At 43.7% G+C, this 72089-nt stretch overlaps 5 protein-coding genes and 1 long non-coding RNA gene across 8 annotated transcripts; 4 read left to right on the top strand and 2 right to left on the bottom strand.

Moving 5' to 3' along the window:
• Positions 1–825: 825 nt before the first annotated feature.
• On the top strand, positions 826–15687 carry fyb1b (FYN binding protein 1 b). Of its 3 annotated transcripts, none has more exons than XM_084486798.1 (19): positions 826–1041; positions 3236–4382; positions 7671–7800; positions 8018–8091; positions 8296–8318; positions 8690–8739; positions 10252–10378; positions 10965–11124; positions 11517–11652; positions 12213–12232; positions 12378–12450; positions 12939–13034; positions 13422–13462; positions 13800–13872; positions 14226–14319; positions 14596–14758; positions 14941–14974; positions 15084–15115; positions 15274–15687. In XM_084486798.1, the coding sequence occupies exons 1-19, from the start codon at positions 1039–1041 to the stop codon at positions 15294–15296; spliced, it is 2499 nt and encodes an 832-aa protein (XP_084342924.1). In that variant the 5' UTR covers positions 826–1038; the 3' UTR covers positions 15297–15687. The 3 variants fall into 3 exon arrangements, with proteins under 3 accessions (XP_084342924.1, XP_084342923.1, XP_084342925.1); XM_084486797.1 differs by having other exon boundaries at positions 8687–8739; XM_084486799.1 differs by lacking the exon at positions 12939–13034 and having other exon boundaries at positions 8687–8739.
• Positions 15688–18073: 2386 nt separating this feature from the next.
• LOC311367325 (tubulin alpha-1A chain-like) lies at positions 18074–20873 on the bottom strand (the record flags this gene model as incomplete). Its single annotated transcript, XM_084486149.1, has 3 exons — positions 20658–20873; positions 19139–19287; positions 18074–19054 (listed from the first exon to the last, which is right to left on the bottom strand). The coding sequence occupies exons 1-3, from the start codon at positions 20776–20778 to the stop codon at positions 18074–18076; spliced, it is 1251 nt and encodes a 416-aa protein (XP_084342275.1). The 5' UTR covers positions 20779–20873.
• Positions 20874–27228: 6355 nt separating this feature from the next.
• On the top strand, positions 27229–39730 carry LOC311367611 (uncharacterized protein; the record flags this gene model as incomplete). Its single annotated transcript, XM_084486429.1, is given in 14 exon segments — positions 27229–27316; positions 32022–32173; positions 32420–32566; positions 32901–33074; positions 33359–33523; positions 34020–34178; positions 34327–34363; positions 34366–34479; positions 34733–35106; positions 35267–35488; positions 35819–36058; positions 36706–36825; positions 37208–37257; positions 39547–39730. Coding segments are annotated over 14 exon segments (2226 nt in total).
• A 1069-nt stretch (positions 39731–40799) lies between these two features.
• On the top strand, positions 40800–47263 carry LOC311367610 (early activation antigen CD69-like; the record flags this gene model as incomplete). The annotated part of the gene is made up of 6 exons (XM_084486428.1): positions 40800–40950; positions 42257–42364; positions 43138–43206; positions 43774–43928; positions 44035–44137; positions 47148–47263. The coding sequence occupies 6 exons, from the start codon at positions 40800–40802 to the stop codon at positions 47261–47263; spliced, it is 702 nt and encodes a 233-aa protein (XP_084342554.1).
• A 10833-nt stretch (positions 47264–58096) lies between these two features.
• LOC311367735 lies at positions 58097–59501 on the top strand. Its single transcript, XR_014639793.1, has 4 exons — positions 58097–58179; positions 58857–58911; positions 59204–59302; positions 59417–59501. It is a non-coding gene; the product is annotated as an uncharacterized lncRNA (long non-coding RNA).
• A 2664-nt stretch (positions 59502–62165) lies between these two features.
• Positions 62166–69882, bottom strand: LOC311367713 (rod cGMP-specific 3',5'-cyclic phosphodiesterase subunit beta-like; the record flags this gene model as incomplete). Its single annotated transcript, XM_084486527.1, has 20 exons — positions 62166–62351; positions 62531–62614; positions 63281–63355; positions 63601–63664; positions 63763–63870; positions 64030–64130; positions 64313–64400; positions 64863–64972; positions 65472–65579; positions 65735–65884; positions 66077–66142; positions 66380–66523; positions 67143–67292; positions 67392–67439; positions 67538–67604; positions 67765–67829; positions 68218–68292; positions 68503–68643; positions 68767–68856; positions 69832–69882. The coding sequence occupies 20 exons, from the start codon at positions 69880–69882 to the stop codon at positions 62166–62168; spliced, it is 1971 nt and encodes a 656-aa protein (XP_084342653.1).
• Positions 69883–72089: the final 2207 nt, after the last annotated feature.

Below are 72089 nucleotides of genomic sequence, written 5' to 3'. Positions count from 1 at the left end.
TTTAGCAAACACATGTCTCATCCAGAAAGAGCTTTACTTATTCCTCTGAGCATAATGATGTTAGATGATGGTTACCAATACCTTGTGCACTTCATTTATAAAGAGCCTAAAGTTAGATGACAGAGCGACCATGAAAGAGGAAGGGGAATCTTCGGTTATAGTGCAAGGCAAACAGACACAAACATTGCCTCACAGTCGTCTCAATGCTATCACTGATCGCACCCATGTTTAACTGGGGGTTAGCTCATCGGCCCAGGTCACTTCAGATGTTCACTTAGGATCGCTCCAGGAAGTAATGCATCATTACTTCGGTCTATCATTCACTTCAGATAATACTTTAAAAATCTTTTAGACTAAATGTATTTTCATACTTGTTTTGAGTCATTACTTTTTTATTTGGACTCAATGCTTCCATTTTATATATATATATATTCATATTTGTGAGGGGGGTTTCCAACATTATCTGAGGGTGAGAATATTTCTGGACGGTGACGGCGATAAGAGTACTATAAAGGTTATAAATATTATTGATAATGAAAAATGGTGCATGACTTGTCTGTGCATGACATTCAGTGACGATGTAAATGATTAGGGACATCTCTGGTACACAGTCAAATACTTCTGATGACCATGGAGAGATAAGAGGTTGTGAGACCTGCACACTCACACACGCACACACACACGCACACACACATACACACACACACACACACACACACACACACAATGCATTCACACATACAAACTGTGGAGAGAGGAAGTAGATAGTAATTACCATTGCCCCCTGTTGCACACATAGACACACAGATACAAACAGAGACTCAGACATCCAGGCTCAGAGGTAGACCTCAGTTGTTGCTCTTGTATTTCTTCTCCTTTATCTGAGTGTGTATGGGCGTGTGTGTGTGTGTGTGAGTGTGTGTGTGTGTGTGTTTGTGTCTGTGTGTGGGTCTTTATGACAGCCCGGTGTAACTCATTCACACTCACACACTCATCAGCATTCTCTCACAGAACTCTGGGATTATTCCCGTCCTGAAAATGGTGAGTACCAACATGGCTTATTATGGTCGGTCTCCGTAGCTTCCCAGCGTTAAGGAACGGCACCCCATCGGTTTGATGGAACATTAGGAGGTTTTCATGGACATGTGAACATGCGTGAGGTTTCTTCAAAACTTGCCTGGGTTTCAGCTGATGTGAAAGTTGCTATCTGAAGCACTTCAATAAAGAGTAACCATTAACCTTATGTTTACTGAGTCGATCAGGCAATTAATTGTGTTTGTATTCCACCTGTAGTCAGCTATTTTATTTCCGTATAACATTTTTGTATGTATTTTAAACACAGATATCTATATTCATTAATTTTTCTGAATACGTTTCTTATCCGCTAGTAGATTGGGGTATTGTCAGCTGAACACTATCTCAGTTTCGTGTACTTCATATAAGAAATGTGTGTGACATTTACATGCTTATAGAATTAAATACTAAACTTCATTTGGCGTTGCTTTTGCATCTGAAAGCCTGAGAGTTAGTTCCTTACTCAACCGAGTTGCCAGCCAGTAATGGAGAAGCAGCAGTGGAAGCTATTGTGTCAGCTGGATTGTGAAAGATGGTGAAAGCACCTCTTTTCACCACATTGGAAACACATCTAATGCTTCCTCTTTGTTGTAATGGTAAGCAGTCCATCAGTCCATCAGTAGCTGAGTTTTACTGACACTAAGATCAGACAGATTAATGTTTTATTTTGTGGTTGTTAGTTAATGAAGTGATGATGATTTTTGATAGTCTAACCTATACATTACATGTTCTAATGTTCTGTCGATTTTTTTTTTTTACTGGATTAAACATTTCTATTCTGTATGAAGTAAGAATGCAACATGTTGAATCACGCTGTCCTAGAAATGTGAGAAGCAAATGCACCGGAGTCCCTAGTGTATTGAATATTCATTTCTATGCATTTTACATTGAAGTGGTGGCAAATAGAAGATACAATTGAAAGTGAAAGTATAAAAAATAGAGCAGACATACGTTAGCCAGGAACGATGATGGCCTGACCATAAGGTTGCAGAAGCTCTCTTATGTTTTCTTACAGAGAATGAATGGACAAACATTTGTGCACAGCGTTATGCATGTCTCTGACAACAATAACACCGTCCTGGTAACTTGGCACACAGGTTTGTCGATAATCTGGTGTTTTTGTATTCAATTCTATTCAATGTTATTTGTATAGCTCTTAATCACAGATACAGCCTCAAAGGGCTTAACAGGCCATATATCTATGACACCCCCCTGACCACAGCCCCCCAGAGGGCAAGAAAAAACTCCCTTACTCATTTTGTAGGATACTACTACTACTACTACCACAACCACTACTACTACTACTACTACTACTACAATAACTACTATTACTACTACTACTACTACTATTACTTCTATGACTTTGTACTGCATACATTTACAAATTACAGTTGTACAAGTAGTAGTCGTAGAATTTGACAGTACTGTAAAGTAGACTATCGTGGCACAGTCTGTCAATGTTCCTAGAAACATTGCGTTGGGTCATTGTGCGTTAACCACCGTTGAGAAACAGCAGCACAGCGAAACAAGTCTTTTCTGTCACTCACTACACGGCCTGCTGTTATTAAACTGTCAGAAACGTAGGCCTACGTGAGAATTTATGCTGATGACTTTAAATACAATACTTCATTCAATGGACTCCTTTCGGTCCAGTGTGCCGCACTGGTGCAGTTTTCAATTCTATGGTGTGAATAAGGCAAGTCACTGTAGTCGTTCCCCCTTTATCTTTACTTCCTTCTCTTCTGTAGCCTCATTCAAACTAGCCTTGATAAAGTAAATAAAGCCTGAATTCGTCTTCTGTGCTGATTCAACTAGCTTCTAACTAACTAGCTTCTTTGTACTCTTTTTGAGTACAACGTGAACACAGGTGTACACAGGTGTCTAGTGCAGTGACTACTACCGCAAACCAAAGTAGGTCATTCAATGTAAAAAAAAAAAAAACATGGCTGTCCATGAATTTGATTCTTCTTGTTTCAGTATTATTTTGCATTTTTTAGGTGAATCATGAAAAAAACACCACATCCTGTCTTTTTAGGATGCTGATGGTGGCGGTATGACCACTCGACAAACGGCATGACTGTAGTCCTCCATGTGAATGACCCGGTGACCTGGGAAATGAACTCAGGCGGGCACACTAACTGAAACAACTCTCCATCTCCAGGAATCAGACGTGAAAGCCATCAGGGCTCGCTTCCAGGCCGCTCAGACCGCCGGCCCCCAGACAGACAGCATGGGCCCTCCCTCCCAGCCCGGACGTCTCAGGATGCCCTTACACCCCACCCTGTCCTCCAGCTCCTCCTCCTCCTCCGCCTCCTCCTCCTCCACCTCCTCCTCCTCCTCCTCCTCCTCCTCCTCCCCCGCCCCCTTCTTGCTGCCCAAGAAGCCTGCGTTAGAGGGCCCCTCCAGCGGACCCTATCCTCCAAAACCTGCTTTCCCTAAACCCTCGTCCTCCTCCTGCAAAGGTGCTCCACGCGCCGGCCAGGAGACGGCCAAGGCTCTGGCCAGCCGCTTCTCCATGCCCCAGGAGGAACACAGCGGCGGCGGCGGCGGCGGCGGCAGTAAGCCCTTCCCTCGCGGCATTCCCGAGCCCACGCCCCCTAAACCCAAACTCCCCGTCCAGAAGCCCCCCGTCAGCGCCCCCCCGCCCGACTCAAGAGCCGCCTTCCACAAGCTGCCCCCTGCGATGCCCAAGGCCAAGCCCTCCTGGGTGAGAGAGAGCGACGGCGGCGGCGGCGGCGGCGGCGGCGGCGGCGGCGGCGGCGGCGGCGGCGGCGGCGGCGGCGGCGGCGGCGGCGGCGGCGGCGGCGGCGGAGGCGGTGGCGGCGGCGGCGGCGGCGGCGGCATGTCGCCCAATCACGGCAGCCCCCCGTCCAAGGCGCTCCCCACGCAGCAGAAACCGAGCAGCGCCGTCGCGAAGAAGTGGCTGCACGCCGAGGACGCCAAGGAGGAGTCCGAGAGCAAACACGGCAACTCCCCGGCCTCGCGGCTCCCCTCGGGCTTCACCATCGGCCCCAACGTGGTTTCCACGGCGACGGAGAAGACGAAGCCGAAGCCGAAGCCGCCGACGCCGACGGACGCTGGGAACTCCACCCCTCCCCCGATGCCTCTGGCCAATAAGAAGCCTAGTAGTTTCATCAGGAGGAACTTGGACTCCCGTCTGGCTCCTCAGGACAACGGGGGGGGTCCGGAGGGGGCGCCCAGGAGGAACCCCCTGCCCAACCCCCTGCTGCTCGGCCCGGCGCCCGCCAAGCCCAGCCGCCCGCCCGTGGTCAACCTGGAGCGCTTCAGGACACGCGCTGACGCCCCTGGTCAGTGGATTATACAGTATACTGTATACAGTACATATTGTACATTACACCTTATACATTATGCATAGTACTTTATACATTACACGTTATACATTATACATAATACTTTATACATTACATATTATACATTACACGTTATACATTATACATAGTACTTTATACATTACACATTACACATTATACATTATACATAATACTTTATACATTACATATTATACATTACACGTTATACATTATACATAGTACTTTATACATTACATATTATACATTACACGTTATACATTATACATAATACTTTATACATTACACATTACACATTACACGTTATACATTATACATAGTACTTTATACATTATACATAATACTTTATACATTACACATTACACATTACACATTACACATTATACATAATACTTTATACATTACACATTATACATTATACATAATACTTTATACATTATACATTACACATAATACTTTATACATTACACATTACACATTATACATTATACATAATACTTTATACATTACACATTACACATTACACATTATACATAATACTTTATACATTACACATTACACATTACACATTACACATTACACATTATACATAATACTTTATACATTACACATTACACATTATACATTATACATAATACTTTATACATTACACATTACACATTACACATTATACATAATACTTTATACATTACACATTACACATTATACATTATACATAATACTTTATACATTACACATTACACATTACACATTATACATAATACTTTATACATTATACATTACACATTACACATTACACATTATACATTACACGTTATACATTATACATAATACTTTATACATTACACATTACACATTATACATTACACGTTATACATTATACATAATACTTTATACATTACACATTACACATTACACATTACACGTTATACATAATACCCTAAAGTCTAGATCGTTTGGCTAGTGTGAGCATGCCATCCGTACTAAAGTACAGTTCAATCCCGTGGCCTCGGTACACTTCAGAGAGGTGTGCTCAGGCCACGGTACAGATGCTAATCAGCCGACACACGCACACGCACGGATACGCAACCTGAGCTGACCTGAGGCAACCGTACTCAGGCCCAGTTGAGATGGCCTAGTGTGAGCACAGGCCAGCAGCACAGTGGGGGGGGGGGGGGGGGGGGGCAAATCGTACTTGAGTACGGTACAGGGCAACTTTGCCTAGTGTGAGTGCGCCCTTAAAGCTACAGTGAATACATTAAAGAACAGGTAGGGGACAGCGGGCAGGTGACCGGTCCAGACCAGTGGGGTCCCAGTGGAGACGGTATATTAGAATGGTCGAAATGAACCAAAATAGATTTTGGTCTGCAACTTACATAATATTTGACATGCAAAAAAGTGCAGAAACAGAAGTGAAATATGCATTCAGTTGCGTCCACAATCGTGATGTTTTGTTCTTGTAACTTTGCTGAACTTCCTTATGAAAGAAGTGCCCTGCCGGCTTGAGCTGCTTGCTCGAAGGCCTGCAGGCTCACTGCTGGCATTGGGGTTTTAATGGTGTTGGTGTTGTTTGGTGTTGTTTAATGGTGTTTTAATGAGTGTTTCATCACCTTCTAGCTCATGCATTCTTTAAATACAATCAAATACAAATGTGGAATAATACATTTAATTAATAATACAAGGAATAAGTGATGAAAAAAAGAGCCACTCTTAAACTGATAAATCCGGTGGTGTTTGCATATTCCACCTCCCCATTTTGAATGACAGGCATCACTTATTATTTATAGTTGTATAGCTTAGCTCAGCAAAGCCAAGACAACAGGAAGCAGAACTAACACACAGTTTGCTTTTACTTATGCAGTGTAAGCACGGGTAAGGTTGTCATTGGTATAGCAGTGTCTCTCGCCGCAGGCGAGAGAGACACGTGAGCGTAACGTAGGCGTATCAATTCACACCGCCGCCGTTTATCTCGCTATATCTTCAGGATTCATCAGATAACATCATAACCGAGACGCTTCAGAAACGCTTGGAAATAGAAGTGAAGCGTAAAGTTAAGCTTTGGTCGGCTGTGAGACGGGCGTAGAACGCTGCCGGTGTGAATCGGTGCACTAGTTTGAATGGATTCTATCTCTAGCTGAAGTCGGACGTCTGACGGCCGACTAAAAAATGCATCTAAAACGGCTCTGGTGTAAATTGGCCTTTAGGGTAGTGTCACAAATCACACTTTAAATAAACATCTGACAGCAGGCCAGATCAAATTTGGCTATGGTAATGAGACAAATCATACTGCTTTGGGTGTGGATCTATAGACCCGCAGCAGTACATGGATGGGTCTCTACAGGAAACAACTTGACCGGTGGATCCACAACCAGCGTCGTATTGCTGACAATTAATCTCAGATCCTGATCACTAACATCACTAACGTCCTCAGACAAAGTTTAGGTTAGGTTTAAAATAAAACCTGTGTAGACTGGCAGCTCTAGAATACATTTGTTGGAGTCGTCTTAAGACACCTCCATCCTTCCACTAGTGTTCTTCTTCTCCCAGAAGGGTGTAGCATTAGTGTTAGGGTGGAAAGATTTGAACGGATTAAAATAGATTTCAGTGAAATATAATGAAGACAGGGTTGTGGTTTCTGCTAACGCAGATCAAATACATCCACATGTGTGATGGAATGAATGCTATTGGCACTAGACCAAGTTTATCTCTTTTCAGTTCACTCTTCAGATAATAATCAAGGAACTTGTATTTACAAATGCCCCATTTAGTTTTGAACAAGTAAGAGTGGTTTGATAAAGGTGTTTGATGATAAAAACCAGCCAAAACCTATTTTAAGAGGAAACTATTTTAGTTCCTCAATTGCCGCCAACTTATTTGCCGGCAACCTTATTTTAACACATTCCTAAGTTCCACATTTTACTTAAAGTCAGTTTATAGATGTTCTAATGCGAGGAGGGGAAGGAGAAGCACTTATGAAAACGTCGCATTTATTCAGAACTTCATTTGACTCATCGAAAGTCAAACCCGCTGAAGGGCCTGAGTGACGCACAGCATTATCGCCTGTCCTCGGACCTGTCCGATGTTTCCTGAACCTTAACCAAGGTTAAAGGTAGACGTGTGGACGGATGGATGAGCGACGTTTGCTACAGTCCACCGGGTCGGCCGGTAGACTAACCCTCCCACAGCGGGGTGTTTCCGAAGTGGCCCGCTCCCGCTCTGCCATGTCACTGTCTGGGATGACGAGGTTTTTGTTTTGTGACGTCACAGATCAGGGACAGGCCGTCGTCCCGCCTCCACCGGCCTCTCACCCCAGTAGCCAAAGCAACGGTGGTGTGACTTCGCCGTCGTCAGCTCAGCCCATGGCGCCGAGTCTGCCCCCCCGGCACCCCGGGATTACGTGAGCAAGACACACACACACACACACACAGACACACACAAATGTATATACGCACGCATGCTTGTACACACTAACACACACACACACACACACACACGCACGCGTGCACACACACACACACCAATGTACATACGTATGCACGCTCGTACACACTAACACACACACACACACACTAAAAGCATGACACGCATAACCATATATTTTCTTATTTTCAAAGTGAACCGGATCCAGATAACTACGATGATGTGGGCGTGTTGAAAAATGCTCCACCCCCACCACCCTCCACCGCAGGTACACACACACACACACACACACGCACACACCTCCAACGTCTCCCACAACAGGTCCACACAACAAAACACACACACACACACAAGCTCAGATGTGAACAAAACATAGTGAAAGAGAGAGAGAAAGAGAGAGAGAGAGAGATGGCTGGTGTTTTAGGCTGATAATATTGTGTTAATGTGATGCTTTAATGTTCTTTCCCTTTAGGTCGACCACGGCTCATGTCCAAGGTAAGATTCAAAACACACCTTAAACACATTTATACGCACATTGAAATGCATGTTTACACACACTGACACACATTCCAGCTTAAATATGTCAACACATGTCGTATTGTGTTGTGTTGACAATACGACATACGTCAATAACACTACATGAGATTAACAATACTATTGTTAATCGATTCAGTGAGAATAAAAAAGCTTTCCACTCGAAACACAAATACACACGCTCACAAATCACTCACAAACGCACAAACACACATACACACATACACACTCAGGTCGTATGGATGATGCTCGTTCGTAGGCCAGATAAGGCTTCTTAATGTTTCTGTTTGTGCTCAATCTGGTTCTATTATATATCATTTTATATTCAGCAGGAAGAAGATGGGAGTGATGGTGAGACGTATGAAGAACTGGATGAACGATGGTGAGGACAAGACAACCCTTTACCAGAGAAAGACGTCTAATAGTAGATGAAGCCTCACCCCCAATAGACCCTTGTCCCAGATGGCTCTGCTCTCCCCAATGTACCAGGGCGCACGGTCCCAGGAGATCACCCTGATCACCTGACCTCACACTCTGTTCACTCCACCCTGATCACCTGACCTCACACTCTGTTTATATCCTGATCACCTGACCTCACACTCTGTTTATATCCTGATCACCTCAGACTCTGTTCACTCCATTCTGATCACCTGACCTCAGACTCTGTTCACTCCACCCTGATCACCTGACCTCACACTCTGTTCGCTCCACCCTGATCACCTGACCTCAGACTCTGTTCACTCCACCCTGATCACGTGACCTCACACTCTGTTTATATCCTGATCACCTGACCTCAGACTCTGTTCACTCCACCCTGATCACCTGACCTCACACTCTGTTCGCTCCACCCTGATCACCTGACCTCAGACTCTGTTCACTCCACCCTGATCACGTGACCTCACACTCTGTTTATATCCTGATCACCTGACCTCAGACTCTGTTCACTCCACCCTGATCACCTGACCTCACACTCTGTTCGCTCCACCCTGATCACCTGACCTCAGACTCTGTTCACTCCACCCTGATCACGTGACCTCACACTCTGTTTATATCCTGATCACCTGAACTCAGACTCTGTTCACTCCATTCTGATCACGATCATGTGACCTCATATTCTGTAGCGAAACAGAATGTGCAGACTCCAGGCTATGACCTCCAGGCTATGACCTCTAGGCTATGACCTCCAGGCTATGGTCTCCAGGCTATGGTCTCCAGGCTATGACCTCCAGGCTATGACCTCTAGGCTATGACCTCCAGGCTATGACCTCCAGGCTATGACCTCCAGGCTATAGTCTCCAGGCTATGACCTCCAGGCTATAGTCTCCAGGCTATGACCTCCAGGCTATGACCTCTAGGCTATAGTCTCCAGGCTATGACCTCCAGGCTATGACCTCTAGGCTATAGTCTCCAGGCTATGACCTCCAGGCTATGACCTCCAGGCTATAGTCTCCAGGCTATGACCTCCAGGCTATAGTCTCCAGGCTATGACCTCCAGGCTATGACCTCTAGGCTATAGTCTCCAGGCTATGACCTCCAGGCTATGACCTCTAGGCTATAGTCTCCAGGCTATGACCTCCAGGCTATGACCTCTAGGCTATAGTCTCCAGGCTATGACCTCCAGGCTATGACCTCCAGGCTAACGTGGTCCATACTCAATGTGTGATATCTTCACTAGTCTACTGCCGGCTGCCCTGGTACAGAAAATAAACAGACCTGTGATCAGTTTGATGAGCAGTGCCGGTATTTGTCCTATGATGAAAAGGGGTCTATTGATCAATCCATATGAATTGATGAATAATTCATTCATATGTTTTTTCGTTCTCATGACAACACTACTGTGACACAGACATGCAGAACACCAGGCCTCATCCCTTTCTCTCCTCTCGTCCAAAAGGGAAGCAGCAGACAGAGAGCAAGAATCGAAAGAAAAGCAGAAGGAGGAGAAAAAACGACTGGAAGCTGAAAAGAAAGAGCAGAAAGAGAGAGAGAAGAAGGAGAACGAAGTCCGCAAAAAGTTCAAAGTGGGGAAATTTATTTTTGAGAATGTCCACAATAACACAATCCTCCTATTGTACAGTGTCACGGAAAAGGGCTTGATGAAACATGTCAATGTCAATGTTTCATGTCAATGACAATATGTGACAACAGGCTGTCACTAATAACAGCGTGGTATAGCATAGTCAATAAAACAATATCCTCGGTTCATTAATGAAAATGTACACCTCAGATGTTGCTCATGTATTTCTCCTTCTTTATCTGTGTGCACGTGTATGTGTGTGTTTCTGCGTGTGTGTGTGTGTGTGTGTGTGTGTGTGCATATGTGTACGTGTGTGTGTGTGTGTGTGTGTGTGTGTTTCTGCGTGTGTGTGTGTGTGTGTGTGTGTGTGTGTGCATATGTGTACGTGTGTGTGTGTGTGTGTGTGTGTGTGTGTGTGTGTGTGTGTTTGTGCGTGCGTGCGTGTGTGTGTGAGTGTGTGTGTGTATACATGTGGGTATGCGTGTGTGCATGTGTGTGTGTGTGCATACGTCTGCGTATACGGTTGTGCCTGTGTGCACGTGTGCCTGTGTGTGCTTCTGTGTGCATGTGTGTGTGTGTGTGTCTCCCAGCTGGTGGGCCCCCTGCAGGTGGTGCACCAGGTGAAGGTGCTGGTGGACTGCCGGGGCAGTAAGACGGACCTGGCCCTGAAGAAGGGGGACTGTGTGGACATCATGCGCGTCAGTGACAACCCGGAGGGGAAGTGGTTGGGTCGGCTGGCCAGCGGCTCCTGTACGTTTCATCTCTTTACTTAGAACCATTGACTTCAACACACAGCTGTTTTATATATATATACGGCCATGCCAAGTCACGGGCGCCATTGTAAGGCGACAACCGAGTATGATAACATGTGTAAAGTATCTATAGTAATTATTATTTTTTTAGGATTTGTTTTTTTTAGAAGCGTATGCATCTGAGAAGAAATGTGTCATATTTATCTGTTGCTCTCTCCAATTTTCTCTCTCCCCCTCTCTCTCTCTCTTTCTCTCTTGTGTGTGTCTCTCTCTCTCCCTATCGCCCTGTGTGTCTCTCTTTCTTTCTCACTCTCTCTCTCCCCCTATCTCGCCTTATGTCTCTCTCTCTCTCTCGCTCTCTCTCGCTCTCTCTCTCGCTCTCTGCTCCAGTCGGCTATCTGAAGAATGACTGTGTGGAGGTGGACCTGCAGAGCTGGAAGCAGCAGCAGGCCGCCCCGCCCCCCCAGGAGACGGATGATCAGGAGGTTTACGACGACGTGGACGTCTCCAACAACCGCCCCGACAGGTAACGCACGATCTACACCAGTGTTCGTCAACCTGCGGTACGCGCACCGCCGGTGGTAGGCGAGGGTACTGCAGGTGGTACGTGGGATTTTATTCTTGAAGTAGACTTTACAAAAATGGCTTAATTAATAACGATAATTGAAAATTTCCAAAATAGTGTTACTTTGTGTATTCCATATGATTTCTATTTAGGTTTTTTGTTCATTTGTGTTTGCTAGATTAACACACATAAGCAGCATTGCTGATGGTTTTCCACTGGCCACGGCTTACTTTCAGGAATAATTATTTATAAACGGGACGCTGGCACTCTTTGCTCAGTCATCACATCACGTGTATTTATCTATTTTTTACCATTTGCATATAAGGTAGACAGACACAGGTCTTTATGACAATTTAGTGGTACAGCTAGAATCAAAGGTCAAGCCTACAACACTCTTCACCATACCGAGGCTAAATTTAGCATGTTGCATGGGATTGAGGAGGATTAGGATGTGTTACATTTGGATCAAAAGAAGGGAATATTTGCATTAACATGTGGTTTATGTTTTCTTGTTGCAACAGTGGCATCAGAGGATCAAGAGGTATGTTGTGCATCCGAATATCTTTGCCTCTTTCATATTCATGTCCAGTTTCATTGAGACTTCAGAACTGGGTATCATGACAAGCTGATATATTCCATATTCCAACTCCTTTGAAATGGTTGACATCTTGTTGTACCGTCTGCAGTAATTTTACCACCGCCGCCAGAAAACGACGAGGAGATATACGACGATGCTATCGATGCCAGTCTGGACGTCAGGTGAGGAGTGTTGAATGAACAGAACTGATCCCGCTCCACTGGGGGCTTGTTTCACTGGCCTTCAGCTCACTCTTCCAGTGCTTCAAACCATGTTGTTGTTGTTTCAGAAATGACAGAAAACACTCCCTCATGATAATGCCACTATTTACATTAGCTAGTTACGTGTAGTTTTGACATGAAAATGCATGAATTATTGATTGATTAATTGAATAAGAGTATGCACACCAGTAAAAGCTAGTGAACTGCAAGTAGCCTACATTAAAATAACTAGCACAGAGGAATGAACGTGTAGAATAGTTTTTGAGGAGTTGTAGTAAAGATATCTTTTATTTTTAAAGAGCCAAGTTAGTTTTTTTCTATTGGTGAGCTTATATTAATAATAACTTCAATTTATATAGTACCCAAGGTCGCTTAATGTAAAAAGCCTATGATAGAAAGAATAAAGACTTCAACTATTAACTCCCTCTTGGCTGGCCTTGCTCTTTAAGCGTTTTGGAGGTTCCAAAGTCTTCTCCAAAGTCTTCTCCAAAGACTCTTCTTCTACGGATGTTTGAGAAGAAGAAACCTGCTGCCGGCACAAATGAGTAAAATGTCCTCCGTAGTAAGATGATGATGAGCTAACCAAGCTAACCACACAGTCCAATTGGCACTAATCATCAGCTTACCACTTAACTCCACTCTTTCCTTGAGAAAACTCTCCATAACCAATCTATTTTGCCGAAACTAACGCTGAATGTGGAGATGTTACTTTGTAAGACCTGGCGGCTGATTGTGGTTTCACGAATCAGGCCATGGGTGAAATCTTGCTGCTTGATCAATCAGATGGAATCGTTCTGAATCATTTCCTTTATTTTATTCAAAATTGTATATTTCTATGTACTATGATAATTAACTTTTGCTGGAAATATGTCATGATGAAAAGTGATAACATTCATAATGTATAAAATAACAATATATTTATATTCTGCCAGAGTGCCTCCACCCAGCCAGTTCACTGCAAAAGGGCAACCAGGTATTACAATTTAATTCAATCTTTCAGTCAAAAATATTTGTGATGTGTCATCCCCTTTTGAAGAAGTATTTCTACAGGTGTGAATTTTGTCAATCGTCTCTCCTTAAAAAAGTCTCTTATCTGCGGACCACTTCTTTATCATCACTGTGTGGTCTACTGTTCCCTGTACCAGTTTGCTAGCTCTCCTAGAACACAGATCCACACATATTACAAAACCGTACAGTACGACCACACGTTAACAGCCACGCCCTCTTGCCTGAGGAGCACAACATGGACTTTCACAAACTCACAGGATTCTGCCAAACAGCAAACTGTTGTCTTTATGTGTTGGATAAAGGAGCGTTGATCGATGATGAAATCTACGACGATATCGACTCACAGGTGGTTCCTCCTCCTCTTCCGGTCAGCAGGTAAGACATGTTAAATGTTGATACTGTTGATCTAATTTGGTGTGTGTCTCACATTGCCTCGAAACTCTGTGAAATAGGCCTAAATTTCATACTACTGAAATACCAAGAGTACATTAAAGCTGCTGCAGGTATGGATATGAGAGTTGTAAAGAGAGAGGGCAGAAAGTAGCTGAAGAGAGCAAGATCTCCCCTGTGAGTGGCAGGCAAGATGGATTCCCCCGAACCGATCAGGGAAGAGATGCCCTGATTGGTCAGAAATTAGCCTGGAGCGGTCCAAAGTCTAAACTAACTACTGCACCTTTAACTGACATATTTTGATAGTGATATACAATTTGTCCTTTTTTGTATTTCAGTCTTCCAACGAAAAAGGCTAAGATGGAGGAAATCGATCCAAAGCGACAGAAAAGGATTGAAAAAGAGGAAAAAGAATTCAGAAAAAAGTTTAAAGTGCGTCCCTCTATCCATCCGTGAAAATGTTTGATGTTTGATTTAGAAACATCTCCCTCTCAGGGCCTCTCTAGGCCTACTTCTCTTGTTGGTTATTACCAAAGCTATTGCCTCTACTGATACTGTTGTTCTTACTACCAAACATAACAATAATATCACTCACTCAATATTGCCTTGTAAGTTTTGACTCTTTGTAAATGTTTTCTCCACGTACACTATCACCTAAAACGAGGTCCGCCAACATAATCTCATGGACGTGTCTTGTGTCCTGTTCAGTATGAGGGGGAGATTCAGGTTCTGTACCAGGTGACCATCATCCCTACGTTAACGCTGAAGAAGCTCAGCGGGAAAGATCTGCCGGTGAAACCCGGGGAGACGCTCGATGTCATCGTGAAAGCCGTGGATAACAAACTCGTTTGCCGCAACGAGGAGGGAAAATGTGAGCGGGCTGCCGTCGATTGTGTGTTGTGTTCTGGAGCAGCCGATAACATGTGTCTGTTCGCCCGTCAGTTCCTCTTGATGTTGATTCATTTCTTCTGTTACCTCATTAGACCACATGGTATTAAAGCTAACATTAGTGCTAAAAATAGCTTTTAACCTCTCATTTGCTCTCTGTTCCAGTTGGCACCGTTTTAACCAGCCATATTGTCACGGAGTAAGTATGACACGAGTGAATACACACATCACACACACACGGGCTGAGGACTGTGATCGAATAATGAATCAACTCAACTAACTCGTTGTTCTCACTGGGAACGTTTCAGCGATGGGGACATATATGACGACATTGGAGACGGTAGGTTATAAACACAAACAGATATGCATGTCATGCCACCCTATCATCACCAATATTTAGACTTAAAATGCAATCAACACTCATTAAGTGTTTGTTAATAGTGGCTACTTGTGAACACACAATAATAATACTTAATTCATTTCACAATTGATTTTCAGAATGCATCTATGACAACGACTGAAGGAAGACAATAAACTGGGATTTGTTTTCATATCGACAGGCTTTGTTGAAATATGACCTTTTGGTATAACTTGTTTCATGTTAACCTTGTTTGATTATTTATTATGTGCAAAGATATTTCAACCAATCACAAGAGCAGCAGTCTAAGGTAGAGCCGACAGTCTCACGCTCTCTCTGAGACTGTGTAAGTCTGACGCTTGGTGTATCTGGGGAAGGAGATATTGTGTTCAGTAAGCTACAACCGCAAAGACAAACACATTTTCTACTTTAAAGGATATATTTATCGCCGAACATTATTTGCTGATTGCACCACCGATGTCACAACATTATTGTGACTTTGGTTGTTTTTGTCAAGTTAACTTCCTGTTTGAAATTAAATGGTTTAAAGCTGCATTGCACAATATGTTGACAGTCTGTTTCTTTAACCAGCCGCTAAGCAGAAGTAGTAGGAGTCTCTTTCTCCATCCTCCTGTTGTGGTGTTTGGAAGTGTGCTGTCCCACACTCAGCTGAACTCAACTCAAGGCGCAGTCCTTGGCCCTTTATTATTCTCCATGTATACATTAGTGCTAGGTTAAGTCTTTCATAAGTACAACATCTGTTTCAATGGTTATGCTGATGGATCCCAGCTCTGTTTCTCATCAAACAACACAACTGTTCAAACTACAATCCTGCTTAGGGATGTTGAAGAAAAGCGATTTCAAAATCTCCCCTGTGACATAGTGACTTCACAAGAGGAGGTATCCAACTAGATGTATGATGGATAGATAAGCCTACCAGTTTGTATTTTCCACTGGGTAGGCTGGTATTGTACAGAAATCATAAATGCATACATTTAGATTAAGAAAGAACATTTACTGCCATAGAAGCAGATACATATTTCAGTGATTCTGCCTTCATATAGGATGGATTTTACTCTCTGTCTTTAAATGTCTTTGAGACTATAAGGAATTGGAGGTTTATAAGATAATTTATAAGTAAACCTCTCAAAGATTTGCCGTCTTATTATGAAAAAGTGAATTTAAGTGAAGTGCACGAAAGTGTATTTGTTTGCATTGTATATGGTGTTAAAGTATACACAAGCTCCCATAGACATGCAGAATGTGGAACATTGGGTTTTGTGGCAAAATGTGCTAAGGAAGGCCAACTATAAAAACAATACCAAAAGGGTACTTCATTTCGACATTATAATCCATATTTGCATGGGATGTACTGTGAAATACACTGCTGGGAATCCATGCAAATACATTTCATCAAAAAAAGCAGAAGTTTTGATCGAACAACTAAGATAAGATAACATAGGATAGTCCTTTATTAATCCCCCTTAGGAGAAATTCACCAGTGACCAGCAACAGTGGGAAAGGAGAGTGCAAAACAAGATATACAAATAAATAAGACTGGTGCACATGGGGTGAAATTCACATGGCTTTACTTATATTTAGGTTACATCATGACATGAGAATAGATATCCTCATATCAATATCCATTGGAGTTTGTTTATATTATCTTTGGCCTTTTTTATTTATCCCCGTTATTTATGGTTCAATGTTGGCCAGCAACCAGCAGGGGGAGCCGTTCACCTCCTCAGCAGAGTCCCCGCTGTACTGTCTACAAACCTTAGCCTCGTCCCACTTCATAAACACCATCAGTGCAGTGACAAATCTTTCACAGGATGGAATTGAAATGAAACCAAACAAGCACAACACATTCCTGTCGTCGCTGATATAGTCGCATTGAAGAGTTTAGCATTATGGACAATATTTCAGCAACTGCTTGGCCAATATGAACAATATTAGAGTGGTTCTGGGGGTTATTCAATTAGACTGATAACTTATGTATTTGAAATAACTTTAATAACTTAAACTCAGCTATAAATGTTATTGATATATTTATGAACTGTCCTTGCATGTTCATAAACTATCCAAATGATGCAGAACATGAACATTTGAATTCACAGACCATTACACTCTGTGACTCAGAATTGGTATTGGAGGTAACAAAGGATTATTACTATAACAAAGTAGAATAATATGGTTATGGCTTGAAATATGACCCAAAAAAGAGAGAAGGGAGTATATTAGTAAAACAGATAAGGTAGAACACATGAGTCCGGGGACGACACAATGGTGAGACGCTGCCCCCATCTCAATAACGTCTCTTGCTTCTCCCACTTTCCTTTTCTGGAGTTTCCCCAACATGAGGGGCCATCAATTTTGTGAAAAAGGAGTCCAATTGTTAATAATGATGCACAAGATAATTGTTCAAGTTCTGAGGCTTTTCTGCCTTAAGTCTGCATTAAGTCGAAGCAGACAGCACAGGCATCACTGTTGTGGTCTTCATTGAGTACTCAAAGACAGAAAACATCAGATGCAAGAATTAATTGATGGTCCATAAACTGTTATGCAAAGTATTTTAATGTAATATCACGTTATGCTTAGAACATAAAACGTTGGTAAGTAGGTCAAGTTCAAATCAAATGATTATGAATGATAAACAAATCATTAATTTAATTTCCCTAAGATTAATGGTTCATTAAACGCATGAAGCTGTTAATGGTCAATAACCCAAAGTGGATGTTAAGGTTACGTTCATCTTCTTCCATATAAAGAATCAGAGTAAAGTAGTATGAAGCCATTGGCGACTTTGAATGAAACTTGAACTTCTCCTCGGTGGCTGGAGATGATGGATGGCAGGGGAGGTCTGTGCTGGATGGTCCCTGCTGTTCCACCGATGGATATCTAACTATAAATACGTTGTTTTGTTGGGGAGTTCACCGTGACTTAATATTCTTCCCCTTCTTCCTCCCCTTCATCGCCAACAGTGTCGGTGCCCACCTCTTCGTAATCCTTCTCCAGGGCGGCCATGTCCTCCCTGGCCTCGGAGAACTCGCCCTCCTCCATGCCCTCCCCGACGTACCAGTGGACAAAGGCCCTCTTGGCGTACATCAGGTCAAACTTGTGGTCCAGGCGTGCCCAGGCCTCGGCGATGGCTGTGGTGTTGCTCAGCATGCACACGGCCCTCTGCACCTTGGCCAGATCTCCTCCCGGCACCACGGTGGGGGGCTGGTAGTTGATGCCCACCTTGAAGCCGGTGGGGCACCAGTCCACGAACTGGATGGTGCGCTTGGTCTTGATGGTGGCGATGGCTGAGTTGACGTCTTTGGGCACCACGTCGCCACGGTACAGCAGGCAGCACGCCATGTACTTGCCGTGGCGAGGGTCGCACTTCACCATCTGGTTGGCCGGCTCGAAGCAGGCGTTTGTGATCTCTGCCACCGAGAGCTGCTCGTGGTAGGCCTTCTCGGCGGAGATGACGGGGGCGTAGGTGACCAGGGGGAAGTGGATACGGGGGTATGGCACCAAGTTGGTCTGGAACTCCGTCAGGTCGACGTTCAGGGCACCGTCGAAGCGCAGCGAGGCAGTGATGGAGGAGAGGATCTGAGCCATCAGCCTGTTGAGGTTGGTGTAGGTGGGGCGCTCGATGTCCAGGTTCCTGCGGCAGATGTCGTAGATGGCCTCGTTGTCGACCATGAAGGCACAGTCGGAGTGCTCCAGGGTGGTGTGGGTGGTCAGGATGGAGTTGTAGGGCTCCACCACGGCGGTGGACACCTGGGGAGCAGGGTAAACCGCAAACTCCAGCTTGGACTTCTTGCCGTAGTCGACGGAGAGCCGCTCCATCAGCAGGGAGGTGAAGCCGGAGCCCGTTCCTCCACCGAAGGAGTGGAAGATGAGGAAGCCCTGGAGACCGGTGCACTGGTCCGCCTGGATCAAATCAGCATCTAGCCATCAGTGACATTCACTTTGGTGCATGACCCTAATATACCCTGAATGACTCATGAATATTACCAGCTTGCGAGTTCTGTCCAGCACAAGGTCGATGATCTCCTTGCCGATGGTGTAGTGGCCACGGGCGTAGTTATTGGCTGCGTCTTCCTTCCCTGTGATCAGCTGCTCAGGGTGGAACAGCTGGCGGTAGGTCCCGGTACGAACCTCGTCTGTACGCCGCAAAATAAGAAAAAACACATGAAGACGCCGTAAAGGAAATAAAGGCTGAGATTGGCCGAGAACTCATGGCTTGAGTAAGAACACTGTAGCTGTAATCCACGAAAAACGGGCTGCGATGTTATCCTTTGGGGCCATAGCAGACTGTCAATGTACAGTCTCTAAAAGTGCTTGTTTTTGCCACTGACAGCCTCATATTATAATACATCATGGAAAGGATCCCCCTAAACCTGTTTCTTTATCTTTGAATTGATCACGGTCTGTTTGTTATTGTGTCAAACCAAGTCTCGCTCTATCGGAAGTCTCACAAGAGTTGAGATGTTTGCAAGAAGCATCGAAGATAGAAGCATGAGAGCGGGAGAGAGGAGTTTGTTGTGTTCGGACTACAAACTCCTCTCTCCTGCTGCAAGCATAGCTTAGTGCTATCTAGGAGATTTGTGAGGAGGGTTGGGATTGTGATGACAATTGGGAAATATCCTGCAACAACGAGATTTCAGAGCGAGACTTCTCCTTGAGCAAGACTTGGTTGGACACAATAACAAACAGACCGGATCAAACGAAAACCAAAGACACAAGTTTATTTCACTGTAGTGATCATTTCCACAATGAAAACTGTAATCTGTAATCTGAGCCGGTCAGGGACAAAAACAAGCACCTTTAGAGGACGTATATTGACGTGGAGCTGTTGCCCCAAAGGATAACCTTGTAGCTCTACACCCTACACACTAAATGATCGGAAAATAGGGTGCAGGTGGAAAAATCCCCTTCAACACAGTGACAATGCAGAATGTGTTGCACATCATGTTATGTTCTATTTAGATTAGATATTTAACTTGTGCCAAAGGATGATACATCATATTCAGATTGAACTATTATTGTGATATTTAGTTCTGGTAGGCATTATTAAATATCGAAATGCAATTTTGTCAAATGTATCTTCATCTCTAAAAAAAAAAATCAAAAATGTTAAACATATTAAACAAACCACTAGCTACTATAATGTATATGTGAATGCATGTATTAACTGTAAATATTTTACAATAATGTAGATATGTCAAGTTATAATAAGGTCATTATAAATACCTTAATCCTGACCCTAATTACTTATTACCCGTTTTTGAAGAAGACATAAAAAAAAAAATAGCTGCTATAATGTACATGTAAATGAATTTATTAACTGTAAATATTTTGAATAATGGAGATATTTAAAGTTATAATAAGGTAATGACTTAATAAGATTTATAAATACTCCCTAAATACATACTACCCGTTTGTGGGGAGAAATCCCACTGCAATGTTTAACCACATTAAACCACCACCTAGTGAACCATTAGGTGACTTCAACTAGCCGACCCCGTCATACCGATGACGGTGGGCTCCAGGTCCACGAACACCGCCCGGGGGACGTGCTTCCCGGCCCCCGTCTCGCTGAAGAAGGTGTTGAAGGAGTCGTCCCCCCCGCCGATGGTCTTGTCGGAGGGCATCTGGCCGTCGGGCTGGATGCCGTGCTCCAGGCAGTACAGCTCCCAGCAGGCGTTGCCGATCTGGCAGCCGGCCTGGCCGACGTGGACGGAGATGCACTCACGCTGTGCCGCGGGGGAGAAGTTTGATTCAAGACCATGAACAATTGTTGTACTTTTAAGCAAACTTTTAAAAAAATCTTCCCGTGTAATTCGGAGCCACAGTTCGGTAGATAACGGCCGTCGTTCTGAATAACGGTTGACGTCAAACTTGTGTACCCCACGTTGCTGCACGTGGTCGAAATCGTTGACCCTTGGTTTACGTCAAAATCAATATTTTACGTTAAAATAAAGAAAACACGCACGTTTTATAATTATAATTCGTTTAAAAAAATGATTTCGAAAAGTTCAAAGTTAACGAACAGAGCTGCGATTTTGATCCCCAAAAAGTTTGCCGTCGACCGTTATTCACAACGACGTCGGCGGTTCTCCACCGAACAAAACGCCGAAATTGCGCGCACAAAACGTTTTAAAGTTCGTTTAAAAGTACCTTAATCGTTCCTTACCATGATGATGTGTACGCTGAGACGAAGGGGAGAAGGAGAAGGAGTACTTGTTTGTCCGTTACGTTTGTCTGTTAGGGTCCGGCGATGTTTGAATTTATAGACGGAGGCAGGGGAGCGTCTTTATACTGGCCCCGTCGCCAGGCAACCGGCGGCATACCGGCCGCGTGCCAGGCGACCGGTGAGTGGCGGAGCCACGTGGTGGCCGTGGCCACCATTGGTCAAACTTCGAGAAGCATCTCGCTGCGGCCTGCGGGAAGGCGGGGCGTGACATCACGCCCCGCCCACATCACGGGCGAGTGCATTCTGGGATTGCGTCAGAACAAGAAAAACCGGTTTTTCTTGTTCTGACGAGAGATGCTTCTCGAAAAACCGGTCTTTCTGGAAACTTCGGCCACCACGCTGGCCACCCCTACGACCGGGCCAAAAAACAACAGAATGCTACTTTCGCTGTCGGCATAGCTGTCCTTACGGACGCATTTTACTGCAACACAAAACAGGAGCTTCCAACGCGTGTGCTGGATCCCACATGGATGGATGGATGCAACTCTAGAGGCTCTATTATAACATGTGTAGAGGAGGTTTCGGCCTCCAAATGGCTGGCTTTGTATTGTCTGTGGTGATTACTCACATTTGATGCAAATTGAATGATGTACAATTTAGAGATAGATAGATAGATAGATAAATAAATACATCATTTCATTTATTTCGGACTCTTTGGCTTACAGTGATTTTGTCCTAGGAGAAATTAGACACTAAAATAATGGACTAATTTTCTCTAGATGGGTATGTTTAAGTTAACTGCATCGATCTAGTAAAATGGGATTGGGGACTGGGACTACTAGAATAGTTAGAATAAACTAGTACAGTTTTTTCCGCTGCCTGTTAACCATGTCATTGGTATGAAAAGGCATAATACTATCAAAGGTAAAGCCGACTTTAGATGCTAAATGAAAACAGTCATGTTTCTGATTTATGTGGCCACCACTATGTGAATTATGGTCCCAGCCTGGCCACCCCTATAAAATTATTTTGGCTCCGCCACTGCCTGGTTGGGTGACTAATATCCAACTTAATAGCCTTTGCTAATTTCTATATATAATATCTATATAATAATAACATATGAACATAGGAGGTCTTCTGGATCTTCTAATCCCAGTAAAGCAACTGGGATTAGAATATGGAGTGTCCACTGGGATACTGGTCACTCTTTGGGTCAGCAGGAATAAAAAGAACGGAACAAGCAACGTTTCGTCTGTGAAACGACGTTACAATCAAATTCAAAACCCTAATTTTACTTAGGCTCCACAAGCTAGGTAGCTTCTCCCAGACTCCCACACATTTTTTAGCATCACCAGTGGGAATGTTCTGACTGGTCGACTGGTCATTCACTGGCTTGGATGCTGGGCTGCTACCGGTACTGGTCAGGGCCCACCAGTAGAAGTGAGGTCATGGTGGGGACACTGGCATTCCTGTTCCTGGATCTGATGCAGTATCACTGGCAGCTAATATCTCCACATTTACATTACTTTTTTTTTTTTTTACGCTTTTATCCAAAGCAACTTACACCCACACATTCACGCACCGACGGCGGAGTGGACCCCTCAGGGCGACAGCCGGCTGGTCAGGAGCAGTCAGTCAGTTACATTCAGAGACAGTTTTGTGCAGTACATCTAACGTGATACAACTAAAACTTCCCATGGGTGCATTGCATGGTTTGCTGTAATCAGCTTTATTTCCATCATGAGCAATACTAGCTCTGATGGAAACTATTTTGTTGTTAAAAAACAATGCAAGTTCTTCACATTTGACTGTTGAGGACTGTGGAGGTGTAGGGGCAGTGTTGAGCAGTTGATCAATAGTGGAGAAGAGAACTCTGGAATTTCCAGCATTATCTGTGATCATTTTATAGAAGTAGTCTTTTTTTTGCTAGGCGATTAGTTTTATTATAGGCAGTTAAAGCATCTTTGTAAGTATTACAGTGGATAGTGGTTTTTGATTTTCTCCATTTCCTTTCAGCTGATCAACACTTCCTTTTCTCTCTCTGGTTTTCGTTTTCTTTTTGAATTTTAGTGGGGCAACAGAATCTAGCATGATAGTGCATCGTTAAGATTTTATACCATTTCATTTAAGGAGTTATCATGACTTTGTGGCTCATATTGTCTAAAAAGATCAGAGAATTTTGATTCGGCTTTGTCATCTAGGAGTCTCTTTTGAAGTATGACTTCTTTCTTGGTTTCAGTTAGGCTTATTACAGTATCAAAGAGACAGTGATGGTCGGAAAGAGGTAGTTCTATTATTGAGACATTATTGATGTTAAGTCCAGTTGTTATCACTAAGTCTAATGTATTACCATGCTGGTGGGTTGGGTTAGTTATGTGTTGTGTTAGATCCAGTAAATGTATAAGCTCTATGGTTTTGGGGTCTGTTTTTTTATTAAAATGAATATTCAGGTCTCCGTTTAGGATAACCTTATCATATCTGGTAACACATAATGACATCAGCTCAGAAAACTCCTGTATGAATATTGGTGAGTATCTAGGAGGGCTATATATTACGACCAATACTGTTGATTCGGTTTTGAGCTCGCAAGATATTCCATTGATGTGAATTCACCTAGTTCTGTGATTCTAAACATAAATTGTGAGGAAAAAACGACTGCAACCCCTCCTCCTCTTCTGTTTCTTCTGGGTAGTTGATGGAAGCTATAATCTTGAGCTCACAAGATATTCCATTGATGTGAATTCATCTGTGATTCTAAACATAAATTGTGAGGAAAAAACGACTGCAACCCCTCCTCCTCTTCTGTTTCTTCTGGGTAGTTGATGGAAGCTATAATCTGGAGGGCAGGTCTCTATCATAATTGCTGTGGCTGTATCATTGTTAAGCCATGTTTCAACTAAGCAAATGCAATCCAATTTGTTTTCTGTAATCAGATCATTAACTAAAAAGTTTTTGTTATTTAATGATCTGACATTGAGGTGGCCAAATTTGATTTGTTTTACTTCCACGTCAGGTGAGGAGGTCGACTCATTCTATTTTAGTGCCTGCTGCTGATTATGATAGGAACGGGGAAAGTCAGTGGGGGACAAAATGTTAGAGATGGGGAGTGTGGGCTGGTTAATGGATCTTTACTTTGACAATTTACTAGTCAGTCTGATCTAAGTGGGAGATTAGCAGTTATACATTTAGTGAAATTGGAGATTAACTGCCGAGTGCCGAGACCCTTTTCTGTTAGGATGCAGTCCGTCTATCTGAGCAGCTGTGGACCAAAAAGTGTCGAAATTACTAATATAGGCTAGGCCTGTTGCTGTACAGAAATTCTCAAGCCATTTATTCAGGCTGAATAGTCTACTGAAGCGTTAATTTCCGCGTCTAATTGTTGGCAGAGGACCCGACAGAATGCATGTTCTGCCCAGGTTCTCCACGGTAAAGATTAGGCGCTCGAACTCCTGCTGTATTTTAGTGGATCGTCTTGACATGACGTCACACGTACCTGCGTGGACAATCACGGTGTGCACAGAAGGATGACGCTCAATTAACAGTGGGAAAAGTTTTATACAGTTTTGAACTTTTCCGCCTGAGAAGCTGTATGTAATGGTGTTGGGAATATTGACAAACCTTACTATAAGAGTCCCCGATACACATGATTTCAGGGGCTTCGCCACCGCAATTTCTGATTATCGGCGAGTAGGCTAACGTGAGAGAAGCGGCTGCGAGTTGGTTAACACGCTATCAGAGTTTGTAGCATTAGCAGCTACCGGTGCGTTGCTGTTGGAGAGACCCAGCGTTTCCAGAGCTGGGGCTGCTGTGGAGGAAGCGGAGGAGGTCAGACGTAAGGGCCTGGTCGGTGGACGCTCACCAGCCACTGGAGGTCCCAGGAGCGGAGTGGCAGAGGCTGTAGAGGGATCTGGAGACGAGGTTGAACGCTCGCTGGTTGCTGTAGGTTCGCCGGTCACCGGAGGCTCCGCGGATGGAACCGGCGCAGAGGGAGCAGCGGGGGAGGTCCGGAGTGGAGAGCCCGTCGCTGCAGCGCTACCGGAGCTCGGAGCGGGAGCACCGTGGGGCTCGTCATCAGGAACCGTCACAGGAGCTGACAGCCGGGATCGCTTGTTCCGTGGGGTGCTGGATCTAGACGGCTCTCCGGTGGAGTAGCCGTGATGCGGGGGGCTGATATAGCAGGAGGAACGCTTCCTCGGCCTCCTGGGCCTTGGATGGTGTCCTACCTCGGATGCTGGTGTCGCAGCCATCTCCAAACCCTCCTCGAAATCGTGGCCAGCGAAGGGGTCATACCGGTTAAACAGCTTCAGGGCCCCGTCATCTTTGGCCTTTCCCCTTAACCTGCCCTTTTGCTACATGCTTCATGGAGGGAGCGCAGATGGTTGTCTTCTCTTGTGGGTTTGGATTTTCCACAAGCTCCAGACGGAGAAGCAGGGAGTTGAGCTCGGTTTGTCGGTGGAGCAGATCATCCATGAGACATGTGATGGATCGTAGCTCCGCTTTAATGTCAGAAATGGCGGTGGTAGGATACGGAGGGAACTCTCCATCATCGGTGAGTCCATTTAATCCTTCAGAGTTCTTTGAGTTTCTCTCTGTCAGAGTAGCTTGCTGACTGTCTGACTGACCCTGAATGACTGAACTTGCGGACACGCTGTCACATCGAATTCTTTCACTTTAATGTCTGCCTTTGCCTTCGTTTAACTATTCATGACTTATTGCTTGGTGATTATTATACTTAACATTGGTCAACCAGGATTGGATTAAGCGCTGGGTTTTTGACGTAGATTAATTTGGGTTGCAGTGGATGATGTAGGCAAATGTTGACCTGCGTGTTATTTATATGGTCATTTTATGGATAAGGCAAATCAAGGACACATGAGGATTATTGAAATAACTCACATAAAAGGGGATGGAAAAAGTGGAAAAAATAACACTTAGACGCTTGAACCTTTAAACTGTTTTATGAAATGATTATCCTTATAATTGCTTGGCTCTACAACATTTTGTCAGGTTTTCAGGTTTTTTAAATCCCATATTTAAGGTTTTGTCATATCAAAATAGTGTGCAATATTTGTTACAGACTTGCATAGAGTACCAAACAGTACCAAACAAACAGTATTGGTTTCATGCCAGGAAGTTTGATGTGAACTTTCAACTACAAAAGAATCAGGTTAACAACAAACGATGAACATGTTACAGCCGTAACTCAACAATAACAAAGATTATTGTTATTGTTCATTTCACTTTTCTTTTTGCAACGTTTAGACAAGACAAAGCTTTTTCTTCAGAGATCGCACACGGTTAGAGCATTTTGGGCCATTCTCCAGGAACACCTTTTGAAGTGTTTCAAAGGTGACCAAGGCAGTGGGAGTATCCGGAAGGTCCTTTACTACTATGGATTCCTCTAAGATGAGTGCGATGGGATCTTGGGGGATGAGGCTTCAGCCACACAGTCCTCAAGGACATACAGAATTCCCACAGTGACTCCCTTGGCAGCCACGTCATCTGGATCAGTTTCCTGTTTGAGGACATAAAGAAATAGGATTTTTAATTCAAACTCACATCAAATACTATGTCTTGTAGGGAGCCAGGCATCCCCTCTACATCTCAAATTGGATTATCATATCCGATATGTTTTTTTGGTTTTCAAAGTCCCTTTATTGCACCATTGCAAAGAGACAACAGATCACTGTCACATCCTCATTTAAGAGCAAAAAAACCCACACAAAAAACAAAAAACAGAAACCATCCCTAAAATACAACAAACCTGTCAACGCGACACAGAGAACGTGTTTCTCTAATCAAAAACTTACGTTCAGCTCTCCCCCCCCCCCCCCACAGAGCATAAAACCCCTCCAACAGCCCATATATGACTGAAACCCTGCATATTGTCCATCATCTGATAGTAAGCATGTTCCACTCTCAGTCGGGCCTTCAGCAGTCCCTTCAGAACCAGCACTGGCTCCACACTACCGACACTCTGAGCCTGGTTCCTGCGTGTCAGCCAGATGGCCAACTTAGCAGAGCCAGATAAAAAGTTCACCAATGTGTGTACACCCTTCTTCTTAGCACAGTATTTCTGGCCAAAAATAAACAAATCAAAAGAAAAATTCTCCCCTAGACCCTGAAACCACCTTTCTAAAAGCTCAAACAGAGCTGACAAACGAGGACACTGAATAAATAAATGTACACGGGTCTCATTCTGGGAACAGAAAATGCACTCCTCCCTCAGCTCTGGATCCAGGTGCGCTCTGTATCTGTTCGTAGCTATTGCTCCATGTACAATCCTCCACTGGAGGTCTGCTGTCCGTTTTTCAACGGGCAGCTTGTACAGAGACCGCCAGCTGCCCTTTGGAGAAACGTCTGGACCAAAAAACTCAGTCCACCTCGACTCCTTCATGCCTGCCAAAGAGCGCAGGTTCAGAACCTTAGAGCAGATTTGGTATACTGCCTTCTTCCCTGCATCCTGAAACTTCTCCAGGTGCGGGGTTGTGAGAGACAGCAGCTGACCTCCTCCCTCCTGCCACTCCCCGACAACTGGGGTGATAGACAGAGAGGGGAAACTGTACTCTTCCCCTTCGGTCCACTAGTCACACACCATGCGGTTTTGTGCAAAATCTCTCAGGGCAGGGAAGCACAGACTTCCTCCACCACTCTGTTGATTAACCTGATGGAAGTGATGTTGCTTCTCTCTCTCAAGGCGTCCACAGATGTTGCCATCATCTTCATTAGATGGCCCAGTTTGGTCATGTCCGATATGAAGTTGTCTGTAAATTTAGCTTTGTTGTTGAAGGACCATTCCGGTGTATACTGATCCATATCCCTGTCGTTCAAGCTTATCTGGTGCTGTCCATGGGAAAAATAATGAGAATTTGTAAAGCTGACTTAATGTGGTAAAGAACCTTCCGTTTCTGTGCCCCATTTGGTCAGCTATATTTCTGTCCATAATTGTATCCATGTTTTTTATCCTGATTTTCCCTATGGACAGTATGCAATGACCTCAAACAACAGGGCTATGAATGATGTTGGCTCCTCACTCTAGTCACAAAAAACAAGGCTCTGGGAATCAACACCTCACTATACAATTGGATAACCAGCTTCCCAACCAACCGATCACAGGTGGCCACAGTAGGAAATGTGACATCCACTATCCCTCAGCACAAGTGCTTCCCAGGGCTATGTGATGAACCCCCTGCATAGCAGCAATCACAGAAACAACAATCAAATGGGCCTATACCTAAAAGGAGCCTTATGAATTAATAAGCCATTTAAAGGTCCCATGGCATGAAATGTTCACTTTATGAGGTTTTCTAACATTAATAGCCTGCCTATGGTCCCCCAGTAGCTAAAAATTGTGTTAGGTGTAAAAACGAGCAGTAGGTATATTGCTCCGCCTTTGAAAAAATGAACGCTCAAACGCGCAGATTTGGGATCTGGCCCCATATGACGACATATGGGGCTAAGTTACCTCCCCTTTCTCTGCTTGGCCCGCCCAGAGAATTTGGCCCGACAATGAGCTAGGACCGTGTGAGCGCCACATGTGTGTGTGTGTGAATACACACACTGTAACGCAAGTGTTCTTTGTTATTTGGATAACCATTCTGCTGTTGGTGTTATGGCGAATAACACGCAACACAATAACGCAAGCTTGCATAAAGCTCCCATTTGGTGAAAAGACTAGACTGCGTCAGGTTTTCTGAGGTCTGGTATTTTCACAACGAGAGTCGTAGTGTGGGTTATCTCGGCCATGGTTGAGAAGGAATTGGGAACCGCGACATGGAGGAGAAAAGGATTGTTGCCCAGGATTGTCCGCCGGAGCCCCGCTGCCCGGGGTTGTCTCCCACCGGAGCCCCGCTGCCCGCTTCCCGCTACCGTGGCAGCGGGGCTCCGGAGGGAGACAACCCCGGTAAACGGTCTCTTCGGCGGGAGACAACCCCGGGCAACAATCCCTTTCTCCTCCATTTCGCGGTTCAGTCTGTACTTCAGTGGTCGCCAACCCGTCGATCGCGATCGACTGGTCGATCTTTGAAACTCTCCCTGTAGCTCTCTAAAAATAATAGAAAACTACACACATATACATACATATAATAAAATATGCCTGATTAATGTTCAGTTTTGCAAGTGCTTCTTGCCCTCTCTCTCTTAATCAGTGATTGGAATAATGGCGTTATATATATATTGGCTTTACTACGCTCTCTCTCTATCTCTCTCTCTCTAGCTACTGTTCTTTCTTGATTATAGGGCACGAGACAATCGCATTAATGATGACGATTGGCTAGGTAGAGTAACATTTCACGGTAAGCCAATCTGAGGTAGAGTTGGGCGGGTGTTGTTTACACATTCAAAAGCATGCAGAGTCGGACAGAACGACACAAGTGAGTCAACGAGAATGCACATTATGCCCTGGACAAAAGTGCCTCTCCATGTCGGTGTCAAGTAATTCAAACTATGTTGATTTGTTGGTTACTATGAACAAAATAATTTCCTCATACAAATGGAAAATAGCCCACATACCTTTATTTTTTGTGTTGGAATGAAATTATATAATGAAACTCAGAATTTAATGTACATTGTAAATTTCAAGACAGCTAGGTTTGATATGCTTACAGTGTTTTCTTGGTTGCATCAATTTGAAAGTTGGACCAAAGCCAATGTAATTCAAATACAATTAGCCAAATAAAAGGCCTCAAGTTGGATGTAAAATCGGGCTGTGTTTTTTCTTTCAACGCTTCAATAGGTAGATCTTGCCTTTCACCAAGGCTGAGGTCAGTGATCTTGGGTTTAAAAAGGTTGATGACCACTGCTGTACTTAATATTGACGTGGAATTGGAAGAACCAGAGGCGTCTGAGAAACCGACACAGTTGTTTGAAATTCATAATATCAGCCGGAGGTGTAAACAGCTTTTGACCATGATAATATATATTATATTATATAGATGTCTAAATATAATATATTATTTAGATATAGAGCTCCAGGACTCCCGCCGGAGCACCCGGAGTGTTCCACTGTAAACCGTGTTCCACTGGTACCGTGGCCGCAAGCTGCTCAGGGCCACACCCCCACCCTCCACCTTGACCCGCCTCTAAAAACGGCACGTTTGTGGAGAGCTCATTGTGGGACTGGCTCGTAGTGGCTGTAACTCTGCACCAAGGCTGAATTTCTTTAATGTCTTCAAGTACTGTATTAGGGGCCCACTAACACCTATATTAAAGGTCCCATGGCATGCTATTTTATGACAATGAGCTAGTTTACCATGATAAGACCACCATATGAATCTGGAAAAAATGAATAAAGACAGGATTTGGTCTCCTATATTTCCTATGCAGGATAACTCATGTGTGTTTCCATTGAAAACAAGAAAATTCAAAGTGATCCTAAACTAAACTTTAAACCTACTCTATGTTCTGTTGGGCAAAAGCATCAACCAAGAAATTTAAACAAATAATACAAACTGAACTTCCACCATCATGCATAGCACACATTTAAACAGATAAAAGAGCAGAGAGGTGCCAGCTCAACAGCATAACAACCTGTACATCAATAAGAGCATCTTCCCTCATGGTATAATCGATCTATAATCTATGGTATAATTCACCCCTGTGAGATGCATGCCAGCTCACCAGCATAACCTGCAATGTCCCGGACATGCACTCTTTTTGAGACACTTTAAAAAAAATGTGTGGCAGAATTTCAAAATCGTCCGGAATTTTATTAAAGCCTCATACATGTTCACATTGAATTTGCGTTGCGTTTCTCTGGGTCACAAACTAGTTAGGCTACGCCCTCCTCTACTCAGTTCTGTTCGCTTTGCATTGGTGGAAGTGAGTAGGGGGAGTGGTTAACTAGAGCCTTCAGATTGGACGGTGTGACTTACTTAGTTACCGTCATGTTTTGTATTAATTTTTTTTACCATTATTGTTTTATAGGGACAAACATTAACAAATTTCTCCTACAGGGGATTGATAAAGTTGTATCTATTGAACAGAAAGAAACACTTGGTCATACTTTACACACTTTACCACAGCATTGGCCTACTGAATGCCACAGATATATTTTAAGCATTGGACTGAATGCCACATAAATATATAATTATGTTTTCGCACGTTTGCAACGTTTAAAAGTTCAGGGAAAAGTATATCCCTCTACTGGTGTTGCTTAAGCCAATAGCCTTTTGAGGCAGTGTTGTTTCTGAATATTAGTGTTAATGGCCAATAATGCTTACTATCATACATTAGTCACCATGTCTGTGGACACATTTGTATGCAGTCACGTAGTCATGTAATATACCCCCCCCCCCCCCCCCCCCTCATTGTAGAACGTACAATTGAAAAAACAATATATAAACATTTTTACATCCATTCCAAAATGAAAAAATGATTGACAGACCAATGGAATGGTGGTTTTTGCCATCAGGCTCCTTGATGTCACAATGCCCAGGCACCGTTCTTCATCAGTTTACCTGGTCCCCTGCGAGTACGTTGTGTTTTTCACTGCTCTCTGTGTTTTTTTTTGCTGTTGCTTTCAAATATGTATTGCATTGTCGACTCACCACCCTCTCCAAGACCCTGTGAAGGTAAATATTTCTTAATTACAACTTATCAGCCGTACCATTCCCTCAAAGAGCCAGTTCAACAAGGGCTGTAATGTTGGCGTGTAGTGTATGTTGGGAAAACGAAATCTTTGTAATTCGATTGGACCTTCAGGTCCTCTTGGAGAACAACCGGACCCTGGACCCTCCCTCCAGACGTCCTCCTCTGAGGTCAAGGCCGCTGTCGACCCTGCCTCGGCCCCGCCCTGGCGCGTGGTGGTGTCTGGCTCCTCCCTCAGGGCAGTCATCTCCCAGCTGCTGACTCAGGTATCCAAGTTGTCCCCCATGGGCACCAGTACTGTCCCACCCAGTATCAGTCTCCAGTCATTAAACACTGAGCTACAGCGGGGGGTATCGATTGAGAGCCAGGTCGCTGTGGTGGTCCACAGGAAGGTTCATGTTCAGATCAAAGCAGCTGGAGGAGCTCTGCAACAGCCGCTGTGACTCCAGGTGGACCTGTGTCGACCTGTGCAGACGGTCTAAACATGTGTCTACTGGTGTTGTGCTCTCCAGGTCAGCCCTGGGTCCCGCCCGCCTGTGAAGTTCACCACCATCTTCCAGGAGGCCCACCGCCTCCTCCTGTCCTCCTTCCCCTGGGTCAGGGTGACGGTGGACAGGCAGCAGGCCAACGGTCTACTGCAGCCCACAGCTCCTCACCAGGTCTCTGGTTCAATAACATGTTTCAAACTGCTGATTTGTAAACATTGATTTTTATTCTGAAAGTTCTGAAATTTGTAATCTCAAAGTTAAATAACACATTTTGCAGTGTAGCTACTCTATCAACGTACTTCATTTCCATATTGTTATATTTTCTTGAATTAAGTTTACCCTTTAATGTTGTCATTTGCGTCCCCTACTGTGCTAAACACAAATTCAAACCCATCGAAGCGATTGGTAAATGAACACAGAGGAACATAACAACATCAAAGTGACAATAAGTCCAGTATGAATGCTAAGTGGCAGCATGCTTGTGTCTTCTGGGTCCTTCTTCCAGCTGGCTAAATTCATCATGGCCCGCCTGGAGAGAGAGTTGATCCCCTGGAACGGTCTGGAGAAGGCTCTGCTCACCGCACCACACGTCTTCCAGCATTACGCCGTCTACCTGGTGGCTCAGAGCGTAGCCCGGCTGGTCCCGGATCAGCTAAAACCTAGCCAGAGGGACCTGCTGGTCAGTGACGGGGCTTTGCAGGACGGAGCAGCATTTCATTTTTGGAATCAATTGTATTGCATATCTGTCTGGAGGTTTGCTAATGAAGCCATAGTTCAACACTGTTACTGATACTGCTTAGAAATAATACGATAAACAACATGAATACTTACGAATACAAATAATTAGGATCAAAAACATGAACTACATTTACAAGTTGAGTAAGGAATTCTTAGCGTACTAGGGCAATGAAAGCCCATGTGGTCTAATAAACATCCACTTCCACGTCTATTGCGTCCGTCCAGAGGATGGAGTGTACGCTGAAGAGCCTGCCTCCCGGCTCCATGCTGACCGTCAGCAGCGACCTGGTGGACGACCTCATGGTCCAGCTCGTACTGAGGCTCCACCCCCTGAACGGGCAGGGCTACCGACCGCTGGACCAGCAGACGCTGCTGACCACCACCCTCAAGGTACATCTACTAGCTGTACTACTGCTGCTAGTGCTGCTACTACTACAGCTACTGCTACAAATACTACTACTACTGCTAGTGCTACTACTACTACAGCTACTGCTACAAATACTACTACTACTGCTAGTGCTACTACTACTACTACTTCTACTACTACTGTTACAGCTACCACTACAAATACTACTACTACTGTTACTGTTAATGTTACTACTGCTATTACAATTACCACCATCACCACTACTACTACTACTGCTACTACCACAACTATAGTATGACGATATTACTCATTCTACTGTTAGAGTAGATGCTTCAGTCGACCCTACTGACTAATTGTAGAAATGTATCTATGGACATATCTATGTATCTATTGACCATTGCTTACAGTCGTCGTTGCTACCTTTCTTCTTCTCTCACTCTTCTTTGTTACTGTCCCTTCTTCCTTCATTTACATTCTTAATCCCTGCCCTCCCCTCCATCTCCTCTCTTCCTCTCCCAGATGAGTTGTTTCATCCTGGCCTCACTGAGGAGGATGCCCGGCATCAGCGTGGACACCAGCCTCCCTCGTCCGGGCTGGGACATCAGGAGGCTTGCCATGCTGGTGCATTGCAGCCTGATCAAGTCCTTCGGCACCTCTCTCCAGGTAGGATTGGTTACCGTTGACAACCATGGACCACTCGATAGAATAGTCCTTGATAATTCACTGCAAAGTATTCCAAGACGTTAGGAAGTTCAAGAAGAACAATCAAGGCGCTCTTGAATCATATAAAAGAGGAGACATGATCACCAAACCCAAAGCGCTCCTGTGTGAATGTATGGCGGAGGAGCACTGGCTGAAGATGTCTTCTCTCTGTTGAAGGGCCCCAATATGCTCGTCTCCATCCTGTGGGAGGTTGTCGAGGCCCTGCTGGCCAGGTACCACTCAGACAGCCCTGAGGAAACCTCCATCCCCACCCAAGGTAACCGCTTCAAACAAACTGTTCTAATTATGAATAGATCCCCATTAAAATAAATTCAAAAGTTGAAAAGCTATTTTTGTTATGCCAGTTTAATAAAACAACTAATCGTAGACTATATTTCTTCATTACTTACCATAGTGAAATTCAATAGTCAAACACACTTTTTTGCCCCATTTGAGGAGCCCTTGACAATGTGTTGAATCGTATCCCTACGTTGATGTCTTTGACTCCTCTCGTGTTGTCCTCCTCTCAGCTCCCAGGGAGGAGCAGGAGATGGCGGAAAAGCTCCTCAGCTGGAGACTTCCTGAGCAGCTCAGGGAGCAACTCTCCCAGAGGTTTGGCACGTGGGTCCAACGCGGCAAACTCTGGTCCCGGGCTCTTCCAGCATTGAGCAATGCAGAGCGGCACCTCAGAGGAGGGGGCGCCGCCGTCGTCAGCGGCACTCTGGCTGACCACCCTGTCGCTCTGGACCCCAGTGTGGGCGCCCCTCGGAGGGGGCACCCCGACAGCCACAGCTGTGGTGATGAGTCTGTGCTGGGGAACGGTGTTTGTGGACCTGCTACTGGAGATGTCCTTCCTCCAGCAGCTCAGCCGGAGAACGGAGAGGCCAACTCTGCCCCCACAACCGTAGGTTTATCATGACACAAACAAACAAAGACTAGCACCGCATACATGTGCGTATTAGCAGCTCGAGAACACCAGAAAATAATAGAGTAAAGTAATATTGAACTACTGATTTAGTTTTAGACAATCTAAGCAGTCTGGGTGTGTTCCTCTGTTAAAGCAGGAGCCGGTTGTGATCCAGCGGTCCACCGTTGGACTCATTGTGGCCCGGCTGTTCAGAGGCCGGGACCAAATGTCCTCCCAGTCCCACATCCTCCGGTACCGGGACTTCCAGAAGCTGGTTGTCCAGGAAGTCCACCTCCTGCTGCAGGAGGAGGCCGCCACGTACCGGGACAACCATGGGTTTCAGCGGACCCTGGAGCGCCTGAAGGACCCCGAGCAAGAGGTCTGCTTTAGGTTTAGTTATAAAACCAAGCAAGGAATTAAATTAGTTTAAACAGGAAAGAAACTGTAAAGAGGTACGGCTCCCTCTCTATCACATCTATGCATTGTAACGGCTCCCTCTCACATCTATGCATTGTTAACCTGCAGGGTTTTCCTCATTTAAATTACATTTGCATAGAAAGTAATAAAGTTCATAAAACATGACTTAATAATGTATAATGTGATCCTGTTTTATGTAGAAGTGAGGATTTGGTCTAATATATGGAATATTTGTGTATAAATGTCATTTTATAATACGCATTGAAGAATTAAAGGTCAGCTCATTCAACAGGACCGACTGTGCCTGGAGCTTTGCTGGGTCCTTCAGGAGAGGCTGAAAGAGGCCTTGCCCGGTGTGTGCCTGTCCAGGGACGGGCTCATGAAGGACCCCCAGAACACCCTGCTGGCCTGCTCCCTGATCGCCACAGAGGTCCTTGAATACCTGAAGACCTCTGTGAGCTTTCCGGACGACACCAATGAAGCAGAGGAGTGTCTTCACGGGGAACGCAGACCGCTCATGGCCCCCCCTAAGGTCAGTCATCTTAGATCCTGGTGTAACAGCCCATCACTCAGGCCATGACGTGGCGTCCTACACACAAAGAACGGTTTAAGATAAGCCTACTACCTGTGCCCTGGTACATATAAGGAGCAGAATATAATTAGTGCTGTGAATGTTAAATGTCTGCTTACCGCTTGGCTTGACACATTCAGAACCGCTTTGTCGACGCCCTCAAGCTGTCAGCTTTATGTGTGTGCTTGTAAAACTTACTTGATCAATAATGTTTAAAAATACTGTCAGGGACAATATAGCATGCTGAATAAACACTATGATACTCGCTTGGGCACTGGTTGGACCCGGTAGATGTCTAACTACTCAAACATTATTGCTTCAACAGCGAGTCAATCCTTGAAAATTGTCTAATTAGCAAATATATAAAATAAAATAAAACCCATCAAACTTTGATTGATGACGTTCGGATTAGGATTAGGGTGACCGGGGACTTTAATGTTTCTTGTTTTTTTATTATTGAACAGGACCCCCAGAACGCCCTGCTGGGCTCTAATGAACTGGACCCCCAGAACGCCCTGCTGGGCTCTAATGGACTGGACCCCCAGAACCCCCTGCTGGGCTCTAATGGACTGGACCCCCAGAACGCCCTGCTGGGCTCTAATGGACTGGACCCCCAGAACGCCCTGCTGGGCTCTAATGGACTGGACCCCCAGGGCTCCCCTGATGACTTCAAGGGAGCAGAGGAGTGTCTCCACGGGGAAGGCACAACGTCACGCACCTCCCCTAAGGTCAGTCATCTCAGATCCTAGTGTAACAGCCTATCACACAGGCCACAGCGCGGCGTCCTTTACAGTGAGAAAGGTTTCTCACTGTAAAGGGTCATTCCCAAGGATAACCTACAAACAGAGTACTGCCTACTGGCTGAGTCCTTTCAGTCTAACGGTGCATGATACACAAAGCAACGATTTTAAGGCATCTGTGATAATATGTTGCCAAAAATTTTGTGAATTAGAACCATACCAATTCATATCTTTTTACTGAAGGGAAGAAAATGGATGAAATGGATAGCCAAAAATCAAAGCAATATTATATTGTATGTAGTACAGAAATATGTGAGATATTTTGCTGCAGATTGATCGTTAATGTTCCTTGTTTATTATTCCTCAACAGGAGACTGTGGAGGTGAAACCGAAAAAGAGGAGGTGGTCTTGGCTTTGCCGGTAATTCACCTACAAGAGCAAATAAGCGCTTGAATAAATGTTTCCCCCATTTTCCCTATAGTATGCATCCGACTCTATATGGCAATGTTAAAAGGCATTCAGCTTCGAGGACCTGTGGTTGAGAGGCCTTTTTTCAAATTAAACAGGTTGTAAACTGTCATTTACAATTCATGATGTGCTTTTCCAACATGTGTATCGCCATGTCCATCTATGTGGCATAGAGATACGGGGAGCTAATTAGGCCAAAGCATTAACATGTTTTCTCAAGGCACCTGGGAGTTTGTGGCCTGTTTATGCTTGCGAGATGCAACACACACACACACACACACACACACACACACACACACACACACACACACACACACACACACACACACACACACACACACACACACACACACACACAGAGAAGATTAAAAACAACGGCTACAGTTACTTGAACTGGGAATTTTAGGAAAATTAATGAGGGATTGAGGGATTCCCAAATTACAATTGTGTCTCCGTACAAAACATTTTGACAGGGGATAATTCATTACAGGCTGTTATAACCTACAACTCGTTTTCAAAACATTTCAATACACAAAGCAAAAAAATAGAAACGTCTTTTGATTAATACATTTTGCCCGCTGGCTGATTGAACGATTTATTGGTGGGTTGCCAACGTTACACAAGAGCCCAACTACCTAAGTTGTGGCCCTACTGAAATATGGTGTCTCAGGAGCTGCCCCCATCAATGATTGAGCACAACACGTGAGGATGGACACACAGAGAGAGAGAGAGAGAGATTGATTGATTCTCATCAATCAGGCCCAGAAAACAATCTGGGAGTTGCCAATACCAGCATGGAGAGGTCTACCACAGAGTGGACCAAGCCATGCACGTTTCTACACCTGGACCGCCTGCGAATTATCGGAAGGTGCCGTTAAAGAGAGTGTTGGAGCCAAATTGCTATTTATGTTTGTTTTGTTTAGTTTATTTAATTAATGATACAGAGGTGTGGGATTGGTGACTGCAGGGGGTGGATATTAAAAATACCTGGCAATCGGTGATGAGAGGCAGGAAGGCCACACAGTTTTCGACCGTGTTCGTGTTCGTGTTTCTGTTCTTGAATTAGGTTTTTTTTGTGTTTATATGAATGAGAACAATAATTTTTTGAACTGTTTATTGAAGTCAATAAAAGGATTGGCATATCCGACGATACAGGAGCACTCTGGACATTGAATCAATTACGCACGCGTCAAACTAACGTCTATCCATTGCCCCTCAAAGTAGTAAGCTACAGGTAAAGCCACTACAGAGAGTGAATCATTATAAGCCAATCATAATCCAGAGATGGGTTTACTAAACCCTGTGTCTGGCTTCCGGGCGGGGAGTAAAGAAGTGTGTGTTTTCAAAGTGCTGAGGAAAGTTGTCTCTCCGCTTGACGGATATAGCTGTAAGCAGTGGTGGATTAAGGTGGTCATTGGCCCCTAGGCTGCTATTGGTGTGAGGCCCCCTTACTGATCATAATCTTAATTTAAACAAACAAAAATAACTCAAACAAAGAAAAGCGTAAATAAGGGCCATGTGTACAAGCGTTCTAGGAATATTACACGCACACACTCTTGGCGCCCTGGCACACAACACACACACACACACTGAGACAGCCTCTGCTAAAACAACAATGATAGAGAAACAAGTGTGAAATGGTATGTGTATTTGGAGGTATGTGTGTGTGTGTGTGTGTGTGTGGTCAATGTGATATGTGTTGGCTAAGCCTATAACTTCAAGGCTGGTATGGTCTCTCTCTCTCTCTCTCTCTCCGTCAAAGCCCCTGGCCCTATTCCATCATGGTCTTGACCAAACCCCCTTGAGTTCCTCTTTAGGTGTTTTGACCTGTGTGACGGTCGAGGCACAGCTAATAATGAAATTAGAAAAGTAGAGTGGATTTAAAATATCAAGAACAAATAGATATTATGAAAAGATATTTTTTATTTAATATACAGCACTGCAATTTGCTGCCGCAACATTGCTTTCCTCCTCCTCCCTACTGTAGAATCTTAATCTCTCTTTCTTCACTTCTTCCTGTTTTTCTTCCACTTATCTTTGCTGTTGTATTCTTTATATTATTATCTCCTTTCCTCCTTCTCTTTTCTGTCATTTCATCCTTCTTCTTTCTTGTATTCTTCCTTCTCTTCCTACCCTGTGTCCTTCTCCAAGCCTCCTTCAAAGTTCTCCCTCCTGTGAGAATCCATATTACGATTTCTCCACTTTCCCCTCTCCTGGCCCCTCCTCTCTCTCCTCCTGCAGTCGTCTCTCCTTCCCCTCTGAAGGACTCAATCAGATGCTGAGAGGAGGTGGCAGACAGGCCCGCCGGCTCCTCTGTCCAGGGGTGTGTATCTGGAGGAAGCCCCCTGTTGGGGAGGCACTCTCCTCCCTCTCCTCCTCCAGCCCACTCTCCTTCTTCCAGCTGCCTCCCTTCTCCTTTACATGAGTGATCTCTTCCCTCTTCGTTTTGACAATTCACCTCAGCTTCCCTAGCATTGATGTCACAGATCAGTTCTCAGTTCACAGTTCTCCTCTCCGTCCTCCATCAATTGCCACCCCTCCTCCTTGTCTTTGCCAAGCTCTTGGTGATGGGAGTGCTGGTCGTGATGGTGGGTCACCACCCAGTCTGGTGTTTGAAGAAACACCTTCAGACCCATCATCGGTCTGGCTCAGGTGATGTAGGATGTCTGGGTATCCGTCTTCTGAATAGGCTTGCTCATAAGCCCACACACTGTAAGGGAAGAATGAGGAGGTGCCAGCCAGCCCACCCTGCTCCTCTGCCCAGGAGTCTGTAGCATTCACATCACTCATGTCCTCCTCTCCCTCCTCCACACATTGCTCCACGTCCTCCCTGTCTTGTTCAGTCTCTTGGTAGCAGTAGTACTGGTCGTGATGCTGGGAGCTGGACAGGCCAACTGGCAGGGAGCGCAGGCTGGTGTTTGTAGGAACACATTTAGACCGATTCCCGGTCTGGATGTTAGGGCTCAGTTTGAGTGTGTTGGTTGAGCTGGTGGATCCAAATTGCAGTTTTAGAGGTTTTTCTACATTGCCTCACCCAGGCTACGATATAATTCAGAAGTCTGCGTTTCTCCCCACCTGATCCGGAAACGATCAGGTGGGGTCAACCTACTAACCGTGAACCTCACCTCACGTGATGTGTGTTGATTGACTACCATTGATATTGATTAAGCAACAAAAAGAAAAATAATTATATGAATGTATCTAAACATTTAACCTCCTGACATCAATGTCCTAGCACCAATCATTTACATTTCTTACATTTGATCATTTTTCCAGATAACCCATTAAGCAAATATAGGTAAAGAGGAACTGTCTTCGGCCTCTCTTTGTAGTTCCCTGTTCACTTAACTTCCCCTATCGCTAAGGATTTCCACTTCCTCTACCTCTAGAGATTAGCACCATATCAAAGAAACAATACTGCGTATCTTAGACACTGTGAAGTTTGTTTCCGCTGTATTTGAGGGAATTTAAAAAGTGAAGTTGAAAGTGCAACAATGTCCAGGCCTGAGAATGGGAATGTGGCCTCTGAAAAAACCAAGGAGAGGATCACGGATAATTACGTCAGTGAGGAAAGTCAGTTTGTTTACGATAAACGCTCATTCGAAGGAGAAAGTAAAGGGGAAGCTGTGGATAATGAATACGCAGGTATGAGATTACAACACAATGCCTTATAAAGAATGTAACATGATAACACAATTGAGTACTTAATGTTTACAATGCATATTTGCTAAAACATATACGCTTACACATCTGTGTGAGTCTTTTAAATTTTTGTGAGTCTCTTAAATACTCTCCCAGGAAATATTTTTTAATTATTCAACATATATTATATAGCACTTTCAAACATTAAGCTTATGCTTTTCTGGCAGAATGAAAACCTTAAAATATACAACAGAAATACAATCTATTATACACTGTGTATCAATGGTAAAGCATTTGCAACAAATTAATCAGAATTGTAACAAGGATCTAATTTGTTAATCATGTAATTTTTATTGTTGTCATATGTTGTCATTATTAGGCGTCCTACGAAAAACGTAGGAACCCTGTTGTATTTGTTAGTATTATTATTTTAGTCCTGACTTTTTGGGCTAAAAAGTTAAAAGTTTAAACTGCTTTGGTGCCGGAGGTGATAAAAGCTGCAGACTTGGCAGGCATGTGCCAGGTTACTGTGGGACTATATGGTGATCAACTCATAGTAATAAGTCCAAAGACGGCGGAGGTTTACATTGTAAAGTGAAATATATGCATATCTGCATATACCAGAATTTATAAATACAATTTCAAGTCTATATCTGAAAATAAAAATGGGATGCATTTGTTTGAAGTTGCTTTTCTGAACCACGACCTCTCTCCAATGCAGAATGGGCCTTAAAGCGGTACACACGTCATTTCGCAAACGTCCGTTTTGACAGTGGGTTTTGACACAGTATGCTTAAGAAACATGGTTGGGGATTGTTTTGATATGCTTACTTCCGGTGAACCATTTTTTAAGGCATACCAATACCACTTTACCATACCTACCAGGCTCAAAATACCACCACTCACGGAAGACCTCTATTTCTCAAAATATTGTCTAATCTGCAGTGTACAGGTCCGTGTAGTGTGGTATTGAGTTGGCCTGGTTCAAAACCAACCATTCTGTGACACATGGCATGACATCAAATGATGTTTACTATCATGTATTCATTAGGCCACCTTACTCGTCATACTGTAGGACCCCGTCATGGTTGCTTGCAACTATATTTATTATTGATATTATTGATATTATTTATATTATTATTGAGTAGAGGTAGTAGTAGTTTTGTAGTAGTAGTTGTATTAGTTAGAAACAACATGGTCAGTATATTGCGTTCCCTGCTCCACACTCCCACCTAAACCAGTGAGGGCTTGAGACTGCAGGCTCTAACTGGTCAGTGGTTCTGTTCCTCTCTCACTCTTCCTCTTTAAGAGGTGGCCGTGGCTTCAGAGCAGAAGAAGGCCTGCAGGATCCGAGCCGTGCTCCCTTGGCTCCTCGTGGTTCTCCTCCTTGTGGTCGTCACAGGCCTCGGAATCGCCCGTGAGTAGAACCAAGATGGCCGTATTCATAGCCAGATGATTCCACTGCAGTATTTGGTGCATTTGGCAAAACAAACCTTGAATCTTATATAAAGGCTTATCTTTTATTGATTGCAATAGACCCATTCGACAGAGGACAAACACAGGAATCGCTCATAACAATAATTACGGATCTGCTTCATTTATGTACCAGGGCACGAGTAGTAGACTAAACTAGTGAAGAACCGTTTACTACCAGTGCCCTGGTACAACAGAGGAGCAGACCCATCATTAGTGGGATGAGTGTTAAGGACTGGCCATTTCCTTTAGGAGATCACCACTTCATTCAATCTCGGGTCCTAAATTAGTTATTCTGTTATTTTAAATGTCTCTGGCTTGCTCAAATGGGATTTGACAAGGCTGGGACAAATGTATGGGCTAAATTGGTTTGACCCCCCTGTGACCCGGAAGTTGTGGGGAGTTCCCTATTTACCGATTGCTCTGTCAATAAGGGGAGGACATCTGAGAACCTTTAAGGAAAACACCCTGAAGCCAACGAAGCTGGAATGGGAGTAACCTATCCATTTCGCCGTTCAATTAAGCAAGCCTTGTTAGTTTTACATCAGGCTAGAGAGCCCGTGTTGCAGGAGGCTTGCGATCTCTCTGCCCAGTGTACCGTGACGCGAGCGCCACCTGTGTTTGTCCTACGATGACGCCTCTTTGAAAAGAGTCTTGTGTGATGAGTTGGCCAATGACAAACTGAAGCATTTGATTGACTCCCACCCCTACGTCCAGTCAAAGAAGAACAGGCCAATAATGTCAACCAAACCAGCACCTTAACGGAGGCCCAGGAGAAACTATGTGGTGAGTCAAACAGTACTGCATAGCAACATATGTAACATAGTAATAGTGTGAGTATGCGATTGCGTATGTGTGTTGATGGGTGAATACATATACATTGATGTTTTGGAAAAAATCATGCTAAAATGAATCTACAAAATGCATTTCTACAAATTCTCGTTGCACCTAGGGATGGCTCCCTTTCTTTCTCCATTTAAGTTAAGTTAGTTAGCATTTGTATTGCCACAATCTCCTGACTTCTTTGATGTGTAGTGTCCTTTATCTGTCTTGCATCCTTGCAGACGTGTCCACTTCCCCGCCATTGTGTATTGAAAGTTAAGTTTATCTCTCCCACCATGACTGACTTCAGCCATGGCCAAACCTTTGATCCTGACGTTTCCCGTTAAGAATCATGTTCACTTATTGGATTATCGAAGATTGTTTGGTAAATTGCCCATGATCATGCTTTATTATAAACAATACTTTCCTGTCAACAATTGTCCTAAATAAATGCTTCATCATCGCCCTGCATCCAGGGAATTCCATTCATTATTACTGTGTCAATCTAAATTCATGATTTCGTATTGTCAGAGGAAAAAGGTTGTCGTCGTAAGTGGAAAAGACATCACTGCAGTTGTTACTCCATCTTCATGGGTAAATACAAAGGAAAGAGCTGGAAGGGAAGCCAAAAACATTGTGTGTGCCAACAAGCCGACCTCGCCACCATAACCACCAGAGAGGAGCAGGTGAGCTGTCCTTCTCCTAAACATTCAGCGTTCTGTTGTCGACCTCTCTCCCCCCACCCTGCTAATCAATCTTTCATTTGGTCATTCTCCATTTTTGTCAAACAAGGAATTTGTTTTAAAATTGTCATCTGACCAGCCAGCCTGGGTGGGTCTGAAGAGCGACGATGACGAGTGTGGAGGTTGGGGGATGGAACTCTTCTCTCTGAAAGGTAAGATAAGTGAAGCACAGCCGTAGGAACGAGGTGCTTGCGCCGAGTTCCGAAGTCCTGTGCTTCAAGTACCAATAATGACATTCAAGAACACCATCTTGTGTAAGATTGCGATTCAATAACACAAACCATCTTCATTATCAACAATATTGTAAAATATTTTCATATTGTGGGTTAATTTGCCCTCAAATTCAAGCTTTCTGCCCGAGTTCATCTCCATCAGAAAATAGTTCCTATAGTAACGATAGCCGACTCCTGGTCAGATGAATGTTGTTATGGAAACTAGGCTCATGAAAGTAGTTTTGGCTAGTTAGCGTAGCGTGTGTGTGTGTGTCATCCACTACCAGTGTCTAAAAGCTGTTTACTTTGATTGGCATGGTGTTTGTAGGGGGTTAGATCTGTATTATTATTATTATAGAATGGAATAATTATTAATAGAATAATTTACATAATTTCAACTAAACATAAGCAACCAACACAGCGGCGGTGACAGTCACAGCCTATCCCATCACTCCCATCACCTTTTGCTTTGTTAATATCAGACCTACAATCCCACGATGTGAGAGTACCCCTTTCAGAATCAGGGACACCCGATGTATCTCTGAAGACGCTTGGTAAATGCTGCCGGTGTTCAAGCGGTTGTTTCTTTCACAGTTCCAAGTCCGACAGCCAGGAAGAAGAAGAAGAAGCCTGTGCTTTTATGAAAGGCATCAACCTTACTGCTCAGGCATCGAGACCTTCCACCTGCAGCTCCAGACAAAACTGGATCTGTGAGAAAAGAATAGAATGAGCTCACCATGACAGGGTCCAGGACACAGACACATGACATCATTTTAATAACATCACATACATTTGCTCACCTTCTCTACTGTATCTCTGTTTCACTTAAAGCCCTTTGTGTATATATTTAAGTTACATCATTTGCTGTCTGATGGCCATTGTAACCAATAACGTTGGTACTGGAGCTGTATCCCATGACCCTCTTCCTATTCCAGTCGTGATGAATCCCTTTGCTTCTTTACTGTGTAAAATCACTTGGTTCCTCCAGACATGACCACCTCTCCCTTTCCTAATATACTGTGTATTGCAGATGCTTAATACTTTTAACATTTGCACATTCCACAGTCTATTTTGCACATTCTTGCACGGCAGTGAAGCTTTTATTATAACTTTTATCTCTTTTATATTCCTCAGATATTTGGCACATTGTTTTCTTAATGTAAATGTTTCTATTTTTATATTTCTGTTTTTCTGTTTTCAGTACTTGTGGCTTATTTTCTTACTCTATCCTCTTTTTGTTGTTATTGTTTGCATGAAATACCAAGAGAAATTCTTTGTAATAAAGCACATTCTGAGGAGGATCCACCAGATTGGAGGTGTGTAATGCTTGTGACAGGGTGAGAGGATGTGTGTCAGGGATCTTGCCATGAACCATCTTTCTACCACGTAGAAAGCGTATTGGGGTCATTTGGCCATCTGGCGGCCATGTTGTTGCAGGTCATGGCTTCCTTAGGATAGGGTGACGTGACCATATGTCCCGGTTTTGCCAGGACAGTCCCGATTTTGAGTTGCGTGTCCCGAGTCCTGACAAAAGCCTGTCGGAACGCTAAAATGTCCGGGTTTCCACCATCCACTATGAAATGTCCCCTGTTCTCAGCGATTACATAGCCAACTTGGTCTTATTATAGCCCGATCATTAACTAAAAACCACATAGAAAGATTAAAGCATCCAGCATATGAGCTCAACAATGTGTGAGGGCATATGCAACAGGGATGGTCTCACAGTGGAATGCTACACGATTTAATTTCTGCACAGTGCAATGCAGCGCTCGTCCGTCCCGCAGCATTAGAGCCTTCAGCCCTTAATGTCCCAAAGGTGGTTCCGCTCAAATCAAACAATCTGTCTGAAACTAACAATTACAATAGGATCCCTCGCACTTGGTGCTTGGCCCCCTAAATGGTAAAGAGGAACTAAACAATCTCCACCATTTCTTTGTATTTCCCTGTTCTCTTTACTTCCCCATCACAATGGTTACCTACCTACCTACCTCCCTCTACCTCTATAGATTAGAACCATATAAAAGACACAATACCATATATCTTTGACATTGTCTTGACTTTGTTTGGAAGCCAGTGAAGGAAGTCTCCGCTGTATTTGAGTGAATTTAAAAAGCAAAGTTGAACAATGTCCAGGCCTGAGAATGGGAATGTGGCCGCTGAAAAAACCAAGGGGATGCGTCTTAAGGAGAGGATTGTGGATATTTATGTCAGTGCGGAAAGTATGTTCGTTTACGATAAACCCTGGATGGAAGGAGACAGTCAAGGGGCGGCTGTGGATAACGAATACGCAGGTATGAGATAACAACACAATGCCTTATAGTATTTAACACGATAACACAATTGAGTAATACATGTTTACACTGCATATTTGTAAAGACATACACTAGCAAGGCTGTGTGAGAGTCTATTAAATGTTCTCTCCCAGAAAAGAATGACAAATTAGTTAATATATATTATATAGCACTTTCAAGCATTAAGCACCTGCTTTCCTGGAAGAATGAAACCATTAGAATGTAAAATAAAAATACAATTTATTATTTACTGCAGGACTGTCACTGTACATCAATGTACAAGTACTTTTACAACAAAATAATTGATTTGTAACAAGGATCAGAATTATTATTCATGTAATAATTATTAATATTATTGAGTAGAGGTAGTAATAGTAGTATCAGTGGTAGTATTAGTAATATTATTATTAGTAGTAGAAGTAGTAGTAGTAGTAGTAGTAGTAGTGCTAGTAGTTGTAGTAGTAGTAGTTGTAGTTGTGGTAGTAGTAGTAGTAGTAGTAGTAGTGGTAGTTTTGTAGTAGTAGTTGTATTAGTTAGAAACAACATGGTCAGTATATTGCGTTCCCTGCTCCACACTCCCACCTAAACCAGTGAGGGCTTGAGACTGCAGGCTCTAACTGGTCAGTGGTTCTGTTCCTCTCTCACTCTTCCTCTTTAAGAGGTGACCGTGGCTTCAGAGCAGAAGAAGGCCTGCAGGATCCGAGCCGTGCTCCCTTGGCTCCTCGTGGTTCTCCTCCTTGTGGTCGTCACAGGCCTCGGAATCGCCCGTGAGTAGAACCAAGATGGCCGTATTCATAGCCAGATGATTCCACTGCAGTATTTGGTGCATTTGGCAAAACAAACCTTGAATCTTATATAAAGGCTTATCTTTTATTGATTGCAATAGACCCATTCGACAGAGGACAAACACAGGAATCACTCATAACAATAATTACGGATCTGCTTCATTCATGTACCAGGGCACGAGTAGTAGACTAAACTAGTGAAGAACCGTTTACTACCAGTGCCCTGGTACAACAGAGGAGCAGACCCATCATTAGTGGGATGAGTGTTAAGGACTGGCCATTTCCTTTAGGAGATCACCACTTAAATTAGTTATTCTGTTATTTTTGCTCAAATGGGATTCGACAAGGCTGGGACAAATGTATGGGCTAAATTGGTTTGACCCCCCTGTGACCCGGAAGTTGTGGGGAGTTCCCTATTTACCGATTGCTCTGACATCAGGGGCTGAGACGGCACAACCTACCGCCTGTCAATAAGGGGAGGACATCTGAGAACCTTTAAGGAAAACACCCTGAAGCCAACGAAGCTGGAATGGGAGTAACCTATCCATTTCGCCGTTCAATTAAGCAAGCCTTGTTAGTTTTACATCAGGCTAGAGAGCCCGTGTTGCAGGAGGCTTGCGATCTCTCTGCCCAGTGTTCCGTGACATGAGCGCCACCTGTGTTTGTCCTATGATGACGCCTCTTTGAAAAGAGTCTTGTGTGATGAGTTGGCCAATGACAAACTGAAGCATTTGATTGACTCCCACCCCTACGTCCAGTCAAAGAAGAACAGGCCAATAATGTCAGCCAAACCAGCACCTTAACGGAGGCCCAGGAGAAACTATGTGGTGAGTCAAACAGTAATGCATAGCAACATATGTAACATAGTAATATGCGATTGCGTATGTGTGTTGATGGGTGAATACATATACATTGATGTTTTGGAAAAAATCATGCTAAAATTAATGTCAGATTATAAACAAATGATTTCCTTGTTACTAGTTCATCTACAAAATGCATTTCTACAAATTCTCCTTGCACTTAGGGATGGCTCCCTTTCTTTCTCCATTTAAGTTAAGTTAGTTAGCATTTGTATCGCCACAATCTCCTGAATTCTTTGATGTGTAGTGTCCTTTATCTGTCTTGCATCCTTGCAGACATGTCCACTTCCCCGCCATTGTGTATTGAAAGTTAAGTTTATCTCTCCCGCCATGACTGACTTCAGCCATGGCCAACCCTTTACTCTCCCCGATGATCCCTCCCCCTCACCTTTGATCCTGACGTTTCCCGTTAAGAATCATGTTCACTTATTGGATTATCGAAGATTGTTTGGTAAATTGCCCATGATCATGCTTTATTATAAACAATACTTTGCTGTCAACAATTGTCCTAAATAAATGCTTCTTCATCATCGCCCTGCATCCAGGGAATTCCATTCATTATTACTGTGTCAATCTAAATTCATGATTTCGTATTGTCAGAGGAAAAAGGTTGTCGTGGTAAGTGGAAAAGACATCACTGCAGTTGTTACTCCTTCTTCATGCGTAAAGACAAAATAAAGAGCTGGAAGAGAAGCCAAAAACATTGTGTGTACCGACAAGCCGACCTCGCCACCATAACCACCAGAGAGGAGCAGGTGAGCTGTCCTTCTCCTAAACATTCAGCGTTCTGTTGTCAACCTCTCTCCCCCCACCCTGCTAATCAATGATCCCTTTCATTTGGTCATTCTCCATTTTTGTCAAACAAGGAATTTGTTTTAAAATTGTCATCTGACCAGCCAGCCTGGGTGGGTCTGAAGAGCGACGATGAGCTAGTGTGGAAGTTGGGGGAAGGAACTCTTCTCTCTGAAAGGTAAGATGCTGAGAACTATTTTTCAATTAAGCAATCTTACACAAGATGGCGTTCTTGAATGTCATTATTGGTATGTGAATGTCATTATTGGTACATCACCTTCAAGTACCAATAATGACATTCAAGAACGCCATCGTGTAAGATTGCGATTCAATAACACAAACCATCTTCATTATCAATAATATTGTAAAATATTTTCATATTGTGGGTTAATTTGCCCTCAAATTCAATTGCCCGAGTTCATCTCCATCAGAAATTAGTTCCTATAGTAACGATAGCCGACTCTTGGTCAGTTGAACGTTGTTATGGAAACTAGGCTCATGAAAGTAGTTTCGGCTAGTTAGCGTAGCGATACTTTCTGTAATTAGGCACAATCTTTTTGTCTGTTCTTTCACCAGGCATTTAAACAAGCTCGAGAATGGGAATTGACCAATCGGAGTGCTTGCTTAAACTTGCGTGTTATATATAGATAGATAGATATTAGATAGATACTCAAAAGAGGCCCATTGTGTGTGTGTGTGTGTGTGTGTGTGTGTGTGTGTGTGTGTGTCTGTCATCCACTACCAGTGTCTAAAAGCTGTTTACTTTGATTGGCATGGTGTTTGTAGGGGGTTAGATTTGTATTATTATTATTATAGAATGGAATAATTATTAATAGAATCACCTTTGCTTTGTCAATATCAGACCTACAATCCCACGATGTGAGAGTACCCCTTTCAGAATCAGGGACACCCGATGTATCTCTGAAGACGCTTGGTAAATGCTGCCGGTGTTCAAGCGGTTGTTTCTTTCACAGTTCCGGGTCCAACAGCCAGGAAGAAGAAGAAGAAGCCTGTGCTTTTATGAAAGGCATCAACCTTACTGCTCAGCCATCGATACCTTCCACCTGCAGCTCCATACAAAACTGGATCTGTGAGAAAAGAATAGAATGAGCTCACCATGACAGGGTCCAGGACACAGACACATGGCATCATTTTAATAACATCACATACATTTGCTCACCTTCTCTACTGTATCACTGTTTCACTTATTAAGCCCTTTGTGTATATATTTAAGTTACATCATTTGCCGTCTGATGGCCATTGTGACCAATAACGTTGGTACTGGAGCTGTATCCCATGACCCTCTTCCCATTCCAGCTGCGATGAATCCCTTTGCTTCTTCACTGTGTAAAATCATTTGGTTCCTCCAGATATGACCACCTCTCCCTTTCCTAATATACTGTGTATTGCAGATACTTAATCCTTTGAACATTTGCACATTCCATGGCCATATTTTAGATATGACGTTTTCCCAGCGCATAACAAATTACACTTAAATAATAGCTGTTGAATACCTTGCGACGTTAAAACCCTCCTGACCTTCATGATCCGCGTGGCTCACATGTGACTGCTACTACTCAACATGATTTAAACCAGATTAAAAACATGAATGTGCCGCCACAAGATTTGACAATGTAAAAAGTATTAAAGTTTGGATATGGTTCTATCCTAGTTCTACCAGTGGTGGAAGATGTGCTCTGGTCCTATGAAGTACAAAATGTAAAATTAAATCTTCACAGATAAACATCAAAGTCATTGTTATTGTATAACAAGAAAATAAATATTCTTCACATTAAATAAGTGTCAAAGGTCTCATCAGGTTATTTACTCTGACGTTAAAACATAAAGCATTCAATTTACAGCCACACATTTGTGCAGGAAATGGATGGATGAAAAAGTGGATGTCGGACAACATTTAATAATTATGTTAATGATGTTATACAGCCCTTTTAGTACAAGAAAAATATGTTTGCTATATATGTATGTCTATAGAGGTCAAAGCACACCAGGCAAAAGTTCTTCATATCAATAACATGAGGCGGAATCATAGCAAACCCAATGCAAAACCAATACAATCAGATGAATGTACTGTAACAGTACTAGAGAGCTGCAGCAGCAGCCCCCGCCTTTCTGTCACCCTGGCCCGGCCTCTTTGCCTTTCAAATGGAAGTATTTGACTGACTACCACCCCTACGTCCAGTCAAAGAAGAACCGGCCAATAATGTCAACCAAACCAACATGCTAAGGGAGGGCCAGGAGATACGATGTGGTGAGTGAAACAGTACTGCATATATAAACAGTACTGCATATATATAGCAACATATATAACATAGTAATAGTGTGAGATTGCATATGTGTTGTGATGCATGCATACATATACATTGCTGTCTTGTAAAAATCCATGCTAAAATGAATGGCAGATAAACAAACAATATAAACAAATGATAACCTTGTTAACATTTCACTAGTTCATCTAATATCTACATTTCTGAGACAGGCCCAGAGCTGCCCGACATCTGGTTTGGGGTGCCATATCTGACCCTCTGCCTGGGAGAGAAGGTCAACCCTGACTTGCAGGTCCCAAGGTTGACCGTGAACCAAGCGAAGGAGCATTGGAAACCAGTGCCTCCTTGACCACTGGGGGGCTAATAACGGTACCTTGTAATGACCCCGGCTGACCCTGTTGAGTGCATGGGGAATCAGAGGAAATGGAGGGAAAAAGCGTACAACAATCCTTCCGGCCACTCTTGAGACAACCCGAGGGAACCTCCCTGACCCCTCAGGGAGAACCACATCCTGTCTCTGCTGACGCAAATAGGTCGGTCTGCATCAGGCCAAACAGAGTCCATTAGCCACCTCTGGATGAAGCCTCTTTCCCAGGGGAGGACCAGTCCTAGACAGGAGGTCTGCTGCTCGATTTACAACCCCTGGAATTGAAATTGCCCGGAGCGAAGCTAGACGCAGAAAGGCCCAAAACAGGAGTTCCTCTGCCACCTGGAGACAACGCAGGGACCAGGTGCCTCCCTGGTGATTGATGTGATACAGAATTGTCTGTTCTTAACAAGACATGCCAGCCCTGAATGCCCTGAAGGGGAGGAGAGCCTTCAGTTCTAAGACGTCACGTCTTAGACCCCCAAGGGGGTCTCTGCACACCACGCGCCATCCTGCCTTCCCAGACTGCCCCCACACCTGTCAGGGAGGCATCTGTGGTTACCACTGTCCTTCTTGATTGAATGTTCCCGGAAGGTACTCCTTGGAGCAAAAGGCCTCAACTCTACTATCTCTCTCCTTAAGGGCTGATTATGGTCCCACGTTCACACAACGCAAGGGGTACCCATTACGTCCTTGCGGACCCTCTTTGCATCCACCGCAAGGGCCTGACGTGCGCCTCCCACAAATTTTACCTTTCCGTCGAGGCAACGCAGCAGCAAGGGCTGTGATTGGTCCGCTAACTAAAACCTGACACAGAACCGTAAAGGTTCACAACTGCGTCGAAGCGTCTGCGTGGTCATTGCGTTGCGTGAACGTTGGACCATAATCAGCCCTTTACAGACCACATATGGCAGCTAGGAGTGTCATCCTGCTGAACCCGGTCTCCCAGAGCACTAGCGGGTCTATGTGGAGGCTGGGGGGTTACCCTAACCCTAAGCCTAACCCTCTGTCTTTTACCTGGGCCCAGGGCCCAGCCCCTTCCTGCCATCAGGGGAGCGCTTCTGGGAATGTTTCCTCGAAACATGTCCCCCTTCACTTAGCCGGCCGGCGGAGGCTGCACTGCCCCAGCACCAACAGACTGCTCCACCCACCTGGCTCATTGAATGCACTCTGCCTCTACAGGCAGTTTGACACTTGGGTTCTCAATGTCCAATAAATGCGCCATGCCCAAACAGGGAGGGCATTCACGATGGCCATCACAGGGTACCATGACAGCCTGGCAAAAATGACACAACTGAGACGCCATTTTTGGTTTTATTGTACGTTTTTTTACCTGAATTGAAAATAAAACAGAAGTGCCCAACAGCCACGGAGGGCTTGAAAAGGGGAACCAATAATCAGGCCGCTCCCAGCCGGCCACAATCAACAAATCAACAATCAACAAACAAACAAAAAAAACACTGTATGCATATAATGGTATAGGGGGAAGCGATCAGAGGCCTACCCAATGCAAATGTATTTCCTAAACAGGGATAAGATAGATAGAAGATAAATTAAATATAAAAATAGTTTATCATTTTAGTCACAGGTCACGCCCATTTTGATGCCACACCCTAATTGAAAATGTGTGGATGACATCTTGTTCGAATTTGATCTTGAACACATTTGGCATTGGAATCAAGATCATAGGAGTCCATCTTGAGCATTTCAGTTTACACACGTTTTAAACCACACCCTTTTGCGTAGCTATTGGCTACTGGGGGCTTTGTTTCTTGGTGTACAGACGTCCCTTCCTCTTCTGAGATGTAAAATATTGGTCCATAGATGGTATGTGCCAAAGGATTTTGATGTAAGTTAAAAGCCTACGATCATCATGGTATTTTGTGTTTTTCGCGAAATTCAAAAAATTCGGGAAGTCTTTGACGGATGTCTGAAGGTTCTTGAGGCAGATTTCTTCAGTCACCCTCTACAACTACGGAACGTTTCAGAAAAAGCGTGCCAGCGGTTTTGGCTGCGTAGGTCTTTCTGGTTGAATAATGATAATACTAACAATTAAAATAGAATGTCTCGCACTTTGTGCTTGGCTCCCTCAATGGTAAAGAGGAACTAGACCCGCTTCATAATTTATTTGTATTTCCCTGTTTTCTTTACTTCCCCATCACAATGGTTCCCTAAGGCTTTCCACTTCCTCTGCCTCTCTAGATAAGCCTGTAAAGTAAGTCTCCTCTGTATTTGAGTGAATTTAAAAAGTGAAGTTGAAAGTGCATAATGTCCAGGCCTGAGAATGGGAATGTGGCCGCTGGGGTCACGAACAAGGGGGTTAAGGAGAGGATTGTGGGTATTTATGTCAATGTGGAAAGTCTGTTTGTTTACAATAAAACCAGGACGGAAGGAGACAGTAAAGGGGCAGCTGTGGATAGCGAATATGCAGGTATGAGATTACAACACAATGCATTATAGTATTTAACACAATAACACAATTGAGTACTAAATGTTTACACTGCGTATTTTTAAATACATAAATATATGCTAAGTCTCTTAATAGCTTTCTCCCAGAAAATAATGTCAAATTATTAAACATATTTTATATAGCACTTTCAAGCATTAAGCTTATGCTTTCCTGGCAGAATGAAAACATTAAAATGGAAACAGAAATACAATCTATTATTTACTGCAGGACTGTCACTGTGTATCAATGGTAAAGCGTTTTACCAACAAAATAATCAGAATTGTAACAAGGATCAGATATTTATTAATCATGTAATATTATTATTATTAATATTATTATTATTGAGAGGTAGTAGTAGTAGCAGTACTATACTACTATACTAAAGTAGAGTCAGTGGTAGTATTAGTAATATTATTATTATAAGTAGTAGTAGTAGTAGCAATGGTAGTAGTAGTATAATTGTAGTAGTAATAGTAGTAGCAGTAGTAGTAGAAGTAATATTATTATTAGTAGTAGCAGCTGCAGTAGTAGTAGTAGTAGTAGCAGTAGTAGTAGAAGTAATATTATTAATAGTAGTAGTAGTAGTAGTAGTAGTAGCAGTAGTAGTAGTAGAAGTAATATTATTAATAGTAGTAGTAGTAGTAGTAGTAGTAGTAGTAGTAGTAGTAGTAGTAGTAGTAGTTGTGGTAGTAGTGGTAGTTGTATTAGTTAGAAACAACATGGTCAGTATATTGTGTTCCATGTCCCCCTTCACTTAGCCGGCCGGCGGAGGCTGCACTGCCCCAGCACCAACAGACTGCTCCACCCACCTGGCTCATTGAATGCACTCTGCCTCTACAGGCAGTTTGACACTTGGGTTCTCAATATCCAATAAATGCGCCATGCCCAAACAGGGAGGGCATTCACGATGGCCATCACAGGGTACCATGACAGCCTGGCAAAAATGACACAACTGAGACGCCATTTTTGGTTTTATTGTACATGAACCATCATTCTATCACATAGTTCCTCATAGGATGCTGATTGACTTGAAGCCTGTGGGGTATACTACAAACCTAGATTAGTGGGTTAGCGGCGCGTGGTATGTTGCGCTCAAAGCCTGGGTTAGCTGTGACACGAAAGTTGCCCTCTTTTAGCGTCGCTGTATCACCACGGTGACTTATGCTGCCAACCAAACCTGGTCGGGAGGAGGTCATCAGCTAAGACTTTCGGGTTAGATCGGCTACTTAAAGCTAAGCGCAGCTTCCTAGCCCCTCCTTTGACAATGGCGTCACCATTTGTGGGTATTCCCGTGGATTCTTTTGTTTCATTTGTAGGTGGATTTTTTTGTTTTTATATGGGACTTTTGTTCAATAACTCATGTGTTTCTTTAGAAGCAATACAATGGATGGAAATACAGTTGTTCATCTTTATTTCATCATTCACGGTTTATTGCTGTGAAAGTAGAAAAAAAAAAGAAAATCTAGGTAATAAATATAGCCTCTCCAGGAGCTGAATCTCTAGCTTGAGTTTCTTTATCTGCAGAAGGTTGCGCTTATACATCCTCCTTACAGTGTCTGTTCCAACCTAAAGAAATCATGGGTTCAAATCTAAATTCACTTACCATGGTCAAAGCCTTATGGCGCACCTTACAAAAGGAATAACAATAATTCAATAAAAACCTTGTCTGTCCCGCGAGAAGGCCTGGATGAGGAGGTGGAGGGCTCATCCAAGGTCTCATCCCTGGGGAGCTCATTTGCTCATTTAGATAAGCCATACCCCCTGTCACGGACTGTCAGTGGTCTGGCAGGGCAGAAAGTGGTTTGAACAATGGTTATCAAAAGCAGTCATTAATGTTGATGTGGTGTTATTTTCCTTTTAGTGGACTGATCAGAATTAGAAGGTACTTTGTTAAAATGGAAATGCTTTTTTATTACAAAAAGGCCCTGAATATCATTCAATAATGCACAGGATGTTACTCCCCTGTGCTATAATCCAAGGTATAAACCAGTGGCGTCACTAGGCTGTTTTATTCGGGGCTAAAGCCCCGGATCTAATTGAAATAGCCCCGAATCTATTTTTGTTTGAAAAAATAATAATAATAAAAATAAATAAAAAAGACAATCCAACCTCAGCGAAACACTGATCCGTGTCCCCCTCGGGAGCGGGTCCGTGGACTCCAGCCACGCCGGACACAACTTTGAGTGTTTGCAGCCGCTGGCCAATCAGTTGCCAGCAGCCTGTTTACGTCACACAAAAGTACCAGCTCCGCTCACTTGGAACCTCGACGGAGGTGCTACTAAAAAAAAGTACCAGGTACCAGGTACTTTTATTGGCAATGGAAACGCAAAAAAAGGCGGGCTAAGTCGAGGCGAGTTGAGCTCGTACTGTCGGTGGAAAAGCAGGCCCGACTGTCCTCGACCGTGCCCTTATCATGGTTCAAACGGTGGAATTGTTGGCACAACACCTTAAGTTTGCCGATCGCCTGCGCCTTTCTCCGCGCGAAGCCGTGCTCTTAACACGGGACCGTCCTTCACCGTCCTGGTAATGAATTGGTCGATGTCGGCCTCGAGGAGATCCCGGAGCTCGTTGTATCCCCAGTTCGCCATTCTCCACATAAGTCGTTTTGGATAGCTGCTAAATTACTGTTTCTGTTTCTTAATTAAAGTCCCCCGGAGCGAGGCGCACACATAAAACGTCATCAAAACATCCCACCCCTGTCCCGCAATTCGTGTTTTTACGCACAGAATGCGAGGCGGAATAACGCCGTAACATTCCCGCTTTGACCATATTTTTCAAAAGAGATACCGCAGTTTAGCTTAAAGAAGATCCGCCATTAATAAGGTGTTTTTACTTTTTTACGGAGAACAAACAAAGCCGACGAAATGCCGGCGTTCCAGAATTAAGAGGGGACGTGAAACAGAAGTTGGATATGGTGGATGAATGGAGATATTACTACTCTTAACCGCGGGAGACCCGGGTTCGAGACCCCTGATAACGGTTTAAGGACAATGCGAGTTTTGTTTAGGTTCAGACAACAATACTACATGGCGACTTCACGGCCCCACGACACTAGCCCTAGAACCATAGACCACATATATATTTATAGACATATATATGCCTGTGTCTGGACGTCCTGCCGGAGGGGACCAGCTGGGGAACTGCGTTTCCTCCCTTCCTTCACAGCTCTCCAAAAACATACTTTTTCAGAATTGCTTTCTCTTTAATCTTCAATTCTTCCGTTTTTACTTCACCTGTATATTGTGTTCTAGTAATCAATTCCTAGTGTCTTAATGGAATAATGGAATATAGAGTTTATAACTGCATATAATATGGTTATATTTATAAATAGTAACTACACACTTCCGGCATCATTATCTTGTCATGCAATGTGACGTAAATACGTTGGCAAGTGGTGTTGATTCGTCTGAAATACTAAAGGGTAAATACTTTCTTTAGTTATTACAACACTTTTCCATTAGAAAGCGCCAGAAGACTCAAGACTCAAGGCCAAATGGATAGCAGCAGTGCTTGAGCCTCTAGAAATATCTATAACAACTTAATTCCACTTGGAGGCGCCAGAACCATGGTAATTTATACATAGATGTTGCACTGGCATTTGGTTTGTACGTCAACGTCGCCGCCATGTTGGAGAGGGCAATATTACCCTGTAAGTAAACGGGGGAGCTGCTATCCTTATGGATAAAAAGCACTAAAACGTTTACATTTCTCAACCGATTTTAATGTGTGTCGTTTTTTATTTAAGGGTTAATTATCTACGTTGAGTATTTATATATATATATATTTATATATATATTTATTATTATTTATTATTTATTATATATATATATATATATATATATATCCAAAGAATATGTGTAATATAATTAAATATAAATAATCATTAATACAAAACGATTAATTTAAATAGGATGACAAATGAAAACGTTATACTGCTTTTTATTTTGCTGCCCCGATTACCTTTACCCAGGCCAGGCCATGCCAGGCTTTGCCTCTCCAGTATGGCGGCTCCGTTGACGTCGACGGCCAGAAGATCTGGCCGGAACCCTCAGCGCTGAAGCCGCTAAAGCTTCTTCCGCTCGACCCGGAAACTCATCAGTATCTCTCCAGCGCCAGAATGGTTCCTCCAGTCGCAGTGTCACCGCTTATCAAGGTAAAAACTCACATTCATTGACTTAAAATAGTTTTATTCCAATAAAGCATCAGCATATATGTAGTAGTCGACGCAATAACTTTTGAATGTAGTACAATCAGCTGGGCCGGACGACGCGACTGCTGCGCAGCGACCTGCTCGTGACATTGACACCGTCGCGGTGCAACTACACGTTCTTCACACAGTGGCTTCTGGTGGAATCATATACATTACATTCTACCATAATCTAGATATGTAATTTCGGTTATGGTTCATTTTGTATTGAGCAATGTCCTTCGGTCATGAGTGATTCACTGAACCACAAGGTCAATGACTCTGGTCCTGTTCAGAGCGGACTTAGCCCTGCTGGGAATCACCTCCCTCTACCTGCTGATGCTTTACAATCATACAATACAACGATATACAGATCTATTGCTTTATGTACAACCCACCGATAGACGTCTCTACTGCTTTATGTACAACACACCGATATACATCTCTACTGTTTTGTGTACAACTCTGATGTTGTACAACCATACGATGCACCGATATACCGCTCTAATGCTTTAAATGCAATACGAAGATACTGTTGTGATGCTTTACAACCATATGATGATGCAGTTATAGATCATATTGGTATTGATTTGTGTCTAACTGCCCTAATCGTTTTGATTTGAATGTTGTGTCCTCTCCTCCAGACGGCCAGATGGTCAGCCTTGTTCCTGGGTGTGCTGTATGGCAAGCAGCGGTTCGGTGAGTACCGTGCCTGATCTGTGCACATCTGCATGAGTACTGCTTCTTGTGAAACATCGCAACGTGGTCACTTAAAATATTGGCTCAAGATAAGACAAGGCATTGTGACAATATCAGTTCTGATGACTAAACGTGAGGTGTTGACTGATGCAGATTACAAACGATTAAAAATAAACAATGAACGCCTTTCACTGAACTTTTTTTTTTGTTGGGGGCTGGGCCATCTGTAGAATATGGGTTATGTTGGAGGGTTCGCTGTGGTTGACGGTATCTGCTCTGTGTTCTTGTCCAGAATACCTGGCGCCCATCGCTGCGGAGGAGAAGAAGATTGAGGAGGCGGAGAAGGCGACCAGAGAAGAGCAGGAGCGCATTGCTAAAGCACTCGCTGAAGGTAACACACGCAGACCCCCACGCCGCTGTAGTTAGACCTTCCGCTTGAGTCATGGAAACTGATCATTTTGTACAATCACATTTCACCTGACGCTTTCTTTTCTTTTCCCTGCAGCAAGTTCCGACACCATCCTGAAGTAAAGTCCTCCTGCCGCTGTACAGTTATGATTCAACCAGAATAAAGATATCCACAACTAATACACCAGTGTGTTGTGTGTGTGTGTGTGTGTGTGTGTGTGTGTGTGTGTGTGTGTGTGTGTGTTGCCCTTCAGTGGGAGATGAGCCCTGGGGTTGTAATCCTCTTCTGCCTTAGCAGCAATCCCAGGATTGGGGTCAGAGGCCGGTTGAGAAAGTGCTGTATGGACAATACCCCCAGACGTGTTGCATGGAATATAGTAACCTTCTCTGTGACAAACTCACACTTTGAAAATTAGAAAAAATTAAATGGCACACAATTCTAATGAAAATACATTGCTTTATTTACGACATACATCCACTTTTTAGTTTATTCAGCCAGTGTGTACTAATCCTCCATGGTATTACTCCCTATCATTGTGTTCATCTTAATGTCCTCTGATCAGCACAACACATTCAGCGGAGCCCCCATTGAAGCACATCGTAATGGAACATGCTTACCATAACAGACTTGCTGGTTCTTCCCCAAAGAAAGCATTAATGTAATGAAATAAGTAGTGCACTAATCTACTTGTGAACTAGAAAAATAATATTCTTGGGAAGGTATTTACAGCGGTATTTACAACATTTTGAATTATTATTCATCTTGAAGTTGACAAAAATAACATTTTAAATTTCCATTATGTAGATTTGTACAAAACCAGGTTAGAGAAGCATTGTTCGATCAAAATATATGTAAGAGTCTCCTTGTATGTACTTCTGTGCTTGGGCTTCAACTAGAATTTCCGTTGCCTTTACATAACCTGATGTTATATTTCTATGTCCTTGAATCTAAGTAGTAGGCGACTCTTGCAGACTTGTACAATATAAAGGCCTTGTTTAGGAAGCATCTAAACTTTGTTAATGGGAAAACAAATCCATAGTTTCCTTTAATGTAGATTATGTAGAAAGCTGGCCAGGGATTATATGGGTTAAAAGGTAAACATACTCTTGTTTGTAAATGTATCATGACTGGAAGGAGTAATATTAAAGTAGGGGTAACCTTTAAGAACATACAATATTATCAAGTTAAAATGTAAATTCTAAACCATTGTTTGCGGAGAAGCATATTTACAAGAAATGTGTTTACTTTAGCTTGATTAAAGGGGTGGCAATATCTACTGAGGAAATTTGTCAGATAGAAATATAAATGTCTGTAACCAGGATGTAGGATGTAGTAGGTACACCGTACGGTCTGTAACCAGGATGAAGGATGTAGTAGGTGCACTACCTACTGTCTGTAACCAAGATGTAGGATGTAGTAGGTAAACCGTACGGTCTGTAACCAGGATGTAGGATGTAGTAGGTAAACCGTACGGTCTGTAATAGGATGTAGGATGTAGTAGGTAAACCGTACGGTCTGTAACCAGGATGTAGGATGTAGTAGGTAAACCGTACGGTCTGTAATAGGATGTAGGATGTAGTAGGTAAACCGTACCGTCTGTAACCAGGGTGTAGGATGCAGTTGGTTTACTGTAGGTACTGATGATTGGTTGAGGGTCTGAGAGTCCTCTTCCATTCTGATGAGACAGAATTATTCCAACAAACCAAGGGAAACCTATAACTCCTCATTTGCTGTTGCCTAAGTGTGAAGCGTCATGTCTGCTGTGTGTAACGCCATCATCTTCCTCCAATGCATCGGATGCTTTCATGGCGGCTCCTCTGTGTCCTCTAACACACAGTGCAGGTCTTAGCCCCTCCGGCCGCCCCGTTGCTCGCCGCAACTGTGAAGAGGACATGGGCAGGAACGGTCAACGTGGTGTACACACTGTGTGTGTGTGTGTGTCGGCAAATGAACTGCCAACTGCCTTTTCTTCATACATCGTATATGAGAGGTATCCTAAAATAGCCTTCATTATCTTTCTAATCATCATGAAAGTATATAACAACACCTTGATACTTATTATACTGTATATAATAAGCATCTATTATGTTATTTTATTATACATGATACGTTTCTATGTTTATCTAAATCTATATGTATCAATATATATTTATAAAACGGGTGGCTTAAATCAAGCGATCTGATTGGTTCCTAACTGTTGTATATTGAGCGTATACACACAGCTATGACGCCCGTTCAGTTTACAGAGTTCAGTATCACTCCGCGCCTAACTTGAACTGTTGTTTATTTATATATAAAAGCAATAGCATAGTTCACTGAAGCCTAAAAACATGTTGATTGATGGAGAGGGTGGAAATGTTGTAAAGCAATAGGCACACGGTGAGTGAACTCGATAGTAGGCTAAATTGCCGGCAAACCAAGCTACCGTCTTTAGCCTAGCCTTCTCTCTGAAGGACGCTACGGTGTGTTGCATAGCAACCGCCGTACACTTTGCCGGCAGCCAGGAGGGACTACTTTTTTGTATTTGTTAAAAAAAATGCTTTTCCGACTTTCTAGCTTTTTCAAAATTGAGGGTGTCTATGACTTTCATTTCGCCATACTTACGTAACCGTTTTATAAAAGCAATAGATCACTTCAGTCAGTGGTATACGTTCATTATACCACAGTTAAGTGGGTCGCCGTCCCGACACACAGCGGAGGGACGGACAACGCCCCTTAACTGTGGTATAATGACCGTATACCACTGACTGAAGTGATCTATTGCTTAAATATACACTGTATATAGATACATATAGATAATGATAGAGAGAGAGAGAGAGAGAGCTATATATATCCAGATATAGCTTTAGATATAGCTATAATGTGTAAACCTCCCACCTTTGGGGCCTCCTGCCGGGGCCTTGGCGGCCTTCTCCTCCTCCAGAGCCTTGAGCTTGGCCTCGTACTCCTCCTTGCAGTTGTTCCACTCCTTCCTGTTGTTCAGGATGCCGTCCAGCATGGGGGTGATGGTCGGGTGGAAGCGGGAGAACTCCTGCACCCCAAAAGAAACACATGCACAGAGATATAAGGTCTTGTGGGCGTATGGGATGACATTGTTATATTATTTTGTATGACAAAACTCTTGTTTGAATGACCAAATGATTGATGCTTTCGTTGTATGATTTGTACGACGCATGGTTTAGTATGTTGCAGTGAAATAGAGGCCGGTACCTTGTAGACAAAGGTGCAGACAAAGTCGATGAAACCACACTGCATCTTTGGAAGGTCGGCTGCTTTAGTTCGATCCATCATGGGCTACGAGGTAGAGGGAGATAGAGGGGGGGAGAGAGAGCGTCAGAGAGTAGGCCGACAGTGAACACAGCCTGGCCATGAGAAACATGCAGCCTGCTATGATCACAGCTTATTTGATTTGATGAATGCAAGTGCTTTTATCCTTGTTCTCCTCGTGATCTCGTTGGGTTTTTCTAACTAAAGGTCAAATTATGTATAATTTTTTGTCTCACAAATAACCTTCATTTTTTTCCAGGTGATTTGTAGTACAACAGGGTTGTAGAAGGGTCAGCACTCACGCAGGTCTTTGGTCTGTATAGTCAAACGTGTGTGTGTGCGGAGTTCGTCTGGCCAGCGGTTGATTTAAGAGAGGGTTAAGCTACACAGACTATAACTCCGCAGTTTGGGGCATTTATGAATGTTATACTCCATTTCTGCAAAGTTCCCTAGAATTTAGTGACTAGATCCCAATAAATTCTACACACTACACATTCAACCAAGTTCATAACCAAATCTTCATGTGTTATGACATCTCGTCCACAATGATAGTTTTGATTCTGCATACAGAGGGAATCTGTATGTATAGATGCTTATCTTTTTATATTACAACTCACGAATTGTAACATTAACAGCAAGAAGCAATTCAAATGAAATGACGTTGAGCTCCCCAGGACCCAGAGTGAAACTCACAATAGGCTGCTGATCCAGAACTGTCCTCTCCAGGTCTCCCTGCTCCCAGAACTCAGCTGCCACCAACAGGGCCACCTGCAAGGATCATGAGCATCACCTCAACACAGGTTTACACCTACAGTGGACACACACAGGACTTGCTAACGGTGAGACTAATTACTAATTTATTTGTTATTTTATTTTATTTTCTTTCTCCCCACCTCCCTTCTTTTTCCCTCCCTCCCTCCCTCCCTCCCTCCCTCCCTCCCTCTCTCTCTCCCGTCCTCCCTCCCTCTCCTAACCCTTGTATAACATTAACAGCATCACATGGCATAGCTCACCTTGCTCTGCACCTCCCAGGGCTTAGTGATAGCAGATAAGTCACAGGCTGTCATCATCATCGCCCTGACATACAAAATGAACACGTTAGGACACAGCTTATGAAAGCAGGCAACATACTGCCCACCACGCGTGATGTGTTGTAGGGCGCTTGTCCCACTCACATGACAATCTCCTTCCTGGTGGTTTCCAGAGACATGAAGTCCACCCACTTCTTCTCGTCGTCGTAGGTTTTCGATAGGTCCACGATCTTCTGGAACATGGTCCTCTTCCTGGTGGGGAGGGGAGGGATACCAGTATGATGTTCCAGTATTAAAACAGGTCGTTCATGAAGAGCTAAACCATCTGAGGCCTGGAGTATTAAAACAGGTCGTTCATGAAGAGCTAGACCATCTGAGGATGGGGACCAGGGAGATGGAGGAGCAGCCTACTTGAAGTACAGAGCCAGGTCGGTGGCGATGATGGCGATGTCCATGAGGTGGACCACATGCTCGTGCTGTCGCCTGTTGAGGTTCTGGTAGATGTTCAATTGCTGTGAGTGAGACAAACAGCGATAAGTACAGTGAAGGACACCCGCTGTACAATGTATAGAGATAGACAGGTCTTTTTGAAGAAAGTATGATACAGATACTATAAATAGGGAGGGTTGGATACCACGGACCATTCTGCACACGCCATACATGGTTGACATTTGTCTCTACTGTTGGTTCTCACCTCGTCAGCTAAGAGGAACTTGCCAATCTCTAGATGGTGTCTTTCCATAATCGAGGTACCGTGCAACTTGGCCAGAGGATTGCCTGATCTGTTGGATTAAAGGAAGCTACCGTGAACATGTGAACATAACACCCTGAACACAGCAAAACGTCTCACACCAATTCATCTGGGCTTCAGTGGTCCGTCTATGTTGTAGCGAGTGGGTTAGCGTTCAGAAGGGGATTTAAATAAGTGCATTTCTACACTGTGCTGATACAAAACCTCTACAGACGCTTTTCCTAAGAACGTTGTTGTCCTGATATTTTGGCTTGTCTTTCCACTGGGGAAAAGTTGACTAGTGCTTGCCAAGTTTGTGTTCTCTGTTAGCCAAATACACTCACTCACAGACTCCCAGCTCCAGCAACATGATTGGTCGACAATCACAAATACGAAACGAAAGAAAGTGAAACGCAGCGTTGGCCCAGAACGGAGAACGTCTGCTACCAGACTCAAGGTTCTTGATACATTGGTGAGAACACGCCCCAGGCCAGCCAAAGCGTCCGGTACTCACTTGGTCTGGTAGAGGTTGTTGGTGCCGCGGTGATCGATGTCGTGCAGGAAGCCAGAGGTGATCATAGCCATCACCTCCAGGTCGGTGTAGTACCTCTTCAGCAGCCCTGTCTGAAACGGTGGAGAACAACACGTGAACCACGCGTCACCAGGGGGGCTGGTGTTCACTGAGGAGAGGACGATTTTGAAAATGTGCCGCTTCTGACATCACAGGCGGGCGTGTCCACCTAGATGTGCGCTGGATGGATCAGTCTACCAGCCTACCCCGTGGACTGTAGCAAACGTTGCTCATCTATCCGTCATACATCTAGGTGGACACGCCCACCTGTGACGTCAGAAGCGGCACATTTTCAAAACGGCTTGTAATGGCTAATCACACTCACACCTGGTGGTATAATATGTCCCCTTTAATGGGAGAAGGTGCAACGATTGAGCCTGTTTAGTGATGACTAGTAATAGTGCCGTAACCACAGCGGGATCAGTCATCAGCAGAGTGCTAACATTTGTGATCTGGTATCACGACATAGGATAGAGCACGAATGATGGATGAATGCATGGACACATACTGAATGCATGAATGGCACAAAGGAATGAATGAATGAATAGATACCGTTAGGAGTGTGAACATAGTCTGGCCGACATTGAAGCCGTGGCGCCAGTTATGGTAGGTGATCTTCCTGTATCCCTTACTGATGGAGTACATGAAGCGCACTAGCACCTGGACAGAAAGAAAGATGTACAAAGGTTTGCTTGGAGTGTTTGGTAGCTCTTTAGGTATAAAGTGTAAAATATCTCCAAAGACATGTATAATCATCTCCTTGCATAATGACAGACCAGACAGAAATGACAGAAGTCTGATGTCCCTGTGCTTACCTCCTGGGGTACTTGGAACTTCTTGACCACCCCGACCTCATAGTACATCTGGATCCCACACTTGACCAGCTCCATCTCTGTGCAGTTGAGGTCGGAGAAGTGGAACTCGTAGATCTCAAACTTCTTAATGAGCTGGGGGAGATTCTTTTTCTGAAAAACAAAATGACCCAGAACAGTATAATAAACAGCATTAAAGAGAACCAGTTGAACACAATCAGAACCAGAACCAAAAGAGAGGATTCACATATTGTACCAAAGTAGTACCAAACACTGCTGATATCCTCCACAACACCAACGAGGTACATAGCAGTAAGTGACAGCAGGAAACATATGGATTCTTACCAGGATCTGCAGGAGTTCGTCCTCCTCACAGTCTCTGGGTTCAGACCCATACAGCTCTCTTGTGTTCTACAAAGACAACAATGTTATATGTTGGTACCACCAGTAACAATGAAAGAGCACCACTGAATGAGCCATTAACACCTCCATGGTGAGGGGTTCCAGTCTCACAAATCGCCCATGCAAAGACTCTCTCCACACGGTAATGCAAGACACTTTGGAGAAAGGCATCCACCAAATGGTGTTTATTCATTAGACGGAGGCCTGTGATTGGATGACAGTTGTCACGTGGGTGTGGGGACTGACCAGGATGTTCTGCAGCTCGTCATCACGACACTTGACGTGGTACATCACCATGTCCTGGGCAATGTCTTTGCGGTTCTCCAGTTTGTTCATCTTGTCGTACGTGTCCGTGTTCAGAGCTGACCAGCCCAGGAACTGAGTCAGGGCCTGCAGACACAAAGCAACATGTCCTTATAGAAGATAATGAGGTTCAACCTTTAGATATACCTGCCATGGTATATACTAGGGGTGGGACAAAATATGGATACAGTGATATATCGTCGCCCTTCTTCGTGTGACACGAGAATCGATGCACACAAATTTCTTTAGAATTTTTATGCTTGAAGAGTTAAACAGGATATACCTCCCCAAATATCGATATGTTAATAAATAAAATAAGGCGCTCCAAACAGAGGTGGCGCAGAACAGATGAACGAGGGAAACTTGAACAGAAGTTAACCAGCCAAAGACGGGTAACCGAAAAACTCAGTTTGGACCATGGATAAAGACCGAAATCCAGCACTTGACCTTTTCACAGTCATTTTGTTTTCATCGTCAGAGATATATCGTGATGTATCGTTATAGGATTGTCTGACAATAAATTAATTATTGCAGAATCGCTGTATTGCGATATTATTGGTATCGCGTATCGTACTGTATCGTGAAGTGCCCTGTGATTCACATACATATATACATACACACATAGTACAGTACAGCATGTTATGATCTATGTTGTAAATCAATGAGTAACTGTAGGTTGCCACCACAGAACATGTAAGACTCAGACCTCCATGAGCTGTTCGTCCTGTTCATCAAAGGGCTTTCCGTCCTTCCTGTTGTAGAAGGTGGCCACGCCCACAATCTCTTCCTTCTTGTTGACGATGGGGAGGGACAGAACATTCTTTATGGTCCAGCCGCTGCTATCCAAAGGCTCTTTCTGCAAAATAGTTCAGGCCAAGTTTAGTAAATAGCAGACATCAAATATTTTGGTCTGAATGAATAGCAATGTATTGACCGGGGGAATCTAAGCTGTTACCTGGAATTGAAACATATCCTCGGCAGAGGCATTCATAATGTTGCAAATCTACAGAACAAAATAAGAGAATGTAAGGTTAAAGTTTACATCGTTCTAAACATTTTTTGAATATAATATATATATATTATATATATATAACAACTCACAAATCCACTCTCAGCTACGTAGACGGGCAGGCCACTGACCAATGCCCAGTGGTCTGCTGGTGGAGTTCTGGGACAGATGGAAAGGAGGTCATGTTAGAACATCATCATGTCAAGTGTTCTACCTCGGAATGGGCCTTAACACCAAGATGGTTGAATGGAGCCCCATGTATTTTACAGTGGGCCAGATATGATAAGGAAGATTTCCCAAAGTAGTAGGATTTACTCACGGTATGACCTTAATCTCTTCCTTGCCATGTAAAATATAATCAATCACTTTGTAGAATATGACTTCCTAAGCGGAAACAAATCAAGAAAATAAGAAAGGAAATGTTAAAACCGCAGATTGAAACCAATAGTATGCTCTATTGTATATTAACCCTTAACCTGCACTATGTAAATTGTCCCCTTAGCAGCCTCTAGTGGCTTGAGTTGGAGCTACAGTTGTCACAACAGTTATAGTGACAGTAACTGTTAAGTAACTTCTAAATATCTGTTAAGTAACTGTTAAGGACCAGGATAAATTTTCTTTTGAGAATAATTCCCTGGATGGATTGACTGGTGGATGAGCACATTCTATTCTCAAGAAACGTTCTGCTTCAGTTCATTTTAATGGAGTAAATAGCCTCGGTAGAAAAGGGACACAGTGCAGGTTTAATCTATTAGTCAGTAGTGAAACGTACCCTCCCATCTGGCGTCAACGGGCCAGAGTACGGAGGCTGCTCCCCCATCAGCACCGGCCAGATATCAAAGAACTCCTAGAGGACGACCACAGAATACAAACATACACGTTAGAATCATGTTACACCCTGTAATATATCACATGAAAATAAGGCACCTAAATGTAGGTTGAGGGTAGATCACACCCAAAAATATATTTACACATGCACCCCTATTTACACACACACACACACACACACACACACACACTCACACTCTCACACACACACACACACACGTCTCCGTACCTTTTCCTTGGTCATGTCTAGCAGGCCTACGGAGTAGCGGTCACAGTTGAGGTAGGCTCGGACCGTATACAAGGCTTTGTGGAACTGTCGCTCTATGTCCGTCAGCTCTTCAAACACCTTGTTGGCAGACCACAGAAGAAGCTGGGGGAGTACACACGCACACACACACACACACACACACACACACGTCTTGATTTCTGCATCAATTACACCTCAGCAAAGCCCTTGATGTCTTCCAGTAGAACACAAGTGGAGGCCCCTCACCTGTCCTTTCCGTGTCTCACAGTTGTGTAAGTAGCTCAGGTGGAAGATCTTCAAATTCAAGGTGGCGATTTTAAGGTACTTGGTAAAAAGCTAAGAGACAAAGATTAAGAACATTAAATAAGTGTGTGGATCACATAAGACAGCATCTTGTGGTAATAATATTCAATATTTTATTATATAATAGCCTATTTATCATAAATCACACGTGATTGAACATCAAGGTCAATCGAAACAAAACCTAAACTCTTACAATGACACAAATCTATAAATAATGACAATACAAATATACATCATATCAATCCTACTGTTTACACATTGGTTATTAAATGAATGAGTTAACTCAAGTGCTTGAATGTGAGTGTGGGTGCTGGCATGGCTGCATGTGGGCGGTGCAGTAGTAGCTGCTACGTAACAGACACGTAGGCGTAGATCCATTTTACAGCTTAGGTTATTTCTGATTGGGATGACATGATTACACCTGGTGGATTAATGACCGGACTGACGTAACAGTGTGGGATGGCTGGAGGATGGCTGAAAGGGAATTCCCTACTTGGTAGTGATTTCAGCCCACATGTGAACTTTAGCTCTGAGCCTTAGAAGCAGGGCAGAAAGGTGTGTAACACAATCAATTCATTATGTATCGCCACTTCTATGACCAACCCTACTTTATTAATTATCATAATCTGCTTCAATGTATATGTCCATTATATATTTTTATGTGTGTGTGGTGTGTGTGTGTGTGTGTGTGTGTGTGTGTTCAGAATGTTTATATTTATACAGGTACACGTGTGAGTGTGAATGCATGCATACTTGGGTTGAATAGTTTGTGCAAGCCTTCATGTGTTTGCATGTACATGTGTGTGTGTGCGTGTGTGTATGTGTGTGTGTGTGTGTGTGTGTGTGTGTGTGTGTGTGTGTGTGTGTGATTATGCCTGTGTGTGTGCATGTGCGTGTGTGCCTGGGTACGTGCTTGCGTGTGTGCGTGTTTACGTGTGTGTGTGTGTGCGTGTGTGTGTGTGTGTGTGTGTGTGTGTGTGTGTGTTTACGCGTGGCGTGGTGACTTACGTCCTCATCCTCAGCGGTGAAGAAGGGCCCGCTGGTCTTGTTCAGGGCCATGATGACGGCCACCAGGTCCTTGCCGTTCAGGATGGGCGTGGCCAGGACGTTACGCGTCTTGTATTCCGTGAGCTCGTCCACAAAGCCACTGAAGTGCTGGTTCTGCATGACGACAAACAGTCAATTCAAGACATTGACTCTGCCTACAGATGAATGTGTGTTGTATATATATTATTTTTTAATAAGTTATTACGTTATGCAATATGTCCATATTGGCACGACAATATGAACTATGACATCAATAGTATCCATGCCAATGCTAATTGGAAAACCCTCACCAAGACAAAATTCATGGTTTGCAAAGACAAAATACATGGTTTGACCAATTGGACTAGACAGGGTTTATAATAAGAGTTTCTGGTCTCAGAACCAGTCGTTTTTGATCATGAAATTGCAGTGCATTCAAGCGAATACGTGCTGAAAGTCTTGTTGATAAACTGAAGCTGCGAATCATTGGTGTTCTTAACAACCCTATAAAACCTAGTCCTAAACCCACCACCATCACTATGTAAAGCTCTGTCGTTTCATTGATTCAGTGTGTAACAGTGAGCACTATGGAATTCCAGCTGACTTAAGAAACAGGCCAATTATCCAAAGCATTGCATGATGGGATATCAAAATAAATGGATTAAGTCTCACAAGGGGATTTGTGCGGTTATCCCCAGAGGCTAACACAGGCAGTCCATCGCTGCTCGCTTATGTACTCTCCCTTTCAGACCGCGTATAGAAATCATACAGAGACTAAATGATGATTTCCCTAATTAATATATAGGTGGAATGTTGTTATAATCATCATGTGAAGTATGGGAGGGTTCCACATGACGTCACACACATTTCAAGCCGCCATCTTTGCACTTTACCGCCACACCAATAATACGAATTGGTTGCTTGGTAGGCTATTCTAGAATGTGTTGTCATTGTCAAGAAGGACAAACATGGCAGCTCGGAATGAACTCTGGGAACTTGGACAGTATCTGTTTCGGTTGATTCAGTTATAACACACCTGGATTATATCACACCTGGATATAGTGACATTTAAGAGCCGTGTAAACCACTGTGGTTTAACTGTCCTACACTTCCCATTGTCAAGGAGATTGCCCACAAACTTTTTTGTGGCTTTTTCGTGGTATTACGTAGAGTTTATCACTCTATAAAGCTAAGTACGGGGATATTATTAATATAAATGTAATAAATTGGCATTGGTATAGTAGGCCTACTGTGTGCGTTTTCTACCTCATTCACGTCTTTGACGTTGACCGTCTTCTTGGTCTGAGCCACGTTGCCCACCAGCCCGAGGTCCAGCGGGTACACTATCTCCGAGTCCGGCTGCACCACGCAGTCGTCGAACTCCGCCGTGGTGTTGACGTTGAAGAGCCGGGTGGCCAGCTCCCCGACGCCGTTGCGCTGCCGGTACATGAACAGGGAACACCGGTCGGCGTGGATGAGTGCGCTTATTCTCTTCAGTATCTTGAACACCACCTTCTCCATGTTGACGTTCTCCTGCATGTCTTTGATCAGGTCGTACATGATTTGGCTTTCCTCCACCTGGAATGGAGGCACAGCAAACGCGAACGGTAGTCATTGGGACGATATGCTAAGTGGTAGCCTACTAATTAAACAGTGCACATTTTTTGACTTTGTTCACAATTATGTGGAGTAATGAATAATAACCATGAAACTCATTCGCTACTTTATATTGATATTAAGTACCCTGAAAAAAATGTAGAGGTACTTTATATCACTACCTCAATTAAGGTTGCCTACAAATTTCCCGCCATTTTTCTGCGTAAACCATACCGATGAGAGGTAAAAAATGGGTTGCAAACATATCACAATTTAAAAATATTATTTTTAACAAAAATGAAGAGAACGTTAAGACAATGTGGTTAATTCTTATGACTTCTTACAACAGATATATATTTAATCCTACATTTTGTAGCATCGGTCACGTACCTGGCTGAGCTCATCAAACTGGCTTAAATCCACCTGCTTCAGCGGGACGCTCGCCACCTTTGAAATGGAGTCCGGGTTCATTTTTTTGGCAAAATATGTTTTAGTAAACGCCGGGTTTCCATCCAGGAACTTCTGTACATCCTCCTTTCCCGCCATCTCCTGGTCCTGATCTCACCCTCTTTTTCTTTAACTTATATTCTTCTTGGTCAGGTCAAGTGTATTGAGAGCCTTCCAGGGCAAAAAAACAAACTAAG

Source organism: Micromesistius poutassou (assembly GCF_964030765.1).
Source record: "Micromesistius poutassou genome assembly, chromosome: 22".
Lineage (NCBI taxonomy): Eukaryota > Metazoa > Chordata > Actinopteri > Gadiformes > Gadidae > Micromesistius > Micromesistius poutassou.
The sequence above is the reverse complement of the archived record's forward strand: the minus strand, read 5'-3'. Positions and strand labels throughout refer to the sequence as shown.

Excerpts from the sequence above, each read along its gene's own strand:
- fyb1b (XM_084486797.1), top strand. Across the intron at positions 13,463-13,799 it reads CACTGCAAAAGGGCAACCAG|GAGCGTTGATCGATGATGAA; the intron begins GTATTACAATTT and ends TGTTGGATAAAG. Across the intron at positions 13,873-14,225 it reads CCTCCTCTTCCGGTCAGCAG|TCTTCCAACGAAAAAGGCTA; the intron begins GTAAGACATGTT and ends TTTGTATTTCAG.